The sequence below is a fragment of the Leuciscus leuciscus genome (genome assembly GCF_965113295.1).
Source record: "Leuciscus leuciscus genome assembly, chromosome: 21".
In the NCBI taxonomy this organism is placed as follows: domain Eukaryota; kingdom Metazoa; phylum Chordata; class Actinopteri; order Cypriniformes; family Leuciscidae; genus Leuciscus; species Leuciscus leuciscus.
In genome coordinates, this window is record NC_138745.1 from 15,221,411 (window position 1) to 15,293,499 (window position 72,089).

The window sequence follows — 72,089 nt, forward strand, 5'->3', positions numbered from 1 at the left end:
ACTTTGCACACGGGTCAGAACCCGCGGCCATCAGGGCCGGGCTGAAGCTGGTACCCGGGCGTGGCAGGGGGGCTCGACAGCGCCCCCTTGAACGGGGTCCGAAAACTTGGTCCATAATTCAGAAACGCTTGCATGTAATAATATGAAACTTGGTACACATATAGATCTCATCGGGCCGAACAACTTTCGTACTTTTACTTTTTACGCCAGCCCAACAGGAAGTCGGCTATTATGGGTTGTTTGGAAACGCATGCTGTGGAATTTAATGTACTCCTCCTAGGGAATTCATCCATTCGCCTCCAAACTCAGTCAGCATGAAGTCAAGACATTGAGGATGCTAAATTGCGGACAGATTTTTGATATCTCGAACGGTTTGGCCGTGGCGAGGACACGAATTGATGGCGAATAATGGAAACAGGAAGTGTGTTATAACTTCTGCATACATTAACTGATCTTGATTAAACTTCAGCAGTGTGTTCGTTGTAAGAGGCCGATCACATGGATGTGACTATTGTGAGTCAAAGTTATAGCGCCACCAACTGGCAGCAGGAAGTGTGTCCCTTTCAAAATGCTTTGAAATCACCCTCTTATTTTTACCCGATTTGCTTCAAACTTTATGTGTATAATGTAAACACACAGCAGATGTAGACCTGTGAAAGGATTTTTGATATCTTTAATACTGTTGCCATGGCAACGCTTCAAACTTTAATATTCTTTTTTGATGCTTTTGAGACTCTTAACATACTTGAAATTGGATGAAACTCGACAGACACATCACATTTATTAGCCCGTAGACATGTGCAAAGTTTCAGAAACGGGCGTGGTGAGGGGCTCAGTAGCGCCACCTTTAGTCATAAGTGGGGGCTTAGTTTTAAGTAGAGTCACAAAAATCGTTATGTATATTGTTCTCATCAAGCCGGACAACTTTCTAATTTATAGTCATAAGCTGTGACCAACAGGAAGTGAGATATTTTGGTTTGAATGTGGATTTTTTGGAGAATTCTCTCCCTCTCTCTATCTGCCTCTGCGTCTCTGTGTGTGTGAGGGGTGGGGGGATTTGTCTTTTGAGTGAGATTTGTTTAAAATTCCTGTTTTTCAAGGTTTCAGGGGCTTTTGGGGCCTTAAACGTGCTCGAAAACTCTTGAAACTTTGCACACAGGTCAGAACGTGCGGCCATCAGGGCCGGGCTGAAGCTGGTACCCGGGCGTGGCAGGGGGGCTCAACAGCGCCCCCTGGAACGGGATCCGAACACTTGTCCATAAATCAAACACACTTGCATGTAATGATATGAAACTCGGTACACATATAGATCTCATCGGGCCGAACAACTTTCGTGCTCTAAGTTTTACGCCAGCCCAACAGGAAGTCGGCTATTATGGGTTGTTTGGAAAACGCTTGCTGTGGAATGCGAAGTACTCCTCCTAGAGAATTCATCCAATCCCCACCAAACTCGGTGTGCATGAAGTCAAGATATTGAGGATTCTAAATTGCGGACGGATTTTTGATATCTCGAACGGTTTGGCCGTGGCGAGGAAACGAATTTATGGCGAGAAAAGAGAAACACGAAGTGGAATAACTTCTGCATACATTAACTGATCTTGATGAAACTTCAGCAGTGTGTTCGTGGTAAGAGGCCGATCAGATGGATGTAACTATTGTGAGTCAAAGTTATAGCGCCACCAACTGGCAGCAGGAAGTGTGTCACTTTCAACATGCTTTTGACAAAAGTGGGCGGGTTAGTTTTAACTACAGTAAAAAAAAAATAGTTTGTATATTGTACTCATCAAGCCGGACAACTTTCTAATTTACATTCATTAGCTCCGGCCATCAGGGAGTCAGATATTTTGGTTTGAATGTGGATTTCTTTGCAAAATCAGCCTCTGAATTTTTACCCAGTCCAGCTAAGTGGTTTATTTTATTCACACCAAACTTTTTCAACATGATGAAAATACATTAAAGATGCTAAATTGTGAACGGATATTGAATATCTCAAACGGTTTTGATATGGCGAGGGATTAAAGTAATGTCAAAAAAGGAATCAGAAAACATCTCATATCTTCTACAAATGTAATTATACACCGTTTATTTTTATATAAAATTATACAAATATTAGAACTAAACCCATTTTATTCTGTTTTTGCAATTCAAGAAGTATAAAAAAAGTTAAAAACAGGCTATTTAGTGCTATTTGGTTCAACAAAAAAGCAAACATAGGGCTATTCTGCCCTCTTGTGTCCAAAAGGATATACAAATAGTATATTAAACTTTTTACTAGGTAGGCCTATATTGTATTTAAATATAAATGTATTAGGTATATGACTGTGAGGATATTTTCCCATCGGTTAATCGACGTGTGACACGAGCGGGTGCTTTTAAATCGCTAATATAAAAGTGAAAGTAAAATTCGGACGTCCGCACGGACATTGATAATGGTGCACACACGTTGGAAAGAATGATACTTTTAAACATAACACTAAACCGCCATTAGGTGTCGCCAGGCGACCGTCTTAATGAGCGAGTCATTGATTCATTCATTCAAACGATTCGTTCGAATGACTGAGTCATTCATGATTGAGACAGATGTTTATGGATTGATCATTGAATCTTTGAGTCAACCGATTCGTTCAAAATGCTGAATCATTCAGTAATGAGAAAACAAGTTGCCGTGAGATGCGCGCATATATATATATATATATATATATATATATATATATAAATATAGCTGCGAGCAGCGATGGAGGGCCAAAGCCGGCGGCACCGCCACCCCGGTGCCTTTAGGTAACTAAAGGCACCGGGGTTGCGGTGCCACCGGCTTGGGCCCGCAATCGCTGCTCGCAGCTATATTTAGGGCCCAAGCCCTGAAAGGGCGAAGGCCCTATTGTTTTCGGTAGAATTATTAGGGCCCGAGCACCGATGGTGTGAGGACCCTCTTGGAATTGCTCTGTTTATTATTATTATTCTTCTCCGCATTTAATCACATTTTTGAGGGCCTAAACATGCTCGAAAACTCACGAAACTTTGCACACGCGTCAGAACTGGCGAAAATTTACATCTGATATAGGTTTCAGAATTGGGCGGGGCAAAATGGCTCGATAGCGCCACCTATAAAAGTTCAACGGAGTGCGCCTCCCGCTATGTTCCACGTACGTTTATGAAATTCGGTACATACATGTAAGGACCTAATACCTACAAAAAAGTCTCTTGGAGCGTAGCCCTAAACACAACAGGAAGTCAGCCATTTTCAACTTCCTCTCAGATTTTTGTGCAGTTTTTGCCATTTTCATGCCTCGTACTTTAACGAACTCCTCCTACAGTTTTAATCTGATCATCTTCAAATTTGGTGAGTGTAATCTTAAGGCCTTTGCGACGTTAAATTGCGAAGATCTTGAGTTTTCGTCGAAGGGCGGGTCCTCGGCGGCCTGACAAATTTCGATGTTTCGCCATGAAACAGGAAGTTGCTGAAACTCAGGCATGGAATGTCCAATCTGCGCCAAACTTCACACGTTTGATAAGCGTTCTGTCCTGAACACATGACCATGCTCATATTCAGTTACAGTCATAGCGCCACCTGCTGGCAACAGGAAGTGACATGTTTAACACTGTTGTGAACTCCTGATAACATATAAAAAAGTGCCAGCAAGTGCTAAGCATGCTAACAACATACTAGACACATGTTAAAACATGCTAGCAAACACTTAGCTAATTGCTAAAGCATGCTATTACTGCAATTAAATAGGAATTTGCTGTAACTCAGGCACGGAATGTCCAATCTGCCCCAAACGTCACACGTTTGATAAGAGTCATGGCCTGAACACATCTACATGAGAATATTCAGTTATAGTAATAGCGCCACCTACTGGTAACAGGAAGTGTCATGTTTAACACGTTGATGCCGTTCTAGCAACATGTTAAAAATGCCATTGACTTCTAAACATGCTAGAAACATGTTAAAACATGCTAGCAAAACTTAGCTAAGTGCTAAAGCATGTTAATTCAATGAAACAGGATGTTGTTGTTATTCAAGAAGGCAATGTCCAATCTGCGCCAAACTTCACACTTTTGATAAGCGTTCTGTCCTGAACACATGACCATGCTCATATTCAGTTACAGTCATAGCGCCACCTGCTGGCAACAGGAAGTGACATGTTAAACACTGTTGTGGACTCCTAATAACATATAAAAAAGTTCCAGCATGTGCTAAACATGCTAACAACATACTAGAAACATGTTAAAACATGCTAGCAAACACTTAGCTTAGTGCTAAAGCATGCTAATACTGCAATTAAATAGGAATTTGCTGAAACACAGGCACGGAATGTCCAGTCTGCCCCAAACGTCACACGTTTGATAAGAGTCATGGCCTGAACACATCTACATGAGAATATTCAGTTATAGTAATAGCGCCACCTACTGGTAACAGGAAGTGTCATGTTTAACACGTTGATGCCGTTCTAGCAACATGTTAAAAATGCCATTGACTTCTAAACATGCTAGAAACATGTTAAAACATGCTAGCAAAACTTAGCTAAGTGCTAAAGCATGTTAATTCAATGAAACAGGATGTTGTTGTTACTCAAGAAGGCAATGTCCAATCTGCGCCAAACTTCACTCTTTTGATAAGCGTTCTGTCCTGAACACATGACCATGCTCATATTCAGTTACAGTCATAGCGCCACCTGCTGGCAACAGGAAGTGACATGTTAAACACTGTTGTGGACTCCTAATAACATATAAAAAAGTTCCAGCATGTGCTAAACATGCTAACAACATACTAGAAACATGTTAAAACATGCTAGCAAACACTTAGCTTAGTGCTAAAGCATGCTAATACTGCAATTAAATAGGAATTTGCTGTAACACAGGCACGGAATGTCCAGTCTGCCCCAAACTTCACACGTTTGATAAGAGTCATGGCCTGAACACATCTACATGAGAATATTCAGTTATAGTAATAGCGCCACCTACTGGTAACAGGAAGTGTCATGTTTAACACGTTGATGCCGTTCTAGCAACATGTTAAAAATACCATTGACTTCTAAACATGCTAGAAACATGTTAAAACATGCTAGCAATACTAAGCTAAGTGCTAAAGCATGCTAATATAATGAAACAGGATGTTGTTGTTACTCAAGAAGGCAATGTCCAATCTGCGCCAAACTTCACACTTTTGATAAGCGTTCTGTCTTGAACACATGACAATGCTCATATTCAGTTACAGTCAAAGCGCCACCTGCTGGCAACAGGAAGTGACATGTTAAACACTGTTGTGGACTCCTAATAACATATAAAAAAAATGCCAGTAGGTGCTTAACATCCTACCAACATACTAGAAACATGCTAAAACATACTAGTAAACACTATAAGTACTAAACCATACTATTACTACAATTAAATATGAATTTGCTGTAACTCAAACATACAATATCCAATCTGCCCCAAACTTCACATACTTGATAAAAGTCCTGCACTGAACACATCTACAAAGCAATATTTAGATATATAACCCCACCTACTGCCAACAGAAACTGAACTGGTTAACACAGTAATGCAGTACTAACCACATACCTATTGTGTACTAAGCATGCTAAAAACATACTAAACATGCTAGCAACTACTATATACTGTATACCTCCTTAAATGCACATTGCCCAACCATGCTCTGTCTTCCTAAAGCCAACGAGTGACGATGGCACGGGTGCGAGGGCCCTTTCATCGCTGCTTGTTTATTATTATTCTTCTTATTCTTATTTTTCTGTCAACCTTTCGGGCACTTTTGAGACCCTTAACGTGCTCGAAAACTCTTGAAACTTTGCACACGGGTCAGAACCCGCGGCCATCAGGGCCGGGCTGAAGCTGGTACCCGGGCGTGGCAGGGGGGCTCGACAGCGCCCCCTTGAACGGGGTCCGAAAACTTGGTCCATAAATCAGACACGCTTGCATGTAATAATATGAAACTCGGTACACATATAGATCTCATCGGGCCGAACAACTTTCGTACTTTTACTTTTTACGCCAGCCCAACAGGAAGTCGGCTATTATGGGTTGTTTGGAAACGCATGCTGTGGAATTTAAATGTACTCCTCCTAGGGAATTCATCCATTCGCCTCCAAACTCAGTCAGCATGAAGTCAAGACATTGAGGATGCTAAATTGCGGACAGATTTTTGATATCTCGAACGGTTTGGCCGTGGCGAGGACACGAATTGATGGCGAATAATGGAAACAGGAAGTGTGTTATAACTTCTGCATACATTAACTGATCTTGATTAAACTTCAGCAGTGTGTTCGTTGTAAGAGGCCGATCACATGGATGTGACTATTGTGAGTCAAAGTTATAGCGCCACCAACTGGCAGCAGGAAGTGTGTCCCTTTCAAAATGCTTTGAAATCACCCTCTTATTTTTACCCGATTTGCTTCAAAGTTTATGTGTATAATGTAAACACACGGCAGATGTAGACCTGTGAAAGGATTTTTGATATCTTTAATACTGTTGCCATGGCAACGCTTCAAACTTTAATATTCTTTTTTGATGCTTTTGAGACTCTTAACATACTTGAAATTGGATGAAACTCGACAGACACATAACATTTATTAGCCCGTAGACATGTGCAAAGTTTCAGAAACGGGCGTGGTGAGGGGCTCAGTAGCGCCACCTTTAGTCATAAGTGGGGGGGTTAGTTTTATCAACAACAACAAAACTTGGTATGTGTATTGTTCTCATCAAGACGGACAACTTTCTAATTTACATTAACGATCTCCGACCAACAGGAAGAGAGATATTTTGGTTTGAATGTGGATTTTCTGAAGAATTTTCTCTCCCTCTCTCTGTGTCTCTGTGTGTGTGAGGGGAGGGGGGATTTGACTATTGCTTTTATATTGTTAATCAAGGTTTCAGGGGCTTTTGGGGTCCTTAACGTGCTCAAAAACTCTTGAAACTTTACATACAAGTCGGAACCCCCTGCCATCAGGGACGGGTTGAAGCTGGTACCCGGGCGTGGCAGGGGGGCTCAACAGCGCCCCCTTGAACGGGGTCCCAACACTTGGTCCATAGATCAAACACGCTTGCATGAATTAATTTGAAACTCAGTACACATATAGATATCATCGGGCCGAACAACTTTCGTGCTCTAAGTTTTACGCCAGCCCAACAGGAAGTCGGCTATTATGGGTTGTTTGGAAAACGCTTGCTGTGGAATGCGAAGTACTCCTCCTAGAGAATTCATCCAATCCCCACCAAACTCGGTGTGCATGAAGTCAAGACATTGAGGATTCTAAATTGCGGACGGATTTTTGATATCTCGAACGGTTTGGCTGTGGCGAGGAAACGAATTTATGGCGAGAAAAGAGAAACACGAAGTGGAATAACTTCTGCATACATTAACTGATCTTGATGAAACTTCAGCAGTGTGTTCGTGGTAAGAGGCCGATCAGATGGATGTAACTATTGTGAGTCAAAGTTATAGCGCCACCAACTGGCAGCAGGAAGTGTGTCACTTTCAACATGCTTTTGACAAAAGTGGGCGGGTTAGTTTTAACTACAGTAAAAAAAAAATAGTTTGTATATTGTACTCATCAAGCCGGACAACTTTCTAATTTACATTCATTAGCTCCGGCCATCAGGAAGTCAGATATTTTGGTCTGAATGTGGATTTTTTTTGCAAAATCAGCCTCTGAATTTTTAGCCACTCCTCTTAAACTATTTATTTTATTCCCACCAAACTTTTTCAACATGATACAAATATATTAATGATGCTAAATTGTAAACGAATATTGAATATCTCAAACGGTTTTGCTATGGCGAGGGATTAAATTAATGTCAAAAAGGAAGCAGGAAACATCTCATAACTTCTAAAAATGTAATTATACACCATTTATTTTTATATAAAATTATACAAATATTAGAACTAAACCCATTTTATTCTGTTTTTGCAATTCAAGAAGTATAAAAAAAGTTAAAAACAGGCTATTTAGTGCTATTTGGTTCAACAAAAAAGCAAATATAGGGCTATACTGTCCTCTTGTGTCCAAAAGGATATAAAAATAGTATATAAAACTTTTTACTAGGTAGGCCTATATTGTATTTAAATATAAATGTATTAGGTATATGACTGTGAGGATATTTTCCCAACGGTTAATCGACATGTGACACGAGCGGGTGCTTTTAAATCGCTAATATAAAAGTGAAAGTAAAATTCGGACGTCCGCACGGACATTGATAATGGTGCACACACGTTGGAAAGAATGATACTTTTAAACATAACACTAAACCGCCATTAGGTGTCGCCAGGCGACCGTCTTAATGAGCGAGTCATTGATTCATTCGTTCAAACGATTCGTTCGAATGACTGAGTCATTCATGATTGAGACAGATGTTTATGGATTGATCATTGAATCTTTGAGTCAACCGATTCGTTCTAAATGCTGAATCATTCAGTAATGAGAAAACAAGTTGCTGTGAGATGCGCGACGGTTCTGCTGTGATCTTTGTTTAACTATTTTTGCTGCTGAAACAGAACAAAAACAGTCAATATTGCATCTAAAATGTAAGTGACTTAATTATAACTGTTTATTAACCTGTTGTATGAAATCAATGTCACAGTTTCAATCGTGATTGTATTCAGGAAACAGTAGCCTACTCGTCAAGTGAGGTTGCTTAACTCTATCATAGGTTATAAAATATATAAAAACTCCATATTTGTCATTTTTATAGTCAGTATGTTGTTAACTGGGTTTCTTTTTTGTGTGCTGCGCTCATTTGTTTACGTTTCTCCTGGAGAAGCTGCACGAGCCTCAGCAGCGCAACCTTGTTACCATTGATCAGTAATACATTTATTATCAACTGTTGATTGCAACTTAAAATGAATGTAATAAAATTAGAATAATCTCTCGTTTTTTTTGTGATTCCCAAGTTATTTTTTGTCATTGACGTTCTAATCAGGCTACTCTGGTCGGGCAAGCTAAATTCTCTTTCAGGTAGGCCTATTGTATATATATAAATATATTAGGGATGTCGGTTAATCGACGTGTGACACTGCTGGGGGCTTTTAAATCGCTAACTTAAAGTAAAATACAGATGTCTGCACAGACTTGAATAATGGTGCTGAGTAGAGCGAGCATTTTCAATGAATTCCTATGGAAGTAGGAATTAACTAAAAAACGTTTGCTCTTCTCTGCCCGTTCCTCGCCGTGGACGCACACCATATATGTATATATATATATATATATATAATTTTTTTTTTACATATATATAATGTATATATATATATTTTTTTTTGTTACATTTATATATATATATATATATATATATATATATATATATATATATATATATATATAAATATAGCTGCGAGCAGCGATGGAGGGCCCAAGCCGGTGACACCGCCACCCCGGTGCCTTTAGGTAACTAAAGGCACCGGGGTTGCGGTGCCACCGGCTTGGGCCCGCAATCGCTGCTCGCAGCTATATTTATTATTATTCTTCTTATTCTTATTTTTCTGTCAACCTTTCGGGCACTTTTGAGACCCTTAACGTGCTCGAAAACTCTTGAAACTTTGCACACGGGTCAGAACCCGCGGCCATCAGGGCCGGGCTGAAGCTGGTACCCGGGCGTGGCAGGGGGGCTCGACAGCGCCCCCTTGAACGGGGTCCGAAAACTTGGTCCATAATTCAGACACGCTTGCATGTAATAATATGAAACTCGGTACACATATAGATCTCATCGGGCCGAACAACTTTCGTACTTTTACTTTTTACGCCAGCCCAACAGGAAGTCGGCTATTATGGGTTGTTTGGAAACGCATGCTGTGGAATTTAATGTACTCCTCCTAGGGAATTCATCCATTCGCCTCCAAACTCAGTCAGCATGAAGTCAAGACATTGAGGATGCTAAATTGCGGACAGATTTTTGATATCTCGAACGGTTTGGCCGTGGCGAGGACACGAATTGATGGCGAATAATGGAAACAGGAAGTGTGTTATAACTTCTGCATACATTAACTGATCTTGATTAAACTTCAGCAGTGTGTTCGTTGTAAGAGGCCGATCACATGGATGTGACTATTGTGAGTCAAAGTTATAGCGCCACCAACTGGCAGCAGGAAGTGTGTCTCTTTCAAAATGCTTTGAAATCACCCTCTTATTTTTACCCGATTTGCTTCAAAGTTTATGTGTATAATGTAAACACACGGTAGATGTAGACCTGTGAAAGGATTTTTGATATCTTTAATACTGTTGCCATGGCAACGCTTCAAACTTTAATATTCTTTTTTGATGCTTTTGAGACTCTTAACATACTTGAAATTGGATGAAACTCGACAGACACATCACATTTATTAGCCCGTAGACATGTGCAAAGTTTCAGAAACGGGCGTGGTGAGGGGCTCAGTAGCGCCACCTTTAGTCAAAAGTGGGGGCTTAGTTTTAAGTAGAGTCACAAAAATCGTTACGTATATTGTTCTCATCAAGCCGGACAACTTTCTAATTTATAGTCATAAGCTGTGACCAACAGGAAGTGAGATATTTTGGTTTGAATGTGATTTTTTGGAGAATTCTCTCCCTCTCTCTCTCTGCCTCTGCGTCTCTGTGTGTGTGAGGGGTGGGGGGATTTGTCTTTTGAGTGAGATTTGTTTAAAATTCCTGTTTTTCAAGGTTTCAGGGGCTTTTGGGGCCTTAAACGTGCTCGAAAACTCTTGAAACTTTGCACACAGGTCAGAACGTGCGGCCATCAGGGCCGGGCTGAAGCTGGTACCCGGGCGTGGCAGGGGGGCTCAACAGCGCCCCCTGGAACGGGATCCGAACACTTGTCCATAAATCAAACACACTTGCATGTAATGATATGAAACTCGGTACACATATAGATCTCATCGGGCCGAACAACTTTCGTGCTCTAAGTTTTACGCCAGCCCAACAGGAAGTCGGCTATTATGGGTTGTTTGGAAAACGCTTGCTGTGGAATGCGAAGTACTCCTCCTAGAGAATTCATCCAATCCCCACCAAACTCGGTGTGCATGAAGTCAAGACATTGAGGATTCTAAATTGCGGACAGATTTTTGATATCTCGAACGGTTTGGCCGTGGCGAGGAAACGAATTTATGGCGAGAAAAGAGAAACACGAAGTGGAATAACTTCTGCATACATTAACTGATCTTGATGAAACTTCAGCAGTGTGTTCGTGGTAAGAGGCCGATCAGATGGATGTAACTATTGTGAGTCAAAGTTATAGCGCCACCAACTGGCAGCAGGAAGTGTGTCACTTTCAACATGCTTTTGACAAAAGTGGGCGGGTTAGTTTTAACTACAGTAAAAAAAAAATAGTTTGTATATTGTACTCATCAAGCCGGACAACTTTCTAATTTACATTCATTAGCTCCGGCCATCAGGAAGTCAGATATTTTGGTTTGAATGTGGATTTCTTTGCAAAATCAGCCTCTGAATTTTTAGCCAGTCCTGCTAAGTGGTTTATTTTATTCACACCAAACTTTTTCAACATGATGAAAATACATTAAAGATGCTAAATTGTGAACGGATATTGAATATCTCAAACGGTTTTGATATGGCGAGGGATTAAAGTAATGTCAAAAAAGGAATCAGAAAACATCTCATATCTTCTACAAATGTAATTATACACCGTTTATTTTTATATAAAATTATACAAATATTAGAACTAAACCCATTTTATTCTGTTTTTGCAATTCAAGAAGTATAAAAAAAGTTAAAAACAGGCTATTTAGTGCTATTTGGTTCAACAAAAAAGCAAACATAGGGCTATTCTGCCCTCTTGTGTCCAAAAGGATATACAAATAGTATATACAACTTTTTACTAGGTAGGCCTATATTGTATTTAAATATAAATGTATTAGGTATATGACCTTGAGGATATTTTCCCATCGGTTAATCGACGTGTGACACGAGCGGGTGCTTTTAAATCGCTAATATAAAAGTGAAAGTAAAATTCGGACGTCCGCACGGACATTGATAATGGTGCACACACGTTGGAAAGAATGATACTTTTAAACATAACACTAAACCGCCATTAGGTGTCGCCAGGCGACCGTCTTAATGAGCGAGTCATTGATTCATTCGTTCAAACGATTCGTTCGAATGACTGAGTCATTCATGATTGAGACAGATGTTTATGGATTGATCATTGAATCTTTGAGTCAACCGATTCGTTCAAAATGCTGAATCATTCAGTAATGAGAAAACAAGTTGCCGTGAGATGCGCGCACATATATATATATATATATATATATATATATATATATATATATATATATATATATATATATATATAAATATAGCTGCGAGCAGCGATGGAGGGCCAAAGCCGGCGGCACCGCCACCCCGGTGCCTTTAGGTAACTAAAGGCACCGGGGTTGCGGTGCCACCGGCTTGGGCCCGCAATCGCTGCTCGCAGCTATATTTATTATTATTCTTCTTCTTATTCTTATTTTTCTGTCAACCTTTCGGGCACTTTTGAGACCCTTAACGTGCTCGAAAACTCTTGAAACTTTGCACACGGGTCAGAACCCGCGGCCATCAGGGCCGGGCTGAAGCTGGTACCCGGGCGTGGCAGGGGGGCTCGACAGCGCCCCCTTGAACGGGGTCCGAAAACTTGGTCCATACATCAGACACGCTTGCATGTAATAATATGAAACTCGGTACACATATAGATCTCATCGGGCCGAACAACTTTCGTACTTTTACTTTTTACGCCAGCCCAACAGGAAGTCGGCTATTAAGGGTTGTTTGGAAACGCATGGTCTGTTATTTGAAACACTTCTCCTAGGGAATTCACCCGATCACCACAAAACTCGGTGTGCATGAAGTCAAGGCATTGAGGATGCTAAATTGCGGACAGATTTTTGATATCTCGAACGGTTTGGCCGTGGCGAGGACACGAATTGATGGCGAATAATGGAAACAGGAAGTGTGTTATAACTTCTGCATACATTAACTGATCTTGATTAAACTTCAGCAGTGTGTTCGTTGTAAGAGGCCGATCACATGGATGTGACTATTGTGAGTCAAAGTTATAGCGCCACCAACTGGCAGCAGGAAGTGTGTCCCTTTCAAAATGCTTTGAAATCACCCTCTTATTTTTACCCGATTTGCTTCAAAGTTTATGTGTATAATGTAAACACACGGCAGATGTAGACCTGTGAAAGGATTTTTGATATCTTTAATACTGTTGCCATGGCAACGCTTCAAACTTTAATATTCTTTTTTGATGCTTTTGAGACTCTTAACATACTTGAAATTGGATGAAACTCGACAGACACATCACATTTATTAGCCCGTAGACATGTGCAAAGTTTCAGAAACGGGCGTGGTGAGGGGCTCAGTAGCGCCACCTTTAGTCATAAGTGGGGGGGTTAGTTTTATCAACAACAACAAAACTTGGTATGTGTATTGTTCTCATCAAGACGGACAACTTTCTAATTGACATTAACGATCTCCGACCAACAGGAAGAGAGATATTTTGGTTTGAATGTGGATTTTCTGAAGAATTTTCTCTCCCTCTCTCTGTGTCTCTGTGTGTGTGAGGGGAGGGGGGATTTGACTATTGCTTTTATATTGTTAATCAAGGTTTCAGGGGCTTTTGGGGTCCTTAACGTGCTCAAAAACTCTTGAAACTTTGCACACAAGTCAGAACCCCCTGCCATCAGGGACGGGCTGAAGCTGGTACCCGGGCGTGGCTGGGGGGCTCAACAGCGCCCCCTTGAACGGGGTTCTAAAACTTGGTCCATATATCAAACACGCTTGCATGAATTAATATGAAACTCGGTACACATATAGATCTCATTGTGCCGAACAACTTTCCCCTGGTCAAGTTTTACGCCAGCCCAACAGGAAGTCGGCTATTATGGGTTGTTTGGAAAACGCTTGCTGTGGAATGTGAAATACTCCTCCTAGAAAATTCACCGTGTCCCCTCCAAACTCGGTGTGCATATAGTCAAGACTTTGAGGATGCTAAATTGCGGACGGATTTTTGATATCTCGAACGGTTTGGCTGTGGCGAGGAATCGAATTTATGGCGAGAAAAGAGAAACACGAAGTGGAATAACTTCTGTATGCATTAACTGATCTTGATGAAACTTCAGCAGTGTGTTCGTGGTAAGAGGCCGATCAGATGGATGTAACTATTGTGAGTCAAAGTTATAGCGCCACCAACTGGCAGCAGGAAGTGTGTCACTTTCAAAATGTTTTTGACAAAAGTGGGGGGGTTAGTTTTACCCACAATTACAAAAATCAGTACGTATATTGGTCTCATCGAGCCGGACAACTTTCTAATTTAAAGTCATTAGCTCTGACCATCAGGAAGTCAGATATTTTGGTCTGAATGTGGATTTTTTTTGCTAAATTAGCCTCTGAATTTTTAGCCACCTTTATCTAAGTGGTTTATTTTATTCCCACCAAACTTTTTCAACATGATAAAAATATATTAATGATGCTAAATTGTGAACGGATAATAAATATCTCAAACGGTTTTGCTATGGCGAGGGATTAAAGTATTGTCTAAAAAGGAAACACTCAAAATGTAATTATACACCATTTATTACTATATAAAAGTATACAAATATCAGAACTTAACTCATTTTATTCTTTTTTTTCAATTTAAGAATGTTTAAGTTTAAAAACTGCCAGAATGGTTGTTTAGTCTAAACAATAAATAAATAAAGTCAAACATAGTGCTATACTGCCCTCTTGTGTTCAAAATCAGGTAGGCCTATTATATCTATATAAAAATATACTAGGTATGTGACGGTGAGAATATTTTACCACTGGTTAACTGACGTGTGACACCGCTGGGGGCTTTTTAATCGCTAACTTAAAAACGAAAGTAAAATATGTTCGTCCGCACGGACATTGATAATGGTGCGGAGCAGAGCGAGCGTTTTCAATTAATTCCTATGGAAGGAGGAATGACCTAAAAAACGTTGACTCTGTTCTGCTCGTTCCTCGCTGAGGACGCGCACCATTATGAATGCCTGTGCAGCCGTGAGCATTTTAGTTTCATTTTCGGGGCGGATTGCTTGAATGTATTTAAAAAAAGCACAATGTTGTGTTTTATTGCTACTGTACAAAACTATAAGTTAACACTTTGCAGTTTGAATGATGTTCTGAACAAAATGACAGAGTATGTTTTTATGTGTCCACTGTTCAATCGCGCCCCCGTTTTATTGATTCCCAAGTTATTTTTTCATTTAAGTTTTTTTCATTGTTCTAATCAGGTCAGGCAAGTAAAATTATCTGTGTCTTATCCCTTACATTTTTATATAATATATATATACACTACTGTTCAAAAATTTGGCGTCAGTAAGATTTTTAAGCGAAGTTTCTTCTGCTCACCAAGGCTGCATTTATTTGATTAAAAATACAAACAAAAACAGTAATATTGTAAAATATTATTCCAATTTAAAACAGCTGCTTTCTATTTTAATATATTTTAAACTGTTATTTATTCCTGTGATCAAAGCTGAGTTTTCAGCATCATTACTCCAGGCGTCACTGTCACATGATCCTTCAGAAATTATTCTAATATGATGATTGATGCTCAAGAAACATTCATTATTATTTTAAATGTCGAAAACAGTTGTGTACAGTCTTTGATGAATAGAAAGTTCAAAAGAACAGCATTTATCTGAAATCTAAAGCTTTTGTAACATTAAACACTACCGTTCAGAAGTTTGGGGTCAGTAATAATTTAAATTTTATTTTTGGGGAAAAGAAATAAAATAAATCAATACTTTTATTCATCGAGAATGAGTTAAACTGATTAAAAGTTACAGTACAGACATTTATAATGTTAAAAAAAATTATATTTGAAATAAATGCTGTTCTTTTGAACTTTACATTCATCAACGCATTTTGAAAAAAAATCTGTACACAACTGTTTTCAACATTGAAAATAATAATTAATATTTATTGACCATCAATCATCATATTAGAATGGTTTCTGAAGGATCATGTGACACTGAAGACGGGAGTAATGATGCTGAAAACTCAGCTTTGATCACATAAATTAATTACAGTGTAAAATATTTTAAAATAGAAAACAGCTGTTGTAAATTGGAATAATATTTCACAATATTACTGTTTTTGTTTGTATTTTTAATCAAATAAATGCAGCCTTGGTGAGCAGAAGAGACTTCTCCTAAAAACATTAAAAATCTTCCTGACCCCAAACTTTTGAACGGTGTATATATATATATATATATATATATACACATATATAAATACATATATATATATATATATATATATATATATATATATATATATATATATGTTTGTATAATATATATATATATATATACACATATATAAATACATATATATATATATATATATATATATATATATGTTTGTATAATATATATATATATATATATATATATATATATATATATATATATATATATATATACACATATATAAATATATATATATATATATATATGTTTGTATAATATATATATATATATATATATATATATATATATATATATATATATATATATATAAATATAGCTGCGAGCAGCGATGGAGGGCCAAAGCCGGCGGTACCGCCACCCCGGTGCCTTTAGGTAACTAAAGGCACCGGGGTTGCGGTGCCACCGGCTTGGGCCCGTAATCGCTGCTCGCAGCTATATTTATTCTTATTTTTCTGTCAACCTTTCGGGCACTTTTGAGACCCTTAACGTGCTCTAAAACTCTTGAAACTTTGCACACGGGTCAGAACCCGCGGCCATCAGGGCCGGGCTGAAGCTGGTACCCGGGCGTGGCAGGGGGGCTCAACAGCGCCCCCTTGAACGGGGTCCGAAAACTTGGTCCATAAATCAGACACGCTTGCATGTAATAATATGAAACTCGGTACATATATAGATCTCATCGGGCCGAACAACTTTCCTACTTTTACTTTTTACGCCAGCCCAACAGGAAGTCGGCTATTATGGGTTGATTGGAAACGCATGCTGTGGAATTTAATGTACTCCTTCTAGAGAATTCATCCAATCGCCTCCAAACTCGGTGTGCATGAAGACAAGACATTGAAGATGCTAAATTGCGGACGGATTTTTGATATCTTGAACGGTTTGGCCGTGGCGAGGACACGAATTGATGGCGAATAAGGGACACAGGAAGTGTATTATAACTTCAGCATACATTAACTGATCTTGATTAAACTTCAGCAGTGTGTTCGTTGTAAGAGGCCGATCACATGGATGTGACTATTGTGAGTCAAAGTTATAGCGCCACCAACTGGCAGCAGGAAGTGTGTCCCTTTCAAAATGCTTTGAAATCACCCTCTTATTTTTACCCGATTTGCTTCAAAGTTTATGTGTATAATGTAAACACACGGCAGATGTAGACCTGTGAAAGGATTTTTGATATCTTTAATACTGTTGCCATGGCAACGCTTCAAACTTTAATATTCTTTTTTGATGCTTTTGAGACTCTTAACATACTTGAAATTGGATGAAACTCGACAGACACATCACATTTATTAGCCCGTAGACATGTGCAAAGTTTCAGAAACGGGCGTGGTGAGGGGCTCAGTAGCGCCACCTTTAGTCATAAGTGGGGGGGTTAGTTTTATCAACAGAAACAAAACTTGGTATGTGTATTGTTCTCATCAAGACGGACAACTTTCTAATTTACATTAACGATCTCCGACCAACAGGAAGAGAGATATTTTGGTTTGAATGTGGATTTTCTGAAGAATTTTCTCTCCCTCTCTCTGTGTCTCTGTGTGTGTGAGGGGAGGGGGGATTTGACTATTGCTTTTATATTGTTAATCAAGGTTTCAGGGGCTTTTGGGGTCCTTAACGTGCTCAAAAACTCTTGAAACTTTACATACAAGTCGGAACCCCCTGCCATCAGGGACGGGTTGAAGCTGGTACCCGGGCGTGGCAGGGGGGCTCAACAGCGCCCCCTTGAACGGGGTCCCAAAACTTGGTCCATAGATCAAACACGCTTGCATGAATTAATTTGAAACTCGGTACACATATAGATATCATCGGGCCGAACAACTTTCCCCCGGTCAAGTTTTACGCCAGCCCAACAGGAAGTCGGCTATTATGGGTTGTTTGGAAAACGCTTGCTGTGGAATGCGAAGTACTCCTCCTAGAGAATTCATCCAATCCCCACCAAACTCGGTGTGCATGAAGTCAAGACATTGAGGATTCTAAATTGCGGACGGATTTTTGATATCTCGAACGGTTTGGCCGTGGCGAGGAAACGAATTTATGGTGAGAAAAGAGAAAAACGAAGTGTTATAACTTCTGCATACATTAACTGATCTTGATGAAACTTCAGCAGTGTGTTAGTGGTAAGAGGCCGATCAGATGGATGTAACTATTGTGAGTCAAAGTTATAGCGCCACCAACTGGCAGCAGGAAGTGTGTCACTTTCAACATGCTTTTGACAAAAGTGGGCGGGTTAGTTTTAACTACAGTAAAAAAAAAATTGTTTGTATATTGTACTCATCAAGCCGGACAACTTTCTAATTTACATTCATTAGCCGCAACCAACAGAAAGTCAGATATTTTGGTCTGAATATGGATTTTTTTGCTAAATCAGCCTCTGAGTTTTTAGTTACTCCTCCTAAAAGGTTTATTTTATTTCTACCAAACTTTTTCAACATGATAAAAATATATTAATGATGCTAAATTGTAAACGGATATTGAATATCTCAAACGGTTTTGCTATGGCGAGGGATTCAATTAATGTCAAAAAGGAAGCAGGAAACATCTCATAACTTCTAAAAATGTAATTATACACCATTTATTTTTATATACAATTATACTAATATTAGAAATAAACCCATTTTATTCTGTTTTTGCAATTCAAGGAGTATGAAAAAGTTAAAAACAGGCTATTTAGTGCTATTTGGTTCAACAAAAAAAGCAAACATAGGGCTATACTGCCCTCTTGTGTCCAAAAGGATATCAAAATAGTATATAAAACCTTTTACTAGGTAGGCCTATTGTATTTAAATATAAATGTATTAGGTATATGACTGTGAGGATATTTTACCATCGGTTAATCGACGTGTGACACGAGCGGGTGCTTTTAAATCGCTAATATAAAAGTGAAAGAGAAAAAACGGACGTCCGCACGGACATTGATAATGGTGCACGTTGGAAAGAATGATACTTTTAAACATAACACTAAACCGCCATTAGGTGTCGCCAGGCGACCATCTTAATGAGCGAGTCATTGATTCATTCGTTCAAACGATTCGTTCTGAATGACTGAGTCATTCATGATTGAGACAGATGTTTATGGATTGACCATTGAATCTTTGAGTCAACCGATTCGTTTCAAAATGCTGAATCATTCAGTAATGAGAAAACAAGTTGCTGTGAGATGCGCGATGGTTCTGCTGTGATCTTTGTTTAACTATTTTTGCTGCTGAAACAGAACAAAAACAGTCAATATTGCATCTAAAATGTAAGTGACTTAATTGTAACTGTTTATTAACCTGTTGTATGAAATCAATGTCACAGTTTCAATCGTGATTGTATTCAGGAAATAGTAGCCTACTCGTCAAGTGAGGTTGCTTAACTCTATGTTATAAAATATATAAAAACTCCATATTTGTAATTTTTATAGTCAGTATGTTGTTAACTGGGTTGCTTTTTTGTGTGCTGCGCTCATTTGTTTACAATTCTCCTGGAGAAGCTGCATGAGCCTCAGCAGGGCAACCTTGTTACCATTGATCAGTAATACATTTATTATTAACTGCTGATTGCAACTTAAAAATGAATGTAATGAAATTAGAATAATCTCTCGTTTTAGTGATTCCCAAGTTATTATTTTTTTTGTTATTGACGTTCTAATCAGGCTATACTCTGGTCGGGCAAGTAAAATTCTCTTTCAGGTAGGCCTATTGTATTTATATATAAATATATTAGGGATGTGACTGTGATACAATTTTCCCACCGGTTAATCGACGTGTGACACCGCTGAGGGCTTTTAAATCGCTAACTTAAAAGCGAAAGTAAAATACAGACGTCCGCACAGACATTGATAATGGTGCGGAGTAGAGCGAGCATTTTCAATGTATTCCTATGGAAGTAGGAATAAACTAATACATTTTATTTATGTTTTTATGTGTCCACTGTTCAACCGCAACAGTGTCACACACACACACACACACACACACACATTCCAGAATTGCAATCTTGACATCGCAGCCTGTTCATTATAGCCCTAATACAATATAATAATAAAAATAGTCAACATAAGATATACGAATTACACTGCTCTGTTTAAATAGTCAGTAGTACAATTTGTACCATTCACAGTAAGCAGAGCTCCGCTGTGATGTTTCCATTATTCTTCTTATTCTTATTTTTCTGTCAACCTTTCGGGCACTTTTGAGACCCTTAACGTGCTCGAAAACTCTTGAAACTTTGCACACGGGTCAGAACCCGCGGCCATCAGGGCCGGGCTGAAGCTGGTACCCGGGCGTGGCAGGGGGGCTCGACAGCGCCCCCTTGAACGGGGTCCGAAAACTTGGTCCATAAATCAGACACGCTTGCATGTAATAATATGAAACTCGGTACACATATAGATCTCATCGGGCCGAACAACTTTCGTACTTTTACTTTTTACGCCAGCCCAACAGGAAGTCGGCTATTATGGGTTGTTTGGAAACGCATGCTGTGGAATTTAATGTACTCCTCCTAGGGAATTCATCCATTCGCCTCCAAACTCAGTCAGCATGAAGTCAAGACATTGAGGATGCTAAATTGCGGACAGATTTTTGATATCTCGAACGGTTTGGCCGTGGCGAGGACACGAATTGATGGCGAATAATGGAAACAGGAAGTGTGTTATAACTTCTGCATACATTAACTGATCTTGATTAAACTTCAACAGTGTGTTCGTTGTAAGAGGCCGATCACATGGATGTGACTATTGTGAGTCAAAGTTATAGCACCACCAACTGGCAGCAGGAAGTGTGTCCCTTTCAAAATGCTTTGAAATCACCCTCTTATTTTTACCCGATTTGCTTCAAAGTTTATGTGTATAATGTAAACACACGGCAGATGTAGACCTGTGAAAGGATTGTTGATATCTTTAATACTGTTGCCATGGCAACGCTTCAAACTTTAATATTCTTTTTTGATGCTTTTGAGACTCTTAACATACTTGAAATTGGATGAAACTCGACAGACACATCACATTTATTAGCCCGTAGACATGTGCAAAGTTTCAGAAACGGGCGTGGTGAGGGGCTCAGTAGCGCCACCTTTAGTCATAAGTGGGGGGGTTAGTTTTATCAACAACAACAAAACTTGGTATGTGTATTGTTCTCATCAAGACGGACAACTTTCTAATTCACATTAACGATCTCCGACCAACAGGAAGAGAGATATTTTGGTTTGAATGTGGATTTTCTGAAGAATTTTCTCTCCCTCTCTCTCACTGCATGAAAATTGGGATTTCCGACCCCGTAAACGGCCGCAAATCTCCCTAATTTTCGGCAGTTAACGACAATTTACAGCCTGTGAACGTCGCGTTCGTCTGTGCCGAATATTGTCGGAAACGAACCATGACGTATGCAGAGCGCTCGCGCCGGAGGTGTGAATGGCTCTAATTACCATATGAATAGCAGCTCCCGCCAGAGAAAGGCTTGAATTTCCTCACTCACTATTGGTTGAACCCACGTGGTTTAAACAAGAAAAATCACTCGTGATTGGTTGGCAGATCTGTTACTATTGGTCACCCTTGCTCATTAAAAATTCAAAAAATTATAATATTCACATAAATAATAATATATAAATTATTTTTTTATATTCATAATATGCTATTCTGTGGTATATTCATGTCATTGTTAACCTATGGACTACACTATTATTACCATCAAGGACATGAATTTATAAAGGAATGGAAAATTTGCCAGGGACATGCTGTTTATTCAAAGAAAGAGCTTTATTAGCACAGACACAAAACAATATACACCTATCTAAGCATAGATCATCTGCACACACAACAAATTGGAAGCTCAGTCTGTTTTCATCTTCGGAGCTGTAGGTGACTAGCGGCGTTCTCTCTGAATTGGATCCACTTTGAAAACGTCTGTGGTGCGTCGCCCTGTATTTAGGAGTCGCCTCTAATCTCGACTGCAGCGTAGCACAGAGCTCTGTGAGCTCCTGGCTGGTGGTTGAACTTCATCGGACATCAGATCTATGGTGGCGCACTTCCAAATGCCCACGTCATCCTCACCTAGCACACCGTCTCGCTTCTAGCAGCTGTAAAAACAACCAATACAGACAATCAGTACTGTGATGCACTGTGTATGGACACAAAACATCTATTAATGCACGTGAAAAATAGTCACATTGACTAAAAATCTTACCCTCTTTCTTCTCTCTCGACTCCGAGCTGAACTCTTCACAGCCTCGGCCTGCAATGCCAGATCTGGTTGTTTGTACCTGAAGCTCCTGCGTACTGTCTCGTAGTATGTCTTACAGGCAGCTGGAAAACAATTAAATGAGAGTGATATGAATAAAAACAACGCAAGTCACAGTAAAATGAAACAAGGAGAAAATAGTAAAAGTTACTTACAATGTCGTCATGATCAGCGTCATGAAAATCTGGACTTGCAGACATAGCTCCGAGTAAATGTGAGGTTACGCCCTCGTTATGAGGCGAGGTTACTCTATGGAAACAAAATGTATGATTAAGATCGTAAACTATAACGGATCTATTTTCTTATACAAGAGAATGAAAGCATATTCTTTGAATCTTACCTTTAAAATGTTTGTAAGTTTTTATGAAAGTAAAAAAATAAAAGAATGTAAGATTCTTTTATTTATTTTTTTTACCTTGATCCAGTTTGTAGCGCCCACAATTTGTCTCAGAGTTGTGAAGATGGCATACTGCTTCCTGTAAATTACAGGATTATTTACAATTATTAAACAAATAATAGCCATCAATCCCATGACCTCTTGCTTTATGATGAAATCATGAAAAACAGAATATTCTTACATTTCACAAGGCCTGACAAAATACTGCTGCAGGTAACTAGCAGCATTCTGTCTGAATTCGGTCCATTTTGCAGACGTCTGTGGTGCGTTGCCCTGTACTTTGGAGTCGACTCTAATCTCGACTGCAGCGTGGCACAGAGCTCGGTGAGCTCCTGGCTGCGAAAGGACGGAGGTCGCACAATCCATCCAGACACCCCGCCAACGATGCCGTCTTCCTCATCAGACATCAGGTCTATGGTAGCACACTTCCGAAGGCCCACCTCATCCTCAGCTAGCACACTCTGTCTCGCTTTTAGCAGCTGTTAAAACCAATAAAGACAATCAGTACTGCCCAATGCACTGCGTATGGACAACACACATCTATTAATGCACCTGAAAAATAGTCACATTGACCAAAAACGAATCTAATCTAATAAATCTTACCGTCTTTCTTCTCGCTCGACTCCGAGCTGAATTCACCACAGCTTCCGCCTGCAATGCAAGATCTGGTTGTTTGTACCTGAAGCTCCTGCGCACTGTCGTGTAATATGTCTTAAAGGCAGCTGGAAAACAATTAATTGAGAGTGATATTAATAAGAACAACATAAATCACAGTAAAATTAATAAGAACAATATAAGTCACAGTAAAATTAATAAGAACAACATAAGTCACAGTAAAATTAAACAAAGGAGAAAAAATGCAACCGGGTGAAATTGCAGAAATACACACCGGAAGCAAACTATGCTTTTTGAAATTGGGGTTTTATTCTGACTGCTGTTTAAAATAAGTGACAGCGGTCAATGGAGGCACAATTAAACAGATAAAAGTCTGATTAAGAAAAAAGTTTGCCTTGTTCTAAGAGATTTCACAAGAAAAAAAATAGATTTCACTAGTAAAAAAAAAAAAAAAAAGAAATTGTAGAAACAGTTTACAGTAAATTTGAAGATGACAATCAAATGTCACAAAAAGCTTAACCAGTGGATCAATGCCCAAATCCACAGAATACTTAATTCAAACTGAAATGCAGTGTAATACACTGCAACTGGTCAGATTTAAATTGATTTCTCCAAACCAAAATATGTTAGGCTACAATTAAATACGATAACACAAACTGGAATACGGCAGTGGCTGAGGTAACTTAGGCCTAAGTTACAAGAGAAATAAAAGCACTTTAACAAAGCCACAACCCACGTTTAATCATGCCATGCGGAACCAGAAATATGCATTTAACCATAAAGTTATACTGTATAATCACAGAATATAGATTCAACTCCCCAGCTAACAATGACCTGGCGGTCCACCAGCGTTTTTTGGGCGGCACAAAGTCAGCGGTTTGACACGGTCGGACCTCCGGCGGCACACCATCGGCAACCCGACCAATCTGAAAACCCTGTCGGTCTGCCAGCGTTTTTTGGGTGGCACGCCACCAGCGGTTTTCCGCGGCTGGGCCACCGTCGGCACACTAGTGGCAAGCCGATAGTCGGTCCACGTGTTTCTGAGCGCTTACAGGACGTCTTTAATTTATAAATGTATATTTGTTTTAATCTATTTTAACAGTTAAAAAGAATCTGAAAGCACAGAATAAAAAAAATTGTGAAACTGACCTAATAGCTGCAGCAATATCAAAAGCAAAATGTTGGTGATATAAAAAATACTGCCTATGAGCATTTTTAGCACGCGTTCAAATGAAATATGGGGCTTGAGTGTTCGTAAAAACAACAACAAAAATATTTAAATTATTTTTAAAAAGCCACAATTGTCCCACTATCACGTGCAGTAGTGGTAATTGCACCTATGCATGGGTCATATAACTTCAAAATGAGTTTTAAATTCATAATTTTATGAAGAGAGTTTTATTCAAGTAAGGTTCTTATTCTAGATGTTTATGTTTGTAAATGCTGTGTGACTGTGACGCGTTTTAATGTGCGTGCGCGTGAACACTCGAGCCGGGTTCAAACACTGGAGTGGAGATGAGTTGCCAAGGAAACGGCGCGGGACCGCACCGCACTATTGCAACTGTCAGCAAAACTCCGTCTCTCGCTGTTGTTTTCACTGCTTTCAGGTGAGTTTAGCCTCTAAAATCACACAAATAATACACACAACTGTTCTTGACACTTATCTTACTTGTAATTGACACGCGTCTGTTGAATATTTACTTTATAGAAATGGTTTAGTGTCTTCGAAAAAGTCCGTTAGCATCTCAACCGTTTTCAGAAGAGGTAGGCTAACTTTATAGCTTGAGCTTTTGTTTATGAAAGTTTGGGCCTTTAATCACATCTTATGTGTAGATGAGAGGTTTTGATAGTTTTGTAAAGATTTTGCTTGGACGTAAGCTAATTTAACGTAAACGTACTGTTAATCGGTGACGTCACTTACATGGAGTACTTAAAAATTGCTGAAACTAGCTCAACGGTTAACAAATATTGATAAAAATTGTTCTGTGATTTCAGCAGCAACACAAATAATCCCTCTACAACAGAGGAAAGCTCCAAAATGTCGACATTTTTGAAGAAAGCTGCTGCCAGAGAAGTGGGAAACACATGGTGAGGTGAGGAAGCTCATTAAATAACAGAGAAGATTTTCTTTTTCCCTAACATATTCGTTAATGTTATCTCATTGTTTTTTTTGTCAACTTGTTCTCTTTCAATTAGGACTGGTTTTATATTTCTATTTCCATCTGATTAATCGTGGGCCTCATTTAACTGAGAGTAAGCATTTATGAATAATTTTGGAAATATTAAATAAAATATGAAAAACATTGCACTGTTGATCAAACTAGTCTACTTTAATGTTTCAAAAGGAAGTTTGATTTGTTTTGTGTTTATCAATGTCAGATGGATAAATGAATATTAGATGCAGTTCAGGGTAGGATCAAGTTTCTCTCTGTGAAAAAGAATGTGTGTAATATTCAAAATAGTTTCTGTGTTTTAATGTGTGTGTTTGGGTAGCGTGTGTATGCATGTATCCACACATGCTCAGGTCCAAGGGCTCGATGTTTGCAAGCACACATGCACATATGTGTACATGAACATAATGAACATGTTCATATTTTACTTAATATTTTCAAAATTATTCATAAATGCCTACTCTCAGAAAAATGAGGCCCACAATTAATCAGATGCAAATAGAAATATAAAAACAGTCGTAACTGAAAGAAAACAAGTTGACAAAAATATTGAATCCAGAATTGGGTGATAATATAGCATAACAAGTGATTTATAAGCTATTTTTTGTAGACCAGTTATTTTTGACTGGGAACACCACAAGTGTTATAGGGTTTTGAACACAACACAATGAAAAAGTAAACCTAAAAACATACATTTTGTTATCCTAATTAAGAAATCATTGTCTGTTCTTTCTATTTTCTGCATTTCACTTCTGTTGTAGCTTCTGTCCTTTTAATAAACCTGTCATTGTATAATAATATTGTTGGCTCTGTGGCAAATGGTTTGTTGTGTTCCTAGATCCTTCCATGCAGATGTCCTGCACCATAGCAGAGTTGAGCTGATCATCATCTCTGAGGCGCTATCAACCATATGACTAGTGAGTAAAACCAAGCCAAAGACAAATTTCCACTTGTGGACAATAAAGGAACTAAACTAAAACTTCAAACATACACTAATGTTGTTGGTAAAAAAAAAAAAAAAAAAATGTTTTGAAAGAAGTCTCTTAGGCTCACCAAGACTGCATTTATTTAATTAAAAATACAGTAAAAACAATAATATTGTGAAATAATATTAAAACATTTAAATAACTGTTTTCTATGGAAAACATCACATTATCCTTCAGAAATCATTCTAATATGATGATTTGATGAAACGTTTATGATTATTTTCAGTTTTGAAATCAGTTGTGCTGCTTCACATTTTTGTGTTTTTCAGGATTATTTGATGAATAGAAAGGGAAAAAAAGCATTTTTTTAAAAAATCTTTACTCTCTCTCTTGGTCAATTTAATACATCTTTGCTGAATAAAAATATTTATTTTCTATTCTTATAAAAATAATCATTCTATTGAACCCAAACTTTTGAATAGTAGTGTAAACTACCATTTATATATATGTTGGGTCTATTTAACAATCCTGGAGAGAGAAAAAAGAAAGTGGATTAAAATGTTACACTGGTTTACAAAAAAATATTAATCAGCACAACTGTTTTCAACATTGCAAATACTCAGAAATGTGTAGGACGTTTGCATTGTGAGAATGTATAGTATTCAAATATAAAAATGCTGACTCGTTAGGTCATGTTTTCTCATTAAAATCTGACGATTTCCTATTAATTCAATAGAATGTAAGGGAATAACTCTAGAATATCCTTCCTGATATGTTTGGGGCCCAGAAACATGATCCTAATTTAAATCTGGATTAAAGACACATCTCTGTAGCCAAGCATTCAATTTACACATCTCATAATCTTGTTCTACAGTTAATATGTGATGAAATAATAAAAAGTGCACATGATCATCTTTTGCCTAAAATAATATGACAGCAGCAATGCTAATCTTTCTCCTGTTGCTTCCCTGTTTCTATCTCAGGATGCTCAGCAAGTTCACTAGAGATTACAGCAGCTCTAGTGTGGATCCAGCCTCACTCGTGAAGACTTCTAATGACACCAACACTCAAAAAGACTTCAGATGGTGGCAACTATAGATGGACACAAAACTGCCAGATATTATCCTTACATTGCATCGGCCCAGTTTCACACACAGGGCTTAGATTAAGCCAGGATTAGGCCTTAGTTAAATTAGGATTATTTAAGTAGCTTTTTTAAATGTACTTCAGAAAAAAAGAAGGAAAAAAAAACATTACTGGTGTGCATATTGAGACAAAACAATGGCCCTGAAATATTTTAAGATATGTCAGTGCAAGTTGCTTCCCGTTAAGACAGTTCAAAAATGCATTTGAGTCAGGGACTATCTTAAGCCTTTTCTGTGGAACCGGGGAAGGTAAGGGAAGGTTTGCATGACAGTTTTGCTGACAAATAAACAGGAATATCTTAGTACACGTAACTAAGAGAAAGAGTAAACATTGTTCTAACATATTACCAACATTGTAAGAATAGCGGGTTAAAAATCTGCAACCCTTTGAAGGATAGCAATTAGGACTTTAAACTCATGACTTGGATTATTTTATGGACATTACTTTGTTGCCAGAAGATGCTCTCCAGTGAATAGCAGTCGCCTCTGGCTGATTAAAGGATATTTTGCGATTGTATAACCTTGAACATGCATTTTTTGTAAAGCCGCTATGAAACAATTTGTATTGTGAAAAGCACTATATGGTTTTACTATGGTACAACTGTACCAACCATGTTATTTATTTATTTATTTATTTATTTTTCAAACCATGGTTCAACTAGTAATATTGCTGTAAAATTATGGTAATCATGACTATAAACGTATGTTTTTAAACCTTGGTTGTTGTGAAAGCATGGTTCATTTTGTTAGCAACTATGGTTTTACTGCAAATGCTGTGGTAAAACCATGGTTAATTTTCATAAGGGTACAACTTATCCTATAATGTACTTGACTAAAGGCCATTGCACACTGAGTCCGAAATTTTCGTATGCGTTTTTTCGTGTTCGTCAGCCTTAAAATTCGTCACGCACAGAAACCTTGCACACTGAGTCCGATGCGTATTTATTAAACCTTTGCGGAAAAAAACGCAACAAATTCAAATTGGATTCGTCAAGCAGTGAGGATGATTTTGTTGCCCTCTTTCTTCTTAAAAAGAGAAAAAGAAAGAGGAAATATTGGGTCCATCCAATCCTGAGATTGCGCCGAGAGGAAGGAGAGTTTCACCTCCTTATCAAGAAGTTGCGAAATTATCATGAGCGATTCAAAATTTACCTCAGAATGTCAGTGGAACAGTTTGATGCTTTGCTAGCGATACTCCACATATTAAAAAGAAGACCACCAATTTCCGTGAACCAATCGATCCTGAACAGACTGGCAGTAGCCTATGTTTAAGGTATGGACACACGGGGACACACACACACACACACACACACGGCTGGCGTGTGACAGACACTTGTCTGCTTGTCAGACGCGTTTATATACTGTCTATGGTCAGACGCCACTCTGGATTTTGTCGTTTGCTTGTATGGTGGCTTTGAATTGTCAAAAAGCCTCTCAAAATACTGGCTGTGGATGCGGAAAACGCAGAAAATCGAACCCGATCCGAATTTTTTTATTACGGACGAAAGTTTCGTAGACAGTGTGCAAGCGTGATTGACATAACGTGAGGTCGAATTTTTTTTTTAACGTGCGAAAATTTCGGATGCGAATTTCGGACTCAGTGTGCAATGGCCTTAATAGTCACATTGGATAAAAGAATCTGATAAATGTAATGCAAATGTATCCATTTCATCTGTTCACTGAAAATTAATTTAATAAAAATTAATTTGCAACTGCTATTGAGACTGGTGTACATTGCTTTTTTTATCCATTATAGTGAATTTTGGTTAGCATGAGTAACTGATTATAAACCGTGGACCGACCGTGGTCCGCCAGAAAACACTTATTATAAACCAGCGGCACGATAGCGGACCACCGTCGGGAAAGCGGCGGCTGCCGCTGGAGGTCCGCTAGAATAACGATGAGCAAAACGCCAGTGATCCGCCGGCGGCATCCGCCGGTGGGCCGCCAACTTTGCCACCGGTGGTCCGCCACTGGCCCGCTGGACTCATGTTAGCTGGGTCATTAACAGATTTATCAAATAAACATGCCATCAGTAATTTCCCCCATAAACCATAAAACGTACATACCCAATCCTTTACCGTCCGATCACCACGAGGTTCACTCGTCACACATGCGCTCCAAATAAATCTATAAACAAAAATGTACACATCAAATGTTCTTTTAACTTCGCTTCACAACTTATTTGTGCATATTAAAGATATTGGAGTAATATTTACCGAGAAAGAAGACCGTATAACACAGAATCCGATCGATGCACGCACCGTCATGGAGCTCTCCTGAACAATGAAAAATGGCTGCCGTTCTCTGGTCGCGCGCACGCGTCCAGCACAAGTGAATACGCTGATTTCACGCAGCCGCCATTTTGAAATCGAAAGTGAGGCTCCGGTGGGAAGAACCCCGGAAGTAAAGATAAACAACAATGCCTTGGATTACCAACCTGAAGCTACTGCCGCGATTTACACTATTGGATGTTAATATTCAATATAGGATATGTATATAGTTCATTCCTGCTTCTTTTTTTACATTCTGAATTATATATAAAAAAAATATTTTATTTAAAAATGAATTTCACTGTATATAGTCTAAAGTATGAAAGAAATGTATGTACATTTTTAGAATTGACACAACATCATTAAACACAACAATACGCCACCGCATTCACGACTCACCTGTGATTAAAGGCGACACTTCCGGTTTTCTTCCCACCGGAGCCTCGCTTTCGATTTCAAAATAACGGCTGCGTGAAATCAGCGTATAGTATCGCGAGAAGAGAGGAATTTCTTAAAGGGGCCACAAACATTTTTAATGCAAAATAGAAACGAGGTACATTTTATGTAAACAACTCTAATCGTAGTTGTAACTCTATATGTACAGTAGGCATAATTCTTGTCATTGCGTATGTGTATGCAGCATGAGTCAAATACAATCTTCTGTTCGTGTTGTATTATGCACAGTGGTTGGGCTCTAAGAGATTGTGATGCTGTTTGCATGGAATGCACATTTTACCTTTGTGGCAAAGCCTGATTGAAATTAATTGTTGAAATAAATGGTTTTGTGTCTTTTTTACATAACATTGGCTATTGCTAATGACACATAGTAACTAATCTAGCTACTTTCATTAAATATATCAATTTAAGCTAAAATGTAAGAGGGTCATTCTATGAAAATGTCAATTTTTCTGTCCCTAGCCTTTACAGAAATATTACACTTAAAAAACACTTTAGGGTTACAATTTCTTTACATTTTAAAATAAAACAATATGTTATTTGAACAATTACACCCTCTTGAGCCATCAATGTGGCAATATTTGATTTTTATGAATTATATAGAATTTCAAGCACCACAGAAGTGCTCGTCCCCAGTCATGTACAGAGGGAAAATGCTTTATTTTGAGGTCAATAACAGATTTTTACACCATTTAAAATACAATAATGTATACATAACTATCAAATATATTATGTAAATGATATATATATAAAAAATGCAGAATACATATTATAAAATTTATAATGAAAGTAGTGGTCCCCTGGAGTTGTGTCACTGGTGTTACTGTTAAACAAAAATCTCTTATTTTGAAATAAAAATCACACTGCTATAGCTTATGTTTGTATGCAGGCCTACGGAATTTATATTCACAATACTTAATAACTAATATTATTTTATTGCATTTATATTAGTTGTTTGAAGAGTTACAAAAAAGCGGTCGGTCTTAACACAAGTTTCAGCCGGCAAGTCGGTCGGACTAAAAGGGGGAAAAAATAAATAATTGGGTCGGTAGGCTACTAAATTGACAGGGTCGGTCGGGTTACGGCAAACAAGAATATTTTTAAGGATGGCCTTAGACTATTGTAACTCACTTTATTTTGGGCTATCTCAGGCCTCTCTCTCTCGTCTACAGCTAGTTCAAAACGCAGCGGCTAGACTTCTCACCGGGACACGCAAATATGAGTCGATCACCCCTATTTTATTCAAACTCCACTGGCTACCTGTCACATTCAGGATTGATTTTAAAATTTTACTATTTGTGTATAAAGCTCTTAACAAACCGGCCCCCCAATATCTGACCAATCTCCTCTGCCCGTACACCCCATCTCGTACTTTGAGATCCAGTGATCACTGTCTTCTCATCGTGCCCAGATCCAGACTTAAAAAACGAGGCGACTGCACTTTTGCAACTGCAGGCCCAAAACTTTGGAACAGTCTACCCCTCTATATCAGACTAGCTCCCTCAATTTCCATCTTCAAAACATCCTTGAAAACTTTTAATACCCCTTGACACAACTATTTTTATTTTTTTTAATTGTCCTGTTTCTGCCCTGCATTTTATCTATTGCCCTGTACAGCACTTTGGTCAGCCTTGGCTGTTTTTAATTTTGCGTTATAAATAAATATTGTATTTTTTTTAGAATTAAGTTAATACCCAGTGATGGGAATAACGGCGTTATAAATAACGGCGTTACTAACGGCGTTATTTTTTTCAGTAACGAGTAATCTAACTAATTACTGCTTCCTCCATTACAACGCCGTTACCGTTACTGTCAATACAAATGCGGCGTTACTTTAATTGAGCTCACTGAAGCGGTTTTCATCCGAGTAGGCTCTCTCTCAGCCATAGGAGCTGCAAAGTTTTTTTCTCTGGTGTGTGTGTGTTTATGAGGCGCGGGACTCGACAAAAGCGAGGCGAATGCCGCGAGCGTGCTCGACAGTGCACGAGAGACCGAGTGTGTCCGAGAACGCGCTCGACAGTGCGCGAGAGAGACCGAGTGTGTCCGAGAACGTGCTCGACAGTGCGCGAGAGAGACCGAGTGTGTCCGAGAACGCGCTCGACAGTGCGCGACAGAGACCGAATGTGTCCGAGCATAAATACTTTATTTATAAATAAATTACACATATCAGCATTTGAATAATCTCTGTAGCATATTGGTATCATATGCAATGTTTTAATTAGTTTATATAACATAAACTCCAAAATAGCCTGCAGGGAACGTTCAAACATATTTGTTTGACGGTTGTGAGCACGTGCGGCAAACACGACTAGAATTTGGCTAAAATAACCTCTGATGATGACGTTCTCTGTAGGTTATAAAAATAAACCCCCAAAAGATTATATTGTATTATTTATGTTGATACATTGTTCAGTATTATATTGAAAGCACTTTTTGTTAAACTTACTATTGTGAGGAAGAAAATACTTCAAGTAGGCTATACAGAATGTCTACCAGTTGTAAAGGTGTGTGAGTTTTATTTTAATTATATGCACTAGTGTATGTGTATGTATATTTTTATTAGGCTACTATTTATTTATTTTTGGTACATTTCTTAAGAAGCATCATTTATTTTTAGACTTATTTGTTGGCCAGTTGTGGTCTGTGCAATAAATATTAAAAGTTCTAAACCATCTATTGTTTTATTGTTGCACTATAGTAATGATAATATTTTAATATTTAAGTTAATAGGTGTCTCTCACATTGTCCCACAGCAACATTAAAATAGTGTAGATTAGGGTACAATGTTTTATAATAATAAGATGTTCTATTTAGTGTCAATTTCATTAATTTAACATTTCATATTGGGGGTATCCAAGAAATGTCTTATATTTAAACTTTTTTGTTTTTTTTAAGTAACGCAATAGTTACTTTCCCTGGTAATTAGTTACTTTTTTAATGATGTAATTCAGTTACTAACGCAGTTACTTTTTGTGAGAAGTAACTAGTAACTATAACTAATTACTTTTTTTAAGTAACTTGCCCAACACTGTTAATACCTTTGAGTCACCTGGGATAAAACTCCCCCTGCTACCCTCATTTGCATTTGTAAAGCTCACAGCAGTCTCATTTACATGTTAAAGCATTAGAGGGAGGGGGGTCACGGGGCAAGCAAGTCCCACGTCAATTTCCGACAATTTCTGACAGTTTGCAGTGTTGCCTGTAAATTGCCGTTTGCAGTCGTAAACCTGAACTTCCACGACAATCTACAGCGCCGGTAACTGTCGAAAATCCCACTTTTCATGCAGTGTCTGTGTCTCTGTGTGTGTGAGGGGAGGGGGGATTTGACTATTGCTTTTATATTGTTAATCAAGGTTTCAGGGGCTTTTGGGGTCCTTAACGTGCTCAAAAACTCTTGAAATTTTACATACAAGTCGGAACCCCCTGCCATCAGGGACGGGTTGAAGCTGGTACCCGGGCGTGGCAGGGGGGCTCAACAGCGCCCCCTTGAACGGGGTCCCAAAACTTGGTCCATAGATCAAACACGCTTGCATGAATTAATTTGAAACTCAGTACACATATAGATATCATCGGGCCGAACAACTTTCGTGCTCTAAGTTTTACGCCAGCCCAACAGGAAGTCGGCTATTATGGGTTGTTTGGAAAACGCTTGCTGTGGAATGCGAAGTACTCCTCCTAGAGAATTCATCCAATCCCCACCAAACTCGGTGTGCATGAAGTCAAGACATTGAGGATTCTAAATTGCGGACGGATTTTTGATATCTCGAACGGTTTGGCCGTGGCGAGGAAACGAATTTATGGCGAGAAAAGAGAAACACGAAGTGGAATAACTTCTGCATACATTAACTGATCTTGATGAAACTTCAGCAGTGTGTTCGTGGTAAGAGGCCGATCAGATGGATGTAACTATTGTGAGTCAAAGTTATAGCGCCACCAACTGGCAGCAGGAAGTGTGTTACTTTCAACATGCTTTTGACAAAAGTGGGCGGGTTAGTTTTAACTACAGTAAAAAAAAAATAGTTTGTATATTGTACTCATCAAGCCGGACAACTTTCTAATTTACATTCATTAGCTCCGGCCATCAGGAAGTCAGATATTTTGGTCTGAATGTGGATTTTTTTTGCAAAATCAGCCTCTGAATTTTTAGCCACTCCTCTTAAACTATTTATTTTATTCCCACCAAACTTTTTCAACATGATACAAATATATTAATGATGCTAAATTGTAAACGGATATTGAATATCTCAAACGGTTTTGCTATGGCGAGGGATTAAATTAATGTCAAAAAGGAAGCAGGAAACATCTCATAACTTCTAAAAATGTAATTATACACCATTTATTTTTATATAAAATTATACAAATATTAGAACTAAACCCATTTTATTCTGTTTTTGCTATTCAATGAGTATGAAAAAGTTAAAAACAGGCTATTTAGTGCTATTTGGTTCAACAAAAAAGCAAACATAGGGCTATACTGCCCTCTTGTGTCCAAAAGGAAATCAAAATAGTATATAAAACGTTTTACTAGGTAGGCCTATTGTATTTAAATATAAATGTATTAGGTATGACTGTGAGGATATTTTCCCATCGGTTAATCGACGTGTGACACGAGCGGGTGCTTTTAAATCGCTAATATAAAAGTGAAAGTAAAAAACGGACGTCCGCACTGACATTGATAATGGTGCACGTTGGAAAGAATGATACTTTTAAACACTAAACCGCCATTAGGTGTCGCCAGGCGACCATCTTAATGAGCGAGTCATTGATTCATTCGTTCAAACGATTCGTTCGAATGACTGAGTCATTCATGATTGAGACAGATGTTTATGGATTGACCATTGAATCTTTGAGTCAACCGATTCGTTTCAAAATGCTGAATCATTCAGTAATGAGAAAACAAGTTGCTGTGAGATGCGTGATGGTTCTGCTGTGATCTTTGTTTAACTATTTTTGCTGCTGAAACAGAACAAAAACAGTCAATATTGCATCTAAAATGTAAGTGACTTAATTGTAACTGTTTATTAACCTGTTGTATGAAATCAATGTCACAGTTTCAATCGTGATTGTATTCAGGAAATAGTAGCCTACTCGTCAAGTGAGGTTGCTTATATGTTATAAAATATATAAAAACTCCATATTTGTCATTTTTATAGTCAGTATGTTGTTAACTGGGTTGCTTTTTTGTGTGCTGCGCTCATTTGTTTACAATTCTCCTGGAGAAGCTGCATGAGCCTCAGCAGGGCAACCTTGTTACCATTGATCAGTAAGACATTTATTATTAACTGCTGATTGCAACTTAAAATGAATGTAATGAAATTAGAATAATCTCTCATTTTAGTGATTCCCAAGTAATTTGTTTTGTTATTGACGTTCTAATCAGGCTATACTCTGGTCGGGCAAGTAAAATTCTCTTTCAGGTAGGACTATTGTATTTATATATTAGGGATGTGACTGTGATAACATTTTCCCACCGGTTAATCGACGTGTGACACCGCTGAGGGCTTTTAAATCGCTAACTTAAAAGCGAAAATAAAATACAGATGTCCGCACAGACATTGATAATGGTGCGGAGTAGAGCGAGCATTTTCAATGTATTCCTATGGAAGTAGGAATAAACTAATACATTTTATTTATGTTTTTATGTGTCCACTGTTCAACCGCAACCGCGTCACACACACACACACACACACACACACACATTCCAGAATTGCAATCTTGACATCGCAGCCTGTTCATTATAGCCCTAATACAATATAATAATAAAAATAGTCAACATAACATATACGAATTACACTGCTCTGTTTAAATAGTCAGTAGTACAATTTGTACCATTCACAGTAAGCAGAGCTCCACTGTGATGTTTCCAAGCACATTTTTGCGCGTGTGAAGAGGATGATTTTTTCCATCGATATTGGAACACGAGTGAAGTACAAAGCCTATAATAAAGAATAGTTTAGCATCCAAATACATCGCAAATATTGAAACATTTTGATTCTAATGAGAGGGTTACGTGAGACCAACACGGCTTACTTTCGTTTTTATTTTTACATTAAATTTAAAGGATTTGTTGTGGAATATTTTGAGTGTATCATAAAATCAGAATAAGGTAAGACAAGTAAAATTTCCCGTCTTTATTATATATATATATATATATATATATATATATATATATATATATATATATATATATATATATATATATATATATATATGTGTGTATATATATATATATATATATATGTGTATATATATATATATATAAATATAGCTGCGAGCAGCGATGGAGGGCCCAAGCCGGTGACACCGCCACCCCGGTGCCTTTAGTGTAACTAAAGGCACCAGGGTGGCGGTGCCACCGGCTTGGGCCCGCAATCGCTGCTCGCAGCTATATTTATATATATATATATTTATTCTTATTCTTATTTTTCTGTCAAACTTTCGGGCACTTTTGAGACCCTTAACGTGCTCGAAAACTCTTGAAACTTTGCACACGGGTCAGAACCCGCGGCCATCAGGGCCGGGCTGAAGCTGGTACCCGGGCGTGGCAGGGGGGCTCGACAGCGCCCCCTTGAACGGGGTCCGAAAACTTGGTCCATAAATCAGACACGCTTGCATGTAATAATATGAAACTCGGTACACATATAGATCTCATCGGGCCGAACAACTTTCGTACTTTTACTTTTTACGCCAGCCCAACAGGAAGTCGGCTATTATGGGTTGTTTGGAAACGCATGCTGTGGAATTTAATGTACTCCTCCTAGGGAATTCATCCATTCGCCTCCACACTCAGTCAGCATGAAGTCAAGACATTGAGGATGCTAAATTGTGGACAGATTTTTGATATCTCGAACGGTTTGGCCGTGGCGAGGACACGAATTGATGGCGAATAATGGAAACAGGAAGTGTGTTATAACTTCTGCATACATTAACTGATCTTGATTAAACTTCAGCAGTGTGTTCGTTGTAAGAGGCCGATCACATGGATGTGACTATTGTGAGTCAAAGTTATAGCGCCACCAACTGGCAGCAGGAAGTGTGTCCCTTTCAAAATGCTTTGAAATCACCCTCTTATTTTTACCCGATTTGCTTCAAACTTTATGTGTATAATGTAAACACACGGCAGATGTAGACCTATGAAAGGATTTTTGATATCTTTAATACTGTTGCCATGGCAACGCTTCAAACTTTAATATTCTTTTTTGATGCTTTTGAGACTCTTAACATACTTGAAATTGGATGAAACTCGACAGACACATCACATTTATTAGCCAGTAGACATGTGCAAAGTTTCAGAAACGGGCGTGGTGAGGGGCTCAGTAGCGCCACCTTTAGTCATAAGTGGGGGGGTTAGTCTTATCAACAGCAACAAAACTTGGTATGTGTATTGTTCTCATCAAGACGGACAACTTTCTAATTGACATTAACTACCTCCGACCAACAGGAAGAGAGATATTTTGGTTTGAATGTGGATTTTCTGAAGAATTTTCTCTCCCTCTCTCTGTGTCTCTGTGTGTGTGAGGGGAGGGGGGGATTTGACTATTGCTTTTATATTGTTAATCAAGGTTTCAGGGGCTTTTGGGGTCCTTAACGTGCTCAAAAACTCTTGAAACTTTGCACACAAGTCAGAACCCCCTGCCATCAGGGACGGGCTGAAGCTGGTACCCGGGCGTGGCTGGGGGGCTCAACAGCGCCCCCTTGAACGGGGTTCTAAAACTTGGTCCATATATCAAACACGCTTGCATGAATTAATATGAAACTCGGTACACATATAGATCTCATTGTGCCGAACAACTTTCCCCTGGTCAAGTTTTACGCCAGCCCAACAGGAAGTCGGCTATTATGGGTTGTTTGGAAAACGCTTGCTGTGGAATGTGAAATACTCCTCCTAGAAAATTCACCGTGTCCCCTCCAAACTCGGTGTGCATGTAGTCAAGACTTTGAGGATGCTAAATTGCGGACGGATTTTTGATATCTCGAACGGTTTGGCCGTGGCGAGGAATCGAATTTATGGCGAGAAAAGAGAAACACGAAGTGGAATAACTTCTGCATGCATTAACTGATCTTGATGAAACTTCAGCAGTGTGTTCGTGGTAAGAGGCCGATCAGATGGATGTAACTATTGTGAGTCAAAGTTATAGCGCCACCAACTGGCAGCAGGAAGTGTGTCACTTTCAAAATGTTTTTGACAAAAGTGGGGGGGTTAGTTTTACCCACAATTACAAAAATCAGTACGTATATTGGTCTCATCGAGCCGGACAACTTTCTAATTTAAAGTCATTAGCTCTGACCATCAGGAAGTCAGATATTTTGGTCTGAATGTGGATTTTTTTGCTAAATCAGCCTCTGAATTTTTAGCCACCTTTATCTAAGTGGTTTATTTTATTCCCACCAAACTTTTTCAACATGATAAAAATATATTAATGATGCTAAATTGTGAACGGATAATAAATATCTCAAACGGTTTTGCTATGGCGAGGGATTAAAGTATTGTCTAAAAAGGAAACACTCAAAGGCTCATATATTCTAAAAATGTAATTATACACCATTTATTACTATATAAAAGTATACAAATATCAGAACTTAACTCATTTTATTCTTTTTTTTCAATTTAAGAATGTTTAAGTTTAAAAACTGCCAGAATGGTTGTTTAGTCTAAACAATAAATAAATAAAGTCAAACATAGTGCTATACTGCCCTCTTGTGTTCAAAATCAGGTAGGCCTATTATATCTATATAAAAATATACTAGGTATGTGACGGTGAGAATATTTTACCACTGGTTAACTGACGTGTGACACAGCTGGGGGCTTTTTAATCGCTAACTTAAAAACGAAAGTAAAATATGTTCGTCCGCACGGACATTGATAATGGTTCAACATTGAAAATAATAATTAATATTTATTGACCATCAATCATCATATTAGAATGGTTTCTGAAGGATCATGTGACACTGAAGACGGGAGTAATGATGCTGAAAACTCAGCTTTGATCACATAAATTAATTACAGTGTAAAATATTTTAAAATAGAAAACAGCTGTTGTAAATTGGAATAATATTTCACAATATTACTGTTTTTGTTTGTATTTTTAATCAAATAAATGCAGCCTTGGTGAGCAGAAGAGACTTCTCCTAAAAACATAAAAAATCTTCCTGACCCCAAACTTTTGAACGGTGTATATATATATATATATATACACATATATAAATACATATATATATATATATATATATGTTTGTATAATATATATATATATATATACACATATATAAATACATATATATATATATATATATATATATATATATATATATATATATATATATATATGTTTGTATAATATATATATATATATATATATATATATATATAAATATAGCTGCGAGCAGCGATGGAGGGCCAAAGCCGGCGGTACCGCCACCCCGGTGCCTTTATGTAACTAAAGGCACCGGGGTTGCGGTGCCACCGGCTTGGGCCCGTAATCGCTGCTCGCAGCTATATTTATTAGGGCCCGAGCACCGATGGTGTGAGGACCCTCTTGGAATTGCTCTGTTTATTATTATTATTATTCTTCTCCGCATTTAATCGCATTTTTGAGGGCCTAAACATCTGATATAGGTTTCAGAATTGGGCGGGGCAAAATGGCTCGATAGCGCCACCTATAAAAGTTCAACGGAGTGCGCCTCCCGCTATGTTCCACGTACGTTTATGAAATTCGGTACATACATGTAAGGACCTAATACCTACAAAAAAGTCTCTTGGAGCGTAGCCCTAAACACAACAGGAAGTCAGCCATTTTCAACTTCCTCTCAGATTTTTGTGCAGTTTTTGCCATTTTCATGCCTCGTACTTTAACGAACTCCTCCTACAGTTTTAATCTGATCATCTTCAAATTTGGTGAGTGTAATCTTAAGGCCTTTGCGACGTTAAATTGCGAAGATCTTGAGTTTTCGTCGAAGGGCGGGTCCTCGGCGGCCTGACAAATTTCGATGTTTCGCCATGAAACAGGAAGATGCTGAAACTCAGGCATGGAATGTCCAATCTGCCCCAAACTTCACACGTTTGATAAGCGTTCTGTCCTGAACACATGACCATGCTCATATTCAGTTACAGTCATAGCGCCACCTGCTGGCAACAGGAAGTGACATGTTAAACACTGTTGTGGACTCCTAATAACATATAAAAAAGTTCCAGCATGTGCTAAACATGCTAACAACATACTAGAAACATGTTAAAACATGCTAGCAAACACTTAGCTTAGTGCTAAAGCATGCTAATACTGCAATTAATAGGAATTTGCTGTAACACAGGCACGGAATGTCCAGTCTGCCCCAAACGTCATACGTTTGATAAGAGTCATGGCCTGAACACATCTACATGAGAATATTCAGTTATAGTAATAGCGCCACCTACTGGTGACAGGAAGTGTCATGTTTAACACGTTGATGCCGTTCTAGCAACATGTTAAAAATGCCATTGACTTCTAAACATGCTAGAAACATGTTAAAACATGCTAGCAAAACTTAGCTAAGTGCTAAAGCATGTTAATTCAATGAAACAGGATGTTGTTGTTACTCAAGAAGGCAATATCCAATCTGCGCCAAACTTCACACTTTTGATAAGCGTTCTTTCCTGAACACATGACCATGCTCATATTCAGTTACAGTCATAGCGCCATCTGCTGGCAACAGGAAGTGACATGTTAAACACTGTTGTGGACTCCTGATAACATATAAAAAAGTTCCAGCATGTGCTAAACATGCTAACAACATACTAGAAACATGTTAAAACATGCTAGCAAACACTTAGCTTAGTGCTAAAGCATGCTAATACTGCAATTAAATAGGAATTTGCTGTAACACAGGCACGGAATGTCCAGTCTGCCCCAAACTTCACACGTTTGATAAGAGTCATGGCCTGAACACATCTACATGAGAATATTCAGTTATAGTAATAGCGCCACCTACTGGTAACAGGAAGTGTCATGTTTAACACGTTGATGCCGTTCTAGCAACATGTTAAAAATATACCATTGACTTCTAAACATGCTAGAAACATGTTAAAACATGCTAGCAATACTAAGCTAAGTGCTAAAGCATGCTAATATAATGGAACAGGATGTTGTTGTTACTCAAGAAGGCAATGTCCAATCTGCGCCAAACTTCACACTTTTGATAAGCGTTCTGTCTTGAACACATGACAATGCTCATATTCAGTTACAATCAAAGCGCCACCTGCTGGCAACAGGAAGTGACATGTTAAACACTGTTGTGGACTCCTGATAACATATAAAAAAGTGCCAGCAAGTGTTAAACATGCTAACAACATTCTAGAAACATGCTAAAACATGCTTGCAAACACTTAGCTAAGTGCTAAAGCATGCTATTGCTGCAATTAAATAGGAATTTGCTGTAACACAGGCATGGAATGTCCAATCTGCCCCAAACTTAATATGTAACATGCAAGAAACATGCTAGCAACACATAGCTAAGTTCTAAAGCATGTTAGAAATGCTAAAGGAAGTTGTTGTAACTTAAGCATACAATGTCCAATCTACCCCAAACTTCACACGTTTGATAAGCGTTCTGTCCTGAACACATGACCATGCTCATATTCAGTTACAGTCATAGCGCCGCCTACTGGCAACAGGAAGTGACATGTTTAACACTGTTGTGAACTCCTGATAACATATAAAAAAGTGCCAGCAAGTGCTAAACATGCTAACAACATACTAGAAACATGCTAAAACATGCTAGCAAACACTTAGCTAAGTGCTAAAGCATGCTATTACTGCAATTAAATAGGAATTTGCTGTAACTCAGGCATGCAATGTCCAATCTACCCCAAAATTAATATGTAATATGCTAGAAACATCATAAAACATAATATAAATGCTAAAGGAAGTTGTTGTAACTCAAACATACAATATCCAATCTGCCCCAAACTTCACATACTTGATAAAAGTCCTGCACTGAACACATCTACAAAGCAATATTCAGATATATAACCCCACCTACTGCCAACAGAAACTGAACTGGTTAACACAGTAATGCAGTACTAACCACATACCTATTGTGTACTAAGCATGCTAAAAACATACTAAACATGCTAGCAACTACTATATACTGTATACCTCCTTAAATGCACATTGCCCAACCATGCTCTGTCTTCCTAAAGCCAACGAGTGACGATGGCACGGGTGCGAGGGCCCTTTCATCGCTGCTTGCAGCTTTAATTATTATTCTTCTCCGCATTTAATCACATTTTTGAGGGCCTAAACATGCTCGAAAACTCACGAAACTTTGCACACGCGTCAGAACTGGCGAAAATTTACATCTGATATAGGTTTCAGAATTGGGCGGGGCAAAATGGCTCGATAGCGCCACCTATAAAAGTTCAACGGAGTGCGCCTCCCGCTATGTTCCACGTACGTTTACGAAATTCGGTACATACATGTAAGGACCTAATACCTACAAAAAAGTCTCTTGGAGCGTAGCCCTAAACACAATAGGAAGTCAGCCATTTTCAACTTCCTCTCAGATTTTTGTGCAGTTTTTGCCATTTTCATGCCTCGTACTTTAACGAACTCCTCCTACAGTTTTAATCTGTTCATCTTCAAATTTGGTGAGTGTAATCTTAAGGCCTTTGCGACGTTAAATTGCGAAGATCTTGAGTTTTCTTCGAAGGGCGGGTCCTCGGCGGCCTGACAAATTTCGATGTTTCGCCATGAAACAGGAAGTTGCTGAAACTCAGGCATGGAATGTCCAATCTGCCCCAAACTTCACACGTTTGATAAGAGTTCTGTCCTGAACACATGACCATGCTCATATTCAGTTACAGTCATAGCGCCACCTGCTGGCAACAGGAAGTGACATGTTTAACACTGTTGTGAACTCCTGATAACATATAAAAAAGTGCCAGCAAGTGCTAAGCATGCTAACAACATATTAGACACATGCTAAAACATGCTAGCAAACACTTAGCTAATTGCTAAAGCATGCTATTACTGCAATTAAATAGGAATTTGCTGTAACTCAGGCACGGAATGTCCAATCTGCCCCAAACGTCACACGTTTGATAAGAGTCATGGCCTGAACACATCTACATGAGAATATTCAGTTATAGTAATAGCGCCACCTACTGGTAACAGGAAGTGTCATGTTTAACACGTTGATGCCGTTCTAGCAACATGTTAAAAATGCCATTGACTTCTAAACATGCTAGAAACATGTTAAAACATGCTAGCAAAACTTAGCTAAGTGCTAAAGCATGTTAATTCAATGAAACAGGATGTTGTTGTTACTCAAGAAGGTAATGTCCAATCTGCGCCAAACTTCACACTTTTGATAAGTGTTCTGTCCTGAACACATGACCATGCTCATATTCAGTTACAGTCATAGCGCCACCTGCTGGCAACAGGAAGTGACATGTTAAACACTGTTGTGGACTCCTAATAACATATAAAAAAAGTTCCAGCATGTGCTAAACATGCTAACAACATACTAGAAACATGTTAAAACATGCTAGCAAACACTTAGCTTAGTGCTAAAGCATGCTAATACTGCAATTAAATAGGAATTTGCTGTAACACAGGCACGGAATGTCCAGTCTGCCCCAAACTTCACACGTTTGATAAGAGTCATGGCCTGAACACATCTACATGAGAATATTCAGTTATAGTAATAGCACCACCTACTGGTAACAGGAAGTGTCATGTTTAACACGTTGATGCCGTTCTAGCAACGTTAAAAATGCCATTGACTTCTAAACATGCTAGAAACATGTTAAAACATGCTAGCAATACTTAGCTAAGTGCTTAAGCATGCTAATTCAATGAAACAGGATGTTGTTGTTACTCAAGAAGGCAATGTCCAATCTGCGCCAAACTTCACACTTTTGATAAGCGTTCTGTCTTGAACACATGACAATGCTCATATTCAGTTACAGTCAAAGCGCCACCTGCTGGCAACAGGAAGTGACATGTTAAACACTGTTGTGGACTCCTAATAACATATAAAAAAGTGCCAGCAAGTGCTAAACATGCTAACAACATTCTAGAAACATGCTAAAACATGCTAGCAAACACTTAGCTAAGTGCTAAAGCATGCCATTGCTGCAATTAAATAGGAATTTGCTGTAACACAGGCATGGAATGTCCAATCTGCCCCAAACTTAATATGTAACATGCAAGAAACATGCTAGCAACACATAGCTAAGTTCTAAAGCATGTTAGAAATGCTAAAGGAAGTTGTTGTAACTCAAACATACAATATCCAATCTGCCCCAAACTTCACATACTTCATAAAAGTCCTGCACTGAACACATCTACAAAGCAATATTCAGATATATAACCCCACCTACTGCCAACAGAAACTGAACTGGTTAACACAGTAATGCAGTACTAACCACATACCTATTGTGTACTAAGCATGCTAAAAACATACTAAACATGCTAGCAACTACAATATAGTCAAGTCAAGTCAAGTCAAGTTTATTTGTATAGCGCTTTTCACAATACAGATTGCATCAAAGCAGCTTCACAGTATTAGATTAAAATAATACAACAAAGTTTGTTTCAAGAGGAATTTATTGATTGATAAAATTAAATTAAATATCCCCAAAATATCCCCAACTGAGCAAGCCAAAGGCAACAGTGGCAAGGAACCGAAAAACTCTTAATGGAGAAAAAAAAACCTTGGGAGAACCCAGGCTCAGTCGGGGGCCAGTTCTCCTCTGGTAGAGGCCGGATTGTAGTTTGAACTGTAGGATTATATGAATGCCTGGCTGAAGAGATGCGACTTTAATCTAGTTTTAAACTGGGAGAGCGAGTCTGAGCAACGAACAGTATCAGGAAGACTATTCCAGAGTTTTGGAGCCAAATGTGAAAATGCTCTCCCTCCTTTGGTGGTTCTGGATATCCTATGACCAAAAGCCTTGAATTTAGTGATCTTAAAGAGCGCGATGGATTATAGGGCGATAGAAGATCAGTTAAATAGACTGGAGCTAAGCCGTTTAGTGCTTTATAAGTCAGTAGCAATACCTTGTAATTAATACGGAACTTTATAGGTAACCAATGCAGTGATGATAAAATCGGTGTTATATGATCATATTTTCTTGATCTCGTAAGAACTCTAGCGGCGGCATTTTGGACTAACTGTAGCTTGTTTATTGAGGATGCAGGACAACCAGCTAATAAAGCATTACAGTAATCCAGTCTCGAGGTCATGAATGCATGAACTAACTTTTCTGCATCAGAAACTGATAGCATATTACGTAGCTTAGCAATGTTTCTAAGGTGGAAAAAGGCTGTTTTTGTAACATATGAAATATGATTTTCAAAAGACAGGTTGCAATCGAGTATAACACCCAGGTCTTTTACTGTAGAGGATAAAGTAACAGGACATCCTATGATGTTAAAGTTTTTGAACCGATAAGTATTACCTCTGTCTTGTCTGGATTTAATAAAAGAAAATTACGCGTCATCCAATCTTTTATATCTTTAACACACTCTGTCAATTTGGAAAATGTAGCGTTTTCATCCGGCCGTGATGAAATATATATTTGAGTGTCATCAGCATAACAATGGAAACTAATTCCATGTTTCCTTATAATATTTCCAAGTGGCATCATATATATTGAAAATAACAGAGGGCCTAATACAGATCCCTGCGGCACTCCATAGTTTACTGGAGTTATGATCGATTTTTCTCCATTTAAATAGACAAAATGGTAGCGGTCAGATAGGTATGATTTGAACCAGCTTAGTGCTTGTCCTTGAACACCAGTATAATTTTGTAGTCGATCTAAGAGTATTGTGTGATCTATAGTATCGAACGCAGCACTAAGATCAAGTAAAACTAGTATTGAGATACAGCCTTGGTCAGAAGCTAAAAGTAAATCATTTGTGATTTTAACGAGCGCAGTTTCAGTGCTATGATGCGGTCTGAATCCAGACTGAAACTTTTCATAGATATCATTTTGTTGCAAGAAAGATCCCAGTTGAGCGGACACCACTTTTTCTAATATTTTAGACATAAATGGAAGATTTTAAATGGGTCTATAATTTGCTAGATTAGATACAATATACTGTATACCTCCTTAAAAGCACATTGCCCAACCATGCTCTGTCTTCCTAAAGCCAACGAGTGACGATGGCACAGGTGCGAGGGCCCTTTCATCGCTGCTTGCAGCTTTAATTAGTTTATGGTATTGTTGCATAAACTTCACATTGCAGTTGAACTGTTGCTAGATATATGGTGAATATTATACTATTTAGACCCGTGTTTCCTGTTAAATACTGTTTGTGGATATCTGCTCAAACATAGATATGTATAACCATAATGTTTAATATTTTGGAGCGCGATGGCGTTTGAATGTATCATATTTTGGAGCGCGCTGTGGGTTTGAGTATCATATTTTGGAGCGCGCTGTGGGTTTGAATGTATCATATTTTGGAGCGCGCTGTGGGTTTTACTGTATCATATTTTGGAGCGCGATTGCGTTTGAAAGGAAAAATGCACCAAACATTAGGCTTTATGTTTTTACTATTATCTCATTTCATATCATCATAACGAATGGAAACATTTGAAGTAACATATGATAATCAATATATTTTTCTCTAGCGTAGTTGTTCTTGAAATCTTTTGGGAGATTTAATTTATTGTTATTATTATTTTATGCAGCACTGCGTAGCCTATGCCTACAACAAACCTGGTGTTCATTATATATTGTTGGAAACGTGTGTGTGTGTGTGTGTGTGTGTGTGTGTGTGTGTGTGTGTGTGTGTGTGTGTATTCTGTGAATTTTAAAAAGAAATTTTAACCAGAAAAATCTAAAATCTATTCCCAAAATCGTGCAGCCCTATAGTTTCTCTTGATATCAGTATGTTCACAGTTTTTTCTCTTTTTTTTTTCTTTCAGGGACCAGATGCAACTGAGTCCTGCTGACTTCAACATTCACATGAGTCTCTGTACATGAACATGGTAAAGTGAAAATCAAACACCTTGGAAATGAAAGGTAGGCCTATGTACAATGTTTTTAGGAATGGCACAAAGGTCTCTGTCTTTGGATCATTGTTTTCAATGTGCTCTTTTGTCATTTGTATTTTTGGATTGTGTTGTGTTGTAAATAAATCCAAACAATCTAAAAGCCATTCTTTTTTAAATCTCCTCATTCTTTGTGCAAGGTTGCTCTGAATGACAGGGCCTGATCGCTCCTAATAGGGCAGTTAGGGGAGTGTCTTTGTCTTTCTCAGGTGTTAAAAGCTTACATATTCATGAGATGATCGCGCCTCTTCGCATATGGCTTTGTCACACAAAACACGTCTTAGAAATTTTAAATCAATATATTGTCTTATCTGAATGAGCAGTCAGGGTGATTTTCACATAGTTTTGGAGCAAATATTCTAGGCTATGTCATACAATTTTCAAAAGTCTTGTGAAGAAATAATCAGTATGGGTTTCATGGCCTTATTTCAGTGAGAATTTTTTTTTGTATTTTCACAAACCACGCATAAATGTCATTATCTCAAAACTACAAACTTTTACATACATGCTGCTGATATATTATTGTAGCAGAGTTTGTGCTGAATACAGTGTAATCAGACTTTAGCCATGAAAATGTCACTAGAAACAGAAAAAAACACAAATGTCAGAGCATGTCAGAACACCTCCATGGCCCAGAAAACAGCTCAGACCTCAGAGGGTTAAAGGCGACACTTCCGGTTTTCTTCCCACCGGAGCCTCGCTTTCGATTTCAAAATAACGGCTGCGTGAAATCAGCGTATATTGGGGTCAGAAGAAGACGTTTAGAACACATTCGTGCTGTTCGGACGGAGATTACGTTCGAGAAGAAGTTCGACAATAACCCCGCCTCCAGCATGACGTGGTTAAAGAACGGTTCTAGTCCAGCAAAGAGTTGGTGCCGCTTTGGAACCAATTTTCCTGGCCGAGAACCGGTTCTTTGGCTGTCGAAACACAAAGAACTGGTTCGCGAGTAGGCACCGGCTCCGAACCGGCACCAGCACTGCCTTGGTGGAAAAGGGGTAACAGAGGCATGGGAGTTGGTTTATATCATTCTTAGTGACAAGAAGCCTTTGCAGTTTCATCATTGGCAGCTGCCAAGCAACTCCATAGCAACCAAACAGAGTACCCTAGCAACCGTTTAGCAAAATGTATATCTCTGCATCAAAACATCGTATAGAGATGGGGCTTGGCTCTTTTCACTAAATCATGGTAAACTATGGTAAATCACGCTAGAATCATAGTAAATCATACTACAACATGGTAAATCATGATATACTATAGTAAATCATGGTAAACTATGGTAAATCATGGTAAACTATGGTAAATCATGCTAGAATCATAGTAAATCATACTTGAACATGGTAAATCATGGTATACTATAGTAAATCATGGTAAACTATGGTAAATCGTGGTAAATCATGGTAAACTATGGTAAATCACGCTAGAATCATAGTAAATCATACTAGAACATGGTAAATCATGGTTTACTATAGTAAATCATGGTAAACCATGGTAAACTATGGTAAATCATGGTAAACTATGGTAAATCATGCTAGAATCATAGTAAATCATACTTGAACATGGTAAATCATGGTATACTATAGTAAATCATGGTAAACTATGGTAAATCATGGTAAACTATGGTAAATCATGGTAAACTGGCAATGGCGGCGGCGCGTACAGACGCAGCGGCTCGACGGCTCTCCAGTATTTACAATTTAGTGTTTATTTACCTGGCTATTTTGCTTGTTTTCACTCGAAATACTCGGGCGAACCGTACCTACAGCAGATACACACTATTGGATATTCAACAAAGCTGCAAGAACTCTGTCTTGGATCATCCATTCAGCTTCGATCAAATACCTCCGGAGTTAATCAGACAAGCGCGGCCAGAGGAACAACTCATCCCGAGCGGTAATGCTCACCGCCGGCGACGCGATCGTAAACAGAAACGGGGTAAGCGTGGTGGAGTGCGATTGAGGCTAAAGCTTAACCCGCACCGAACTACACTCCCCAGCATATTTCTTGCCAACGTGCGTTCCTTGTTAAATAAGCTGGACGAACTTAAGATCTGGACCCTCACACAGAAACGACTTATGGACTGTAACATCATGTTTTTCACTGAAACGTGGCTTAACAAAGACATTCCAACCTCCGTGGTGGAGTTAGAAGGACGTTCTGTATTCAGGGCGGACAGGACAGCGGAGGCTTCGGGTAAGAGCAGAGGAGGCGGTTTATGCATTTATGTAAACAAAACTTGGTGCACAGACTGCGTCACTGTTAGTAACTATTGCTCTGCTGAACTGGAATACTTAGTCATCAAATGCAGGCCCTTCTACCTTCCACGTGAGTTCAGCTGTATTGTTGCTATTGCTGTGTATGTACCACCTGATGCAAACAGCAAAGCAGCAATGAAAGAACTTTCCTTTGCCATTAACAAGCTTCAGACTCAACATCCAGACGGGGCTTTTATTGTCACTGGGGACTTTAATCACTGCAACTTAAAGACTGTGCAACCTAAATTTCACCAAAATGTCTCATGCTTCACTAGAGACAATAAAACCTTGGACCACGTCTACACGAATGTGACTGGTGCCTACAAAGTCACACCCCTCCCCCACCTTGGTCAGTCTGATCACCTCTCTTTGTTTCTCCTGCCCAAGTACACCCCGTCAAACATCAAACGTGTGAAACCAATAACTAAAGCAGTTAAGGTCTGGATGGAAGATGCAGACTTCACTTTACAACAACAGTTCCAGCACACTGACTGGAATGTGTTTACTGCTGACGCCATTATAGACTTTCAAACAAACATTCACACATATACCAATTCTGTCTTGGATTATATCAACGAGTGAATAGAGGGAGTGACTACACATAAAACAGTAAAATTATTTCCTAATCAGAAACCCTGGATGAACAAAGAAGTTTGCCTTCTCCTCAAGGCAAGAGATGCAGCCTTCAGGTCAGGAGACCAGGAGGCGTACAGCTCAGCCAGATCCAACCTGAGGAAAGGAATATCCAGGGCTAAATTTCACTACAAGAAAAGGATTGAAGAGCACTTCAACTCCTCTGACCCCCGGCGTATGTGGCAAGGCCTACATACAATCACCAACAAATCCCCCTGCAACTCTCCTCTACCCTCCACTACTTCCCTCCCAGATGAGCTGAACCACTTCTATGCTCGATTTGACCGAGAAAACAATGAGGCTGCCTGCAAGCCAGCTGTTTCACCAGACGAGGACATACTCCAATTTTCCACCTCAGAGGTATGCAACATCTTGGGCAGGGTGAATGCTCGGAAAGCTGCTGGCCCTGATGGAGTCCCCGGACGTGTGTTGCGAGCCTGCTCGGAGCAATTGGCTGGTGTCTTCACCAACATCTTTAACATGTCTCTGACACACTCAACAGTCCCACACATCTTTAAATCTGCGACTATTGTTCCGGTGCCTAAACACTCTACAGCCAAAGAACTGATTGATTTCCGTCCGGTTGCACTGACACCCATCATTGCGAAATGTTTTGAGAAGCTGGTCCTCTCAAAATTGAAATCATGTCTGCCTGCTACACTGGACCCATATCAATTTGCCTACCGACGCAATAGATCAACAGAGGATGCCATCAACACAGCACTCCATCTGGCACTTACTCATCTGGAAAGCCCCAATACATATGTCAGGATGATGTTCATTGATTTTAGCTCAGCATTTAATACTGTGATCCCCTCCAAGCTGATCTCCAAGCTCAGCCAGCTCGGTATCAGCAATTCACTCTGCAGCTGGATTATGGACTTCCTTACTAACAGACCCCAGACTGTTAAATTAGGTTGTCTGTCCTCATCCATTATCACCTTGAACACTGGCGTGCCACAGGGCTGTGTGTTGAGCCCCATGCTCTACTCCCTCTTCACCCATGACTGCGCCCCTGTTTATGGCTCCAATGCTATAATCAAGTTCGCAGATGACACCACAGTGGTGGGTCTGATCAGAGGGGAGGATGAAACAGCATATAGAGATGAAGTGCAGCACCTAGCTCTGTGGTGCAAAAACAATAACCTGGCACTCAATACCCAGAAGACCAAGGAGATCATTGTGGATTTCAGGAGAGCGAAGAGCAGGGCAGATCAGCGGTGCTGAGGTGGAACGAGTGTCTAGCTTTAAGTTCCTTGGAGTGCACATTACTGAAAATCTTTCATGGTCTCTCAACTCCTCCAGTTTGGTGAAGAAGGCACATCAGCGCCTTCACTTTCTACGAACTTTGAAGAAAGCACACCTATGCCCTAGGATTCTAACAGACTTCTACCGTTGTACCATCGAGACTGTACTCACTAACTGCATCTCTGTATGGTATGGCAACTGCAATGCTGCTGATCGCAAGGCACTACAAAGAGTAGTGAAATCTGCTCAAAGGACTATTGGTTCACAACTTCCATCAATCCACGACACATATCACAAACGCTGTACAAACAAAGCCAAATCCATTGTTAAGGATCCCACCCACATAAACCATGGTCTTTTCAGTTTACTTCCATCCGGCAGGCGTTACAGGAGCCTGCGCTCTCGCACCAGCAGGCTCAGGTACAGCTTCTTTCCAGAGGCTGTAACTCTGCTGAATAAAACTTCACCACCTGTATAGCATTTGCACTTTAGCCGATACTTGTCTACCTGTTTACTTTTTATTACTGCACTGTTTACCTGTTTATACTGCCACTTATCTTTGTAGACATGTCATTGGAAAAACCTGTATTACCCAACTATACATTGTACATTATTTATCTTTATTGTGTATACAGCCATACTCTACCTGCACTTGGTACTTAATGCTTCTTTGCACTTCTGGATGGATGTCAACAGCATTTCATTGGCCCTTTACCTGTACTTTGCTAAATGATAATAAAGTTGAATAAAAAAAAAAAAAAAGAATCGAAAACCATGCTAGCAACGTGGTAGAAGCATGCTAGCATCATCCTAGCAACATAATAATCATGCTAGCAAAATGCTGATCATGCTAACATGATGCTAGTATGATGCTAATGATGCTAGCATGGTGCTAGCAACATGCTAATAATGATAGCATGATGCTAGCTTATTGCTACAAACATGTTAGCAAACATGCTATTCATGTTAGCATCTTGTTAAAAATATGCTAGCATCATGCTAACAACATGTTAATCATGCTAACTACATGTTAATCATGCTAGCAACATGCTAATCATATTAGCATCATGCTAGCTACATGCTAATAATGCTAGCAACATGCTAGCATTATTTTAGTCACATGCTTATCATGCTAGCATGATGCTAATTTTGTTATCATCTTGCTAAAATCTAGCTAACCGCACCCTAATATGATTAGCAACCGAGTGGCGAGTTTTGCCACTGCAAGCACCACTTCACATTTTCTTCAGGAAATGTACATTCTAGTTATTCTTCTTCTTCTCATTTTTCCACAAAAAGTTTGGCGCGTAACTCGTCCCGCACCGTTTGTCACAGACCCATGAATGAGGTGTCAAATCGACCAGCGTATTGAGGAGAGGTGTGCTATGACTTTTATAAGCGATCAGGGGTACGGTGATCGCCCCAGGGGCGAAAAAGCGGCCGAAAAATCCCATAGACTTAACATTGCGACGAACTTTGATGACTCGTAGCTCTGAGCGAGGATTTCGCAGAAACGTGTGATTTGCCATATTTGAAGAGGTTGACAGGCTCTGTAAGAACATACCTCACAATGGGGTAAAAGTTGCACCCCTGGGGGGCAGGAGCTGCCCAAAGTTTCCCATTGACTTACTATGGTACACCATAGTATGTGTTTTTCCTACTATGGTAAATTACATAAGGTTTTTGTATTGAACATAGCTCTGGATCACAGTGTCATAGAGACAAGGGGGCGGCCTCATTTTACTCAGATGACCAATCAGTCTCTTAGGATCATTGTGAAGCTATCAAGCCACGCCCTAGCAACCATTTAGAGCACCTTAGCAACAAGTCCCATAGACTTCCATTGAAAGAGATCAATAGGATATCTCCGGACTGAATTGTCATAGAAACACGAGGGTGGTCTCGTTTCACTCAGGGCAGCAAACGGCCAATCATGAATCACCTCAACACTTCCTAGCCCCTCCCTAGCAACCATTGTCGAGCACCTTAGCAACCAAAATCCATAGAGGGATATCTTCCATTCTGAATGTCACAGAGGCATGGGAGTTGGATTATATCATTCATAGTGACAAGCCGCCTTTGGAATTTCATCATTGGCAGCTGCCAAACAACTCCATAGCAACCAAACAGAGTACCCTAGCAACCAAAATCCAAAGAGGGATATCTTCCATTCTGAATGTCACAGAGGCATGGGAGTTGGTTTATATCATTCTTAGTGACAAGAAGCCTTTGCAGTTTCATCATTGGCAGCTGCCAAGCTACTCCATAGCAACCAAACAGAGTACCCTAGCAACCGTTTAGCAAAATGTATATCTCTGCATCAAAATATCGTATAGAGATGGGGTTTGGCTCTTTTCACTAAATCATGGTAAACTGTGGTAAATCACGCTAGAATCATAGTAAATCATACTACAACATGGTAAATCATGGTATACTATAGTAAATCATGGTAAACCATGGTAAACTATGGTAAATCATGCTAGAATCATAGTAAATCATACTTGAACATGGTAAATCATGGTATACTATAGTAAATCATGGTAAACTATGGTAAATCCTGGTAAATCATGGTAAACTATGGTAAATCACGCTAGAATCATAGTAAATCATACTAGAACATGGTAAATCGTGGTTTACTATAGTAAATCATGGTAAACCATGGTAAACTATGGTAAATCATGGTAAACTATGGTAAATCATGCTAGAATCATTGTAAATCATCCTTGAACATGGTAAATCATGGTATACTATAGTAAATCATGGTAAACTATGGTAAATCCTGGTAAATCATGGTAAACTATGGTAAATCCTGGTAAACCATGCTAGCAACATGGTAAAAGTAGGGATGCACCGAATCCAGATTTTTGAGGTTCGGCCGAATACGGAATCCACTGTTTAAGATTCGGCCGAATCCGAAACCGAATACCGAATCCTACTCGCATCCTTACTGCTTAGTGTCCTTGCCACCACGAGACAAATCGGCATTGCAAATTGAACATAAAGCTCGACTTCAATCGCCTTATTTTGGTTGAAAGTACTGCCAAACAAAACTTTTTTTGCTTACGAGTTCCATTTTCAGATTCTTACAGCCTACTACATTCGAACGGTCCTATGTAAACACCTTCACGTAATCAACGGCCGTGTGACGTCGACCAGCGTAGTGCAAGTCTAGGGTTCGGTTTCGGTGGAAAATAAATCTAAGGTTCGGCCGAAACCGAACCCCTTCAAAAAGCCCAGGATTCGGCCGAATCCGAATCCTGGATTCGGTGCATCCCTAGGTAAAAGCATGCTAGCATCATCCTAGCAACCTAATAATCATGCTAGCAAAATGCTAATCATGCTAACATGATGCTAGTATGATGCTAATAATGCTAGCATGGTGCTAGCAACATGCTAATAATGCTAGCATGGTGCTATCAACATGCTAATAATGCTAGCATGATACTAGCTACATGCTAATCATGCTAGCTTCTTGCTACAAACATGCTAGCAAACATGCTATTCATGTTAGCATCTTGTTAAAAATATGCTAGCATCATGCTAACAACATGCTAATCATGCTAACTACATGTTAATCATGCTAGCTACATGCTAATCATGCTAGCTTTTGCTAAAAACATGCTAGCATGATGCTAGCAACATGCTAATCATATTAGCATCATGCTAGCTACATGCTAATCATGCTAGCAACATGCTAGCATTATGTTAGTCACATGCTTATCATGCTAGCATGATGCTAATTTTGTTATCATCTTGCTAAAATCTAGCTAACCGCACCCTAGCAAACGAGTGGCGAGTTTTGCCACTGCAAGCACCACTTCACATTTTCTTCAGGAAATGTACATTCTAGTTATTAGTGGTGCTTGCTGAAAGCAAGGCATCACTATTGTTATCCTCCATACTTATTATTATTTGTGGTGCTTTTTCAAAGCAACACTAGTGTTATTGTCACTAAACTTATTATTAGTGGTGCTTTTTCAAAGCAACACTAGTGTTATTGTCACTCATACTTATTATTCTTATTAGTGGTGCTTTTTCAAAGCAACACTAGTGTTATTGTCACTCATACTTATTATTATTAGTGGTGCTTTTTCAAAGCACCACTAGTGTTATTGTCACTAAACTTATTATTCTTCTTATTATTATTATTCTGCCAAAAGTTTGGCGCGTAATGCGCCCCGCACCGTTTGTCACAGACCCCTGAGTGAGGTGTCAAATCGAGCGGCTCATTGAGGAGAGGTGTGCTATATCTTTTCTAAGCGATCGGGTGTACGATGTTCGCACAGCGGACGAAAAAGCGGCCAAAAAAGTCCCATTGACTTTACATGGGGAGTTCTAAAAACATTTGAATCCCAACTGCCGTTTTCACACACACCACTCCAAAGGGCCTGACACCCCTGCGTTTCTCTCCCTCTCTCTCTCCCTCAGAGGATTTATATTATCAAGCAGCCAATAAGTAATGGCCTAAAATCTTCATAGCCACACCCTAGCAACCAGTTACAGCACCCTAGCAACCACTCTGAGCTCCCTAGCAACCACCCTAAACTAATAAATAATATAAAAACATTTTTTTTACATTTTTTAAAGCAATATCACACTCGTAGCCTTGCAATATTGCTCCATGCTTGTGCCTATTCGGCCATAGGCACGAGGCCGCAGGCCGAGTGCCGTACTGAAGGAACTCGTTATTAAAGATTTTAAGAACTCTATAAAAACTCCATAGTAACCATATTTGACAACTACCAACCACCTAGTAACACCATAGCAACTACCAAAAATACCTTAGCAACCACCCTGAAAACCCTAGCAACGTCTAGAAATGCTCTAGTAACCACCAAAAAAATCTAGCAACCACCCAGAACACCCTAGCAACTGCCTAGCAACCACCCAGAACACCTAGCAAAATGTCTAGTAACCACCCAGAACGCCTAGCAACCACCCAGAACACCGTAGCAACTGCCTAGCAACGCCCTACCATCCACCCAGAATACCATAGCAACTGCCAAGCAACACCATAGCAACCACCTAGCAATGCCCTAGCAACTGCCTAGCAACCACCAATAATACCCTAGCAACTGCCTAGCAACCACCCAGAACACCTTAGCAACTGCCTAGCAACACCATAGCAACCACCCAGAAAACCCTAGCAACCACCTGGCAAAAGCATCTTGCTAAAAACATGCTAGCAACATACTAATCATGCTAGCATCATGCTAGCAACATGTTAATTAAGCTAGCATCATGCTAGCATCATGCTAATAATGCTAGCATCATGCTAGCAACATGCTAATCAAGCTAGCATAATGCTAGCAACATGCTAATCAAGCTAGCATACTGCTAGCAACATGCTAATCAAGCTAGCATAATGCTAGCAACATGCTAATAATGTTAGCATCTAGCTAAAAACATGCTAGCAACATGCTAATCATGTTAGCATTAAGCTACCAACATGCTAATCAAGCTAACAAAATTCTAATAATGCTAGCATTATGCTAGCATTATGCTAGCAACATGCTAATCAAGCTAGCAACATGCTAATCAAGCTAGCATAATGCTAGCAACAATGTAATCAAGCTAGCATTATGCTAGCAACATGCTATTCAAGCTAGCATTATACTACCAACATGCTAATCAAGCTAGCATCATGCTAGCAAAATGCTAATCAAGCTAGCATTATGCTAGCAACATGCTATTCAAGCTAGCATAATGCTAGAAACATGCTAATCATGTTAGCGTCTAGCTAAAAACATGCTAATCATGCTAGCATCAAGCTACCAACATGATAATCAAGCTAGCATCATGCTAACATAATGCTAATCAAGCTAGCATCATGCTAGCAACATGCTAATCATGCTAACATCATGTTACGAATATGCTAATTAAGCTAGCATCATGCTAGCAAAATGCTATTCAAGCTAGCATTATACTAACAACATGTTAATCATGTTAACATCTAGCTAAAAAAATGCTAGCAAAATGCTAATCATGCTAACATCTTGTTAAAAGCATGTTAGCAACATGCTAATCATGCTAGCATCATGCTACCAACATGCTAATCATGTTAACAACATGCTAATCATGCTAGCATCATGCTAACAACATGTTAATCAAGCTAGCATAATGTTAGCAACATGCTAATCATGTTAGCATCTAGCTAAAAACATGCTAGCAAAATGCTAATCATGCTAACATCTTGTTAAAAGCATGTTAGCAACATGCTAATCATGCTAGCATCATGCTACCAACATGCTAATCATGTTAACAACATGCTAATCATGCCAGCATCATTCTAACAACATGTTAATCATAGTAAATCATACTGGAATGTGGTAAATCGTAGTAAATCATCTTAGAAACATGGTAAATCGTGGTAAATAATGCTAAAATGTGGTATATCATGGTATCACAACATGTTAATTGTGTTACCATCTGCCCAGTGGCGAGTTTTGCCACTGCAAGCACCACTTCACATTTTCTTCAGGAAATGTACATTCTAGTGTTGTGATTACTATTCACCTAGACAAAACTTCGGCGCGTAACTCGCCCCACACCGTTTGTCACAGACCCCTGAATGAGGTGTCAAATCGATCGGTTTATTGAGGAGAGGTGTGCTATGACTTTTATAAGTGATCGGGTGTACAATGTTCATCTGGCGGGGGAAAAATTTGCCGAAAAATGTCCCATAGACTTAACATAGGCACAAATTTAGCAAAATCATATCTTTGGCTCAGAAAGTCATAGAGCCTCGGGGTTGGGCTCTTTTGATTCATCCTATCAAGCAGCCAATAAGTAGTGTCCTAAACTCCATCAGGTGCCTTAATGGAGAAAAAAAAAACCTTGGGAGAACCCAGGCTCAGTCGGGGGCCAGTTCTCCTCTGGCATTGGATAGAGGCCGGATTGTAGTTTGAACTGTAGGATTATATGAATGCCTGGCTGAAGAGATGCGACTTTAATCTAGTTTTAAACTGGGAGAGCGAGTCTGAGCAACGAACAGTATCAGGAAGACTATTCCAGAGTTTTGGAGCCAAATGTGAAAATGCTCTCCCTCCTTTGGTGGTTCTGGATATCCTAGGTATGACCAAAAGCCTTGAATTTAGTGATCTTAAAGAGCGCGATGGATTATAGGGCGATAGAAGATCCGTTAAATAGACTGGAGCTAAGCCGTTTAGGGCTTTATAAGTCAGTAGCAATACCTTGTAATTAATACGGAACTTTATAGGTAACCAATGCAGTGATGATAAAATCGTTGTTATATGATCATATTTTCTTGATCTCGTAAGAACTCTAGCGGCGGCATTTTGGACTAACTGTAGCTTGTTTATTGAGGATGCAGGACAACCAGCTAATAAAGCATTACAGTAATCCAGTCTCGAGGTCATGAATGCATGAACTAACTTTTCTGCATCAGAAACTGATAGCATATTACGTAGCTTAGCAATGTTTCTAAGGTGGAAAAAGGCTGTTTTTGTAACATATGAAATATGATTTTCAAAAGACAGGTTGCAATCGAGTATAACACCCAGGTCTTTTACTGTTGAGGATAAAGTAACAGGACATCCTATGATGTTAAAGTTGTATTGTGCGAGGTTTTGTGGGCGGTTTTTTGAACCGATAAGTATTACCTCTGTCTTGTCTGGATTTAATAAAAGAAAATTACGCGTCATCCAATCTTTTATATCTTTAACACACTCTGTCAATTTGGAAAATGTAGCGTTTTCATCCGGCCGTGATGAAATATATATTTGAGTGTCATCAGCATAACAATGGAAACTAATTCCATGTTTCCTTATAATAATAATAATATAATATAATAATATGTAACTGTGTAACCACACCTTAGCAACCGTTTAAAGCTACCTAGCAACCATATTGCAACATATAGAAGCCATATTTCAGCTCCACAACATCGTACTGACATGGTTGTTGGCTCGTATGCAATCATGTACAACACCGTAGCAACCGAGTGGCGAATTTTGCCACTGCAAGCACCACTTCACATTTTCTCCAGGAAATGTACATTCTAGTTCTTCTTATTATTATTATTCTGCCAAAAGTTTGGCGCGTAATGCGCCCCGCACCGTTTGTCACAGACCCCTGAGTGAGGTGTCAAATCGAGCGGCTCATTGAGGAGAGGTGTGCTATGACTTTTCTAAGCGATCGGGTGTACGATGTTCGCACAGCGGACGAAAAAGCGGCCAAAAAAGTCCCATTGACTTTACATGGGGAGTTCTAAAAACATTTGAATCCCAACTGCCGTTTTCACACACACCCCTCCAAAGGGCCTGACACCCCTGCGTTTCTCTCCCTCTCTCTCTCCCTCAGAGGATTTATATTATCAAGCAGCCAATAAGTAATGGCCTAAAATCTTCATAGCCACACCCTAGCAACCAGTTACAGCACCCTAGCAACCACTCTGAGCTCCCTAGCAACCACCCTAAACCAATAAATAATATAAAAACTTTTTTTTTACATTTTTAAAGCAATATCACACCTTGCGATATTGCTCCATACTTGTGCCTATTCGGCCATAGGCACGAGGCCGCAGGCCGAGTGCCGTACTGAAGGAACTCGTTATTAAAGATTTTAAGAACTCTATAAAAACTCCATAGTAACCATATTTGACAACTACCAACCACCTAGTAACACCATAGCAACTACCAAAAATACCTTAGCAACCACCCTGAACACCCTAGCAACATCTAGAAATGCTCTAGTAACCACCAAAAAACTCTAGCAACCAACCAGAACACCGTAGCAACTGCCTAGCAACCACCCAGAACACCTAGCAACTGCCTAGTAACCACCCAAAACGCCTAGCAACCACCCAGAACACCCTAGCAACTGCCTAGCAACACCATAGCAACCACCTAGAAATGCCCTAGCAACCACCAAGAATACCCTAGCAACTGCCTAGCAACCACCCAGAACACCTTAGCAACTGCCTAGCAACACCATAGCAACCACCCAGAAAACCCTAGCAACCACCCCCTGGCAACAGCATCTTGCTAAAAACATGCTAGCAACATACTAATCATGTTAGCATCATGCTAGCAACATGCTAATCAAGCTAGCATTATGCTACCAACATGCTAATCAAGCTAACATCATGCTAGCAAAATGCTAATCAAGCTATCATAATGCTAGCAAAATGCTAATCAAGCTAGCATCATGCTAGCAACATGCTAATCAAGCTAGCAAAATGCTAGCAACATGCTAATCATGTTAGCATCTAGCTAAAAACATGCTAGCAACATGCTAATCATGCTAGCATCAAGCTACCAACATGCTAATCAAGCTAGCATCATGCTAACATAATGCTAATCAAGCTAGCATAATGCTAGCAACATGCTAATCATGTTAGCATCTAGCTAAAAACATGCTAATCATGCTAGCATCAAGCTACCAACATGCTAATCAAGCTAGCATCATGCTAACATAATGCTAATCAAGCTAGCATCATGCTAGCAACATGGTAATCATGCTACCAATATGCTAATTAAGCTAGCATCATGCTAGCAAAATGCTATTCAAGCTAGCATTATGCTAACAATATGTTAATCAAGCTAGCATAATGCTAATCATGTTAGCATCTGGCTAAAAACATGCTAGCAAAATGCTAATCATGCTAACATCTTGTTAAAAGCATGCTAGCAACATGCTAATCATGCTAGCATCATGCTACCAACATGCAAATCATGTTAACAACATGCTAATCATGCTATCATCATTTTAACAACATGTTAATCATAGTAAATCATGCTGGAATGTGGTAAATCGTAGTAAATCATCTTAGAAACATGGTAAATCGTGGTAAATAATGCTAAAACGTGGTATATCATGGTATCACAACATGTTAATTGTGTTAGCATCTGCCCAGTGGCGAGTTTTGCCACTGCAAGCACCACTTCACATTTTCTTCAGGAAATGTACATTCTAGTTCTTATTATTATTCTGGACAAAGTTTAGCGCGTAACTTGCCCCGCACCGTTTGTCACAGACCCCTGATTGAGGTGTCAAATCGACCGGCTCATTGAGGAGAGGTGTGCTATGACTTTTCTAAGCGATCGGGTGTACGATGTTCGCACAGCGGACGAAAAAGCGGCCAAAAAAGTCCCATTGACTTAACATGGGGAGTTCTAAAAACATTTGAATCCCAACTGCCGTTTTCACACACACCACTCCAAAGGGCCTGACACCCCTGCGTTTCTCTCCCTCTCTCTCTCCCTCAGAGGATTTATATTATCAAGCAGCCAATAAGTAATGGCCTAAAATCTTGATAGCCACACCCTAGCAACCAGTTGCAGCACCCTAGCAACCACTCTGAGCTCCCTAGCAACCACCCTAAACCAATACATAATATAAAAACATTTTTTTTTACATTTTTTAAAGCAATATCACACTCGTAGCCTTGCAATATTGCTCCATGCTTGTGCCTATTCGGCCATAGTTCCGTACTGCCGTACTGAAGGAACTCGTTATTAAAGATTTTAAGATCTCTATAAAAACTCCATAGTAACCATATTTGACAACTACCAACCACCTAGTAACACCATAGCAACTACCAAAAATACCTTAGCAACCACCCTGAACACCCTAGCAACGTCTAGAAATGCTCTAGTAACCACCAAAAAACTCTAGCAACCACCCAGAACACCCTAGCAACTGCCTAGCAACCACCCAGAACACCTAGCAACTGCCTAGTAACCACCCAGAACGCCTAGCAACCACCCAGAACACCCTAGCAACTGCCTAGCAACGCCCTAGCATCCACCCAGAATACCATACCAACTGCCTAGCAACACCATAGCAACCACCTAGCAATGCCCTAGCAACCACCCTAGCAACTGCCTAGCAACCACCAAGAATACCCTACAACTGCCTAGCAACCACCCAGAACACCTTAGCAACTGCCTAGCAACACCATAGCAACCACCCAGAAAACCCTAGCAACCACCTGGCAACAGCATCTTGCTAAAAACATGCTAGCAACATACTAATCATGCTAGCATCATGCTAGCAACATGCTAATCAAGCTAGCATCATGCTAGCAACATGCTAATCAAGCTAACATCATGCTAGCAACATGCTAATCAAGCTAGCATAATGCTAACAACATGCTAATCAAGCTAGCATAATGCTAGCAACATACTAATCAAGCTAGCATAATGTTAGCAACATGCTAATCAAGCTAGCATAATGCTAGCAACAAGCTAATCAAGCTAGCATAATGCTAGCAACATGCTAATCATGTTAGCATCTAGCTAAAAACATGCTAGCAACATGCTAATCATGTTAGCATTAAGCTACCAACATGCTAATCAAGCTAGCATCATGCTAATCAAGTTAGCAAAATGCTAATAATGCTAGCATTATGCTACCAACATGCTAATCAAGCTAGCATCATGTTAGCAACATGCTAATCAAGCTAGCATAATGCTAGCAACATGCTAATCAAGCTAGCATCATGCTAGCAACATGCTAATCAAGCTAGCATAATGCTAGCAACATGCTAATCATGTTAGCATCTAGCTAAAAACATGCTAGCAACATGCTAATCATGCTAACATCAAGCTACCAACATGCTAATCAAGCTTGCATCATGCTAACATAATGCTAATCATGCTAGCATCATGCTACCAATATGCTAATTAAGCTAGCACAATGCTATTCAAGCTAGCATCATGCTAACAACATGTTAATCAAGCTAGCATAATGATAGCAAAATGCTAATCATGTTAGCATCTGGCTAAAAACATGCTAGCAACATGCTAATCATGTTAGCATCTAGCTAAAAACATGCTAGCAAAATGCTAATCAGGCTAGCATCATGCTAACAACATGCTAATCATGTTAACAACATGCTAATCATGCTAGCATCATTTTAACAACATGTTAATCATAGTAAATCATGCTGGAATGTGGTAAATCGTAGTAAATCATATTAGAAACATGGTAAATCGTGGTAAATAATGCTAAAACGTGGTATATCATGGTATCACAACATGTTAATTGTGTTAGCATCTGCCCAGTGGCGAGTTTTGCCACTGCAAGCACCACTTCACATTTTCTTCAGGAAATGTACAGTCTAGTTAGTGGTGCTTTTTCAAAGCACCACTAGTGTTATTGTCACTAAACTTATTATTAGTGGTGCTTTGAAAAGCACCACTATTGTTATCCTCCATACTTATTAGTGGTGCTTTGAAAAGCACCACTATTGTTATCCTCCATACTTATTATTATTCTTATTCTTATTATTCTGGACAAAAGTTTGGCGCGTAACTCGTCCCGCACCGTTTGTCACAGACCCATGAATGAGGTGTCAAATCGACCAGCGTATTGAGGAGAGGTGTGCTATGACTTTTATAAGCGATCAGGGGTACGGTGTTCGCCCCAGGGGCGAAAAAGCGGCCGAAAAATCCCATAGACTTAACATTGCAACGAACTTTGATGACTCGTAGCTCTGAGTGAGGATTTCGCAGAAACGTGTGATTTGCCACATTTGAAGAGGCTGACAGGCTCTGTAAGAACATACCTCACAATGGGGTAAAAGTTGCACCCCTGGGGGGCAGGAGCTGCCCAAAGTTTCCCATTGACTTACTATGGTGTAGGACGGCCCATGAAATGGGCCGTCCTACACCATAGCATGTGTTTTTCCTACTATGGTAAATTACATAAGGTTTTTGTATTGAACGTAGCTCTGGATCACAGTGTCATAGAGACAAGGGGGCGGGCTCATTTTACTCAGATGACCAATCAGTCTCTCAGGATCATTGTGAAGCTATCAAGCCACGCCCTAGCAACCATTTAGAGCACCTTAGCAACAAGTTCCATAGACTTCCATTGAAAGAGATCAAAGGGATATCTCTGGACTGAATTGTCATAGAAACATGAGGGTGGTCTCATTTGACTCGGGGCAGCAAACAGCCAATCATGAATCACCTCAACACTTCCTAGCCCATCCCTAGCAACCATTGTCGAGCACCTTAGCAACAAAAATCCAAAGAGGGATATCTTCCATTCTGAATGTCACAGAGGCATGGGAGTTGGTTTATATCATTCATACTGACAAGCAGCCTTTGGAGTTTCATGACTGGCAGCTGCCAAGCCACTCCCTAACAACCAAATAGAGTACCCTAGCAACCAAAATCCAGAGAGGGATATCTTCCATTCTGTATGTCACAGAGGCATGGGAGTTGGTTTATATCATTCATACTGACAAGCAGCCTTTGGACTTTCATGTTTGGCAGCTGCCAAGCCACTCCCTAGCAACCAAACAGAGTACCCTAGCAACCAAAATCCAAAGAAGGATATCTTCCATTCTGAATGTCACAGAGGCATGGGAGTTGGTTTATATCATTCATAGTGACAAGAAGCCTTTGCAGTTTCATCATTGGCAGTTGTCAAGCAACTCCATAGCAACCAAACAGAGTACCCTAGCAACCAAAATCCAAAGAGGGATATCTTCCATTCTGAATGTCACAGAGGCATGGGAGTTGGTTTATATAATTAATACTGACAAGCAGCCTTTGGAATTTCATGATTGGCAGCTGCTACGCCACTCCCTAGCAACCAAACCGAGTACCCTAGCAACCAAAATCCAAAGAGGGATATCTTCCGTTCTGAATGTCACAGAGGCATGGGAGTTGGTTTATATCATTCATAGTGGCAAGAAGCCTTTGGAGTTTCATCATTGGCAGCTGCCTAGCAACTCCATAGCAACCAAACAGAGTACCCTAGCAACCAAAATCCAAAGAGGCATTTCTTCCATTCTGAATGTCACAGAGGCATGGGAGTTGGTTTATATCATTCATAGTGACAAGAAGCCTTTGGAGTTTCATCATTGGCAGCTGCCTAGCAACTCCATAGCAACCAAACAGAGTACCCTAGCAACCGTTTATCAAGACCCATGTCTTTTCATCAGAACATCGTATAGAGATGGGGTTTGGCTCTTTTGTTTCGTTTGGGAAACAGTCTGTAAAATATCACCACGGTTACTGTGTATTCACACCATAGCAACCGTTTAGAGCCACCTAGCAACCATATTGAAACATATAGAAGCCATATTTCAGCTCCACAACATCGTACAGACATGGTTGTTGGCTCGTATGCAATCATGTACAACACCCTAGCAACCGAGTGGTGAGTTTTGCCACTGCAAGCACCACTTCACATTTTCTTCAGGAAATGTACATTCTAGTGTTGTGATTACTATTCACCTAGACAAAACTTTGGCGCGTAACTCGCCCTGCACCGTTTCTCGTAGACCCATGAATGAGGTGTCAAATCGACCGGTTTATTTTGGTGAGGTGTGCTATGACTTTTATAAGCGATCGGGTCTACGATGTTCGTCTGGCGGGCGAAAAATAAGCCGAAAAATGTCACATAGACTTAACATTGGCACAAAATTTGTAAAATCATATCTTTGGCTCAGAAGGTCATAGAGGCTTGGGGGTGGGCTCTTTTGATTCGTTCTATCAAGCAGCCAATAAGTAATGACATAAAAACTTCATAGTCATGCCCTAGCAACCAGTTACAGGCCCCTAGCAACCATTGAACAACATTTACAAGCCATATCTCAGCAACAAAACATTGTAAAAACACAGAGTTGGGCATTTTTTGACCCAGACTCCCATACACTCTTTAAATATTACCCCATAAATTGTATAAACAAACCTTAGCAACCATTTGGAGTACCCTAGCAACCGTACAAACACATGAATGGGCTATATCTCATCACCAGAACATTGTATAGACATGGGGGTGTGTTTGTTTGTTTCGGTTGGGAAACCAGTCTGTAAATATCATCATGGTAACTGTGTAGCCACACCCTAGCAACCGTTTAGAGCCACCTAGCAACCATATTGCAACATATAGAAGCCATATTTCAGCTCCACAACATCGTACAGACATGGTTGTTGGATCGTATGCAATCATGTACAACACCCTAGCAACCGAGTGGCGAGTTTTGCCACTGCAAGCACCACTTCACATTTTCTTCAGGAAATGTACATTCTAGTTATTATTCTTATTCTTATTATTCTGGACAAAAGTTTGGCGCGTAACTCGTCCCGCACCGTTTGTCACAGACCCATGAATGAGGTGTCAAATCGACCAGCGTATTGAGGAGAGGTGTGCTATGACTTTTATAAGCGATCGGGGGTACGGTGTTCGCCCCAGGGGCGAAAAAGCGGCCGAAAAATCCCATAGACTTAACATTGCAACGAACTTTGACTCGTAGCTCTGAGTGAGGATTTCGCAGAAACGTGTGATTTGCCACATTTGAAGAGGCTGACAGGCTCTGTAAGAACATACCTCACAATGGGGTAAAAGTTGCACCCCTGGGGGGCAGGAGCTGCCCAAAGTTTCCCATTGACTTACTATGGTGTAGGACGGCCCATGAAATGGGCCGTCCTACACCATAGCATGTGTTTTTCCTACTATGGTAAATTACATAAGGTTTTTGTATTGAACGTAGCTCTGGATCACAGTGTCATAGAGACAAGGGGGCGGGCTCATTTTACTCAGACGACCAATCAGTCTCTCAGGATCATTGTGAAGCTATCAAGCCACGCCCTAGCAACCATTTAGAGCACCTTAGCAACAAGTTCCATAGACTTCCATTGAAAGAGATCAAAGGGATATCTCTGGACTGAATTGTCATAGAAACATGAGGGTGGTCTCATTTGACTCGGGGCAGCAAACAGCCAATCATGAATCACCTCAACACTTCCTAGCCCATCCCTAGCAACCATTGTCGAGCACCTTAGCAACAAAAATCCAAAGAGGGATATCTTCCATTCTGAATGTCACAGAGGCATGGGAGTTGGTTTATATCATTCATACTGACAAGCAGCCTTTGGAGTTTCATGACTGGCAGCTGCCAAGCCACTCCCTAACAACCAAATAGAGTACCCTAGCAACCAAAATCCAGAGAGGGATATCTTCCATTCTGTATGTCACAGAGGCATGGGAGTTGGTTTATATCATTCATACTGACAAGCAGCCTTTGGACTTTCATGTTTGGCAGCTGCCAAGCCACTCCCTAGCAACCAAACAGAGTACCCTAGCAACCAAAATCCAAAGAAGGATATCTTCCATTCTGAATGTCACAGAGGCATGGGAGTTGGTTTATATCATTCATAGTGACAAGAAGCCTTTGCAGTTTCATCATTGGCAGTTGTCAAGCAACTCCATAGCAACCAAACAGAGTACCCTAGCAACCAAAATCCAAAGAGGGATATCTTCCATTCTGAATGTCACAGAGGCATGGGAGTTGGTTTATATAATTAATACTGACAAGCAGCCTTTGGAATTTCATGATTGGCAGCTGCTACGCCACTCCCTAGCAACCAAACCGAGTACCCTAGCAACCAAAATCCAAAGAGGGATATCTTCCGTTCTGAATGTCACAGAGGCATGGGAGTTGGTTTATATCATTCATAGTGGCAAGAAGCCTTTGGAGTTTCATCATTGGCAGCTGCCTAGCAACTCCATAGCAACCAAACAGAGTACCCTAGCAACCAAAATCCAAAGAGGCATTTCTTCCATTCTGAATGTCACAGAGGCATGGGAGTTGGTTTATATCATTCATAGTGACAAGAAGCCTTTGGAGTTTCATCATTGGCAGCTGCCTAGCAACTCCATAGCAACCAAACAGAGTACCCTAGCAACCGTTTATCAAGACCCATGTCTTTTCATCAGAACATCGTATAGAGATGGGGTTTGGCTCTTTTGTTTCGTTTGGGAAACAGTCTGTAAAATATCACCACGGTTACTGTGTATTCACACCATAGCAACCGTTTAGAGCCACCTAGCAACCATATTGAAACATATAGAAGCCATATTTCAGCTCCACAACATCGTACAGACATGGTTGTTGGCTCGTATGCAATCATGTACAACACCCTAGCAACCGAGTGGTGAGTTTTGCCACTGCAAGCACCACTTCACATTTTCTTCAGGAAATGTACATTCTAGTGTTGTGATTACTATTCACCTAGACAAAACTTTGGCGCGTAACTCGCCCCACACCGTTTGTCACAGACCCCTGAATGAGGTGTCAAATCGACCGGTTTATTGAGGAGAGGTGTGCTATGACTTTTATAAGCGATCGGGTGTACGATGTTCGTCTGGTGGGCGAAAAATTTGCCGAAAAATGTCCCATAGACTTAACATAGGCACAAAATTTGCTAAATCATATCTTTGGCTCAGAAGGTCATAGAGGCTTGGGGTTGGGCTCTTTTGATTCATCCTATTAAGCAGCCAATAAGCAGTGACATAACAACTTCATGGCCATGCCCTAGCAACCAGTTACAGGCCCCTAGCAACCACTGAACAACATTTACAAGCCATATCTCAGCATCAAAACATTGTAAAAACACAGAGTTGGGCATTTTTTGACCCAGACCTGCAAATACTCTTTAAATATTACTCCATAAACTGTATAAACAAACCTTAGCAACCATTTGGCGTACCCTAGCAACCGTACAAACACATGAATGAGCTATATCTCAGCACCAGAACATAGTATAGACATTGGGGTGTGCTTGTTTGTTTTGGTTGGGAAACCAGTCTGTAAATATCATCATGGTAACTGTGGAACCACACCATAGCAACCGTTTAGAGCTACCTAGCAACCATATTGCAACATATAGAAGCCATATTCCAGCTCCACAACATCGTACAGACATGGTTGTTGTCTCGTATGCAATCATGTACAAAATCCGAGCAACCGAGTGGTGAGTTTTGCCACTGCAAGCACCACTTCACATTTTCTTCAGGAAATGTACATTCTAGTGTTGTGATTACTATTCACCTAGACAAAACTTTGGCGCGTAACTCGCCCCACACCGTTTGTCACAGACCCCTGAATAAGGTGTCAAATCGACCGGTTTATTGAGGAGAGGTGTGCTATGACTTTTATAAGCGATCGGGTGTAAGATGTTCGTCTGGCGGGTGAAAAATTTGCCGAAAAATGTCCCATAGACTTAACATAGTCACAAAATTAGAAAAATCTTTTCTTTGGCTCAGAAGGTCATAGAGGCTTGGGGTTGGGCTCTTTTGATTCGTCCTATCAAGCAGCCAATAAGTAGTGACATAACAACTTCATTGCCACGCCCTAGCAACCAGTTACAGGCCCCTAGCAACCATTGAACAACCTTTATAAGCCATATCACAGTAACAAAACATTGTAAAAACACAGAGTTGGGCATTTTTTGACCCAGACCTGCAAATATTCTTTAAATATTACCCCATAAACTGTATAAACAAACCTTAGCAACCATTTGGAGTACCCTAGCAACCGTACAAACACATGAATAAGCTATATCTCAGCACCAGAACATCTTATAGACATGGGGGTGTGCTTGTTTGTTTCGGTTGGGAAACCAGTCTGTAAATATCATCATGGTAACTGTGTAACCACACCTTAGCAACCGTTTAAAGCTACCTAGCAACCATATTGCAACATATAGAAGCCTTATTTCAGCTCCACAACATCGTACAGACATGTTTGTTGGTTCGTATGCAATCATGTACCACACACTAGCAACCGAGAGGCGAGTTTTGCCACTGCAAGCACCACTTCACATTTTCTTCAGGAAATGTACATTCTAGTTAAGTTGGCTTGAGAAAGCCAACATATTGAAATCCTATTTAAACTTATTATTATGTTGGCTTGAGAAAGCCAATATATTGAAATCCTATTTAAACTTATTAAGTTGGCTTGAGAAAGCCAACATATTGAAATCCTATTTAAACTTATTATTATTATTCTTCTTACTAAAACTGTTGACTCAAACTCGCCCTAGAGCTTTAACTCTACATACTTCAAACTCGGCTCAGACACTCAAACTGATCTGCAGCTATATGCTATATCTTTTCAGACTGATCGGACTTACGGTTTTCCTACAAATGACGATCAAAACTCGGAAAAACTCCCATTGACTTAACATTGGGCATTCTAAAAAAATTCAAACTCACCAACCGACAAAAATTTAAATCTAAATCCCTTGAAAACTAATTCAAACTGCCATTCTATATATATTAGCCAATGAAACTCATTTAAACTAAAAAACTCTAATCTCATACACTTATAAACTAATTAACTTAAATTTAATAACTAATTAACTAATAAACTCATGAATTCATAGACTTATGAACTCTTAAACTCATAAATTAATAAACTCTGAACTCTAAACTCATTTAAACTTATAAACTCTAAACTCAAAAACTTGTACACTTATAAACTCTAAACTCATAAACTCTGAGTGTGTGTGTGTGTGTGTGTATCTATCTATCTACCGCTCTGAATACCATAGCAACCACCCAGAACACCCTAGCAACCACCTAGCAACCACCCAGAACACCCTAGCAACCACCCAAAAGATCCTAGCAACCACCCAAAATATCCTAGCAACCACCCAGAACACCCTAGCAACCACCCAGAACACCCTAGCAACCACCCAAAACACCCTAGCAACCGCCTAGCAACCACCCAAAAGACCCTAGCAACCACCCAAAATACCCTAGCAACACCATAGCAACCACCCAAAACATCCTAGTAACCACCCATAACACCCTAGCAACCGCCTAGCAACCACCCAGAACACCCTAGCAACCACCCAAAACACACTAGCAACCACCAAAAATACCCTAGCAACACCATAGCAACCACACAAAACATCCTAGTAACCACCCATAACACCCTAGCAACCGCCTAGCAACCACCCAGCACACCCTAGCAACCACCCAAAACACCCTAGCAACCACCCAAAATATCCTAGCAACCGCCTAGCAACCACCCAGATTACCTTAGCAACCACCCAAAACACCCTAGCAACCACCCAGAACACCCTAGCAACCACCTAGCAACCACCAAAAAGACCCTAGCAACCACCCAGAATACCATAGCAACCACCCAAAAGACCCTAGCAACCGCCTAGCAACCACCCAAATCACCCTAGCAACCACCCAGAACACCCTAGCAACCTCCTAGCAACCACCCAAAAGACCCTAGCAACCACCCAAAAGACCCTAGCAACCGCCTAGCAACCACCCAGAATACCCTAGCAACCACCCAAAACACCCTAGCAACCACCCAGAACACCCTAGCAACCGCCTAGCAACCACCCAGAATACCCTAGCAACCACCCAAAAGACCCTAGCAACCACCCAAAAGACCCTAGCAACCGCCTAGCAACCACCCAGAATATCCTAGCAACCACCCAAAACACCCTAGCAACCACCCAAAAGACCCTAGTAACCGCCTAGCAACCACCCAAAAGACCCTAGCAACCACCCAGAATACCATAGCAACCACCCAAAATACCCTAGCAACCGCCTAGCAACCACCCAAAAGACCATAGCAACCACCCAAAATACCCTAGCAACCACCCAGAATACCCTAGCAACCACCCAAAATACCCTAGCAACCGCCTAGCAACCACCCAAAAGACCCTAGCAACCACCCTAAATATCCTAGCAACCGCCTAGCAACCACCC

General features: G+C 39.7%; 2 long non-coding RNA genes across 5 annotated transcripts; one reads left to right on the plus strand and one right to left on the minus strand.

Annotated features, from left to right (window-relative positions):
• Positions 1-21,440: 21,440 nt before the first annotated feature.
• LOC309485862 lies at positions 21,441-30,019 on the minus strand. The gene is made up of 8 exons (XR_014201274.1): positions 29,899-30,019; positions 29,749-29,809; positions 23,426-23,544; positions 23,004-23,301; positions 22,841-22,901; positions 22,581-22,674; positions 22,372-22,490; positions 21,441-22,264 (listed from the first exon to the last, which is right to left on the minus strand). It is a non-coding gene; the product is annotated as an uncharacterized lncRNA (long non-coding RNA).
• On the plus strand, positions 24,257-28,397 carry LOC309485865. 4 transcript variants are annotated; one of them, XR_014201279.1, is made up of 3 exons: positions 24,257-25,530; positions 26,447-26,525; positions 27,518-28,397. It is a non-coding gene; the product is annotated as an uncharacterized lncRNA (long non-coding RNA). The 4 variants fall into 4 exon arrangements; XR_014201278.1 differs by having other exon boundaries at positions 26,447-28,397; XR_014201280.1 differs by lacking the exon at positions 26,447-26,525.
• Positions 30,020-72,089: the final 42,070 nt, after the last annotated feature.